Genomic DNA, 72,089 nt, shown 5'->3' with positions numbered 1-72,089 from the left:
TGTGCATAGATTTGGATGGTACGTTTCAGACTACAGACTTCACTATTTGCTCCATTTTTAACCTTTTCAACGCCTTAGCTTTCATTTGATTTGAGTGCACATTTTTGTGGCACAAACAATTCACTGTAATCTGCTGGCTCTGCTTTGATTCTTCACATATCCTTCATACTCTGACTCTCTCGCTTTCTCTAGCTTTCTCGCTCGTTCTTACATAATTGTCCGCCCGCATTGTTTGTTCCTGTCGCTGTGGATTTGGTTGAAAAAGCCTCGGCACTTTTGCGTTTTCGTAATTAAATTAGTGTCGACATTATTTGGCCGCTTCGTCTGGTTACCTTCAACCTTCAACTGCATACTTCAACAGTTTTCAATTCTTTGCACACTTTGGTTTTTGTCTATTGTTTGCTTGGGAAAGTCCTTGCAGCTAAGGCGAGAGCTATGTGGTGAGTGTATGTGTGTGTGTGTGTATGTGTATGAATACCTCCATTCATGCAAGGGCATATGTATAACCCATTTTCTCATCTTGTGCTGCTAAGCTTCATTCCACGCTCTCTTTTTTCTACACTCTATCCACTTTGTGGTCAATTTTGCGGTCATTTGTACTTTTAATGGCTGTTGGTTTTAGAGGTTCTCGTGCTTTTGTGATTTTCGACATTTAATTGTGATTTACATACATACATATGGCTAAGAGCTGGGTAGGTGAGCACGTATTGCTGGGTATTATACTCATGCATACATCAGGTACAGAAAGGATTTCGAGTGTGTGATGTGTGACTTGGGTTTTGGATGGATACGTGTTGTATTTTTTCGTGCGTTTAAATCATTTTAATTTTAACTTTAGTTCTTAGAATTATTTTTTTTTTTTAATTTGGTTAAACACTGCTCTCCTGTATCGAGTAATCGGCATAATGGGTTAGGCATAAAGGTGCTTTAATTTGAAGTACCTGTGGTTCAGCCTGTTGACTAATTGGACGAATGAAATGATGATTCACCAAGAATCCATCTTCGTTTATACGTTTGTTCCTTCACGACTACAGGGTTTAATTGAAAAGTAATGAGCTTTATTTTTTTAAGCAGTTTTATTAAACCTTTTGGCTTAAACAACTAATATTCTTCAAAATAGGACCCTTGAGCGTCAATACACCGCTGGTAGCGGTCCTTCCACTGCAGGAAACATTTTTAAACTCATCCGCCGGAATCGAGTTCATTTCGGCTGTCACAGTTTTTTTGATCGCCTCGATGGAGTCGAAACGCCTCCCCTTCAGCTTTCTTTTCAGGCGCGGGAACAAGAAGAAGTCCGGAGGGGACAGGTCTGGGCTGTAGGGAGGGTGGGGAAGCACCGGAACTCCCATCTTGGCCAATGCAGAGGTGAAGAGGAAGGCGGTGTGCGCCGGCGCATTGTCGTGCTGAAGGGTCCAATTGTTGACGAGGTCGGGCCGAACACGTGCGACGCGGTTTTTCAGCCGAAGGAGCACTTCTTTGTAAAATGCCACGTTTCCAGTACTTCCTGGAGGTACAAACTCCTTTTAGACGATGCCTCGATGCTCAACGATCGCTGCATTTTCGCCACTGCAAAATCTTAACACACTTTTAAAACAGCTTTCACGCGCGGAACATTTGTTGGCCGCTGTTGTCAGCGCACTGGGGCCAGTTTCTAGTGGAAGGGGAAGCTCCAACGATCATATTCCCCCACCAGCCGATCCGGTTGATCGCTTGGCAGACGCTCCGTAAGAGAAGGCTCATTACTTTTCAATCAAACCCTGTATATCCAGTCAAATAAAAAGATTATTAATGACCAAGACATCTCTCAGAAGAAGATGGCAACAGACGCGATCACCAGAAGACAAAAAGAACCTGCACGAAGCTGCAAAGGAACTAAAAAAGGTACTTCAGCTTAAAGAAAATACCAAAATTTCAAGATATCTTCAACAACTGAGTCCCACAATAAATACAAACTATTCGCTATGGAAAACAACAAGAAAAATTCTCAATAAAACTTTTCATCAGCCGTCAATTCGGAAGGTTGATGGATCGTGGGCTAAGACGAATAGAGAAAAAAATTACTACTAACATCATAAAAAATGCATTAAAACTAAAATAACGAAGAACAAAGCTTCAGGCTACGATCAGATAACCGGCATCCTCTTAAGGGAGCTACCTTTAAAAGGACTTCCATATCTTCAAAATCTCTACAACTCTCTGCTACGGTTGCAATACTTCCCCAGACTATAGAAAATATCGTAAGTCATAGCCATACCTAAACCAGGAAAAGATTATACTATTTCATCATCACATAGACCTATAAGCTTGTTGCCAGCAATGAGCAAAGTATTTGAAAAATTACTAGCCGACAGTCTAAGGCCAATACTTGACAATAAAAAAGCGATTCCTGACCATCAATTCGGACTTAGATGCAAACATTCAACTGAGTCACACATAAAATATAATCTGACCTTGACAATAAGAAGTTTTGCATTGGAGTTTATCTTGGCATAGAAAAGGCATTCGATAAGGTCTGGCACAACGGTCTTTTCTGGAAGTTAGAACGGTTACTGCCAAAAATCTATTTTCAAATTCTAAAAAGTTATATTATCTACTGATGGTAGCTCAACACTAAGGAAGATAAGAGCCGGAATTTCCCAAGGCAGCGTGCAAGACCCACTGTTGTATACATTATATATAGGGTGGGCCATGTAAAATTTGCTTTTTGATTCGGCCATAAAAAAAAAACTAATCAATATTTTTTCAAACTTTTCTTTTTGTTTTGAAGATTGAACATTGTCATTTATGAATGAAAAATAAGATCGTTCAAATGTCTGCCACGACTGGCTTTACAGTAGGCCATTCGATCAACCCAATTTTTAAGCACATTTTCGATTGTTTGGGCTCCAATTTCATGAATGGTAATTTCAATTTCGTGTTTTAAAGCATCAATCGTCTCTGGATGATTCGCATAGCATTTGACCTTAATGGTTCCCCACAAAAAATAGTCCAACGGGCTTAAATCACACCTCCGAGGCGGCCAATTGATATCGGAATTTCGGCTGATTATTCGGTTTTCAAAAACGGGAGCCAAAAGTTCGAGTGTAACTTTGGCAGTGTGAAACCAAATGTCGTCCATGTCATCCTCTTCAATTTTTGGAAATAACTCGTTGAGCATGTCACGGTAACGCTCGCCATTTACTGTAATCGCGGGAAAAGAAGAAGACGCACCACTTTGGAAATAGGTTTTCAATATTTCCCAATTTTGTTCAAGCGTATAGCGTCCCATTTCGTAAATGTCAAACCTTTAAGTAAATTATGAACACATTTGACATTTCATTTGTGTTACCATTCTCCAAAAAATAGGTGGTTCAAAAAGCAAATATTATATGGCCCACCCTGTATTTGTAAACGTTGTTGAGGGGTAACTCTTTCTATGATAAAATATCAATAAATACTGTAAAAAATTATGTACTTAGTTTGACACTAGTCACGCGTGTTCTGTCAAACATCCCTATCGGAAGAAGTACCTCCAATCTGATCACCCTTCACATTTCCTATCGAGTATACCCGAACTAGTGGAATAAGTCTAGTTTATAATTCGTGTTGTTACTGCAATGCTAATTTGTCGTATAACTATGTGAAAAAAGAGGTGAAGAAAAATTTACTAATGTAAAAGTGATTAATTTTTGTGATTTTTGAAATGCCTACTAAAGCTCTAAGCATCTAATACCGTATATGCTAGTACACTACTCGTACATCTGTACATCAGTATGGTGGGAAAACTAAAAAACAAAACAGTGACCATAGCCATAAACTGTGCACCCTGATGAAAGTGTAGAATTTTTTGCACCAGCATCAGCTTTGGGTTTCCTTTTGCCACATTACACAGGATATTGCATATTTGCACGGCCAGACAAAGCATTCTACGGCTGGGCTGAAAATCCATAAAAGTGCATACGAAATGTTCCAACTGATGGGCGGAATATGCACTTGTGATTGAGTGCAATGCCGGTGGAGGAAAAGGTCTTTAGTGGCATACTCGCATATTAAAGTTGTTAGATACCCAAAAGCTAGTTAAAAAAAAAATAAACAACCAGTTCCTCTAACTGGTGTACGCATACGAGTTACTTGTGTGAGATACTCAACTACACTCCTGCATGCATAAGAGTGTGTGTGTATATGTGCATATGTATGTGTTATTTTCTTTGTACCTCTGCTTACTGGTGTAGCTGCTCTAACCAAACTGTGCGTCACTCTGATGTCATCCACAATATCCTAGTACATCTTCCTTAGGCTGTCATTGACAGGACAGATAAGCAGCAATTAAAGCTGCACGAAGTAGATTACCTTAAAATTGCAAAACATCATAGGCGAGTGTGAAATTCTAGTGCACTGACAGTGATGGCATACATGCCAAAATTTTACAAAGCAGAGAATTCGAAAATCGTGGTATTTTTTCAAAAGTTAAAACAACTTCTTTTAACTTTGTCTACAATTCGGTAGTGCCGCGGTAAGAAACCAGCTGCAGACACGAAATGCCATCCGATCTAGAAGACTGGTAGTTCCATACTAATTATTACAGAAGCTGCTATAATACAGACGAGGAGGAAACTATAAGACACCTCCTCCGTAAGTATGAAGGATTAGCTTAGAAGACTTTACGCGCTTGGCAGTGCATTTTTAACAGATGTAGCGGACATAGCGCAACTAGAACTTACGAAGTTAAGCTCGTTTATGAAATCCGCAGCGTAGTTTAACAGGGCTTCCATAGTGTAAGGAAGAAGTTCCAGTGGTATCACAATGGACCTACGACATGCCTAAGTGCTAAGCGCTTTGCGGTCTATTTGCGGCTTCCGTACAATTTCGGACGATGCTTCCTTCGTTATAGTAGGACTAGTCCCCGTAGACATTTTGGCGAAAGATATGCAGAGAGTGTATATAAGACTATCTGAACACGACGGTAGAACAAGTTGTAAAACTATTGCAAAAAGAGAAAGGCGTTGTTCGATCGCTCACTGACAAGACCGGTGGGACAGATCACTGAAAGGTAGATGGACGCATGGGCGAATACCCATTATTACGACATGGTTAGAAAGGAACCATGGGGGCATAAACATCCACCGAACCCAATTTCTTTCAAAGCACGGAGTATTTCGAAAATATCTTCATAGATTCGGCCATGAAATCCCCCCAAACTGTCCAATCTGCACGGAGAGGGAAGAAGATGTCTTATTCCAATGCCCACGCTATGCTCCCGAAACCTGTGGCCTATTAAACGGAGAAAATATTATAGATTTTATGCTAAAATCGGGTGATAACTGGAAGCGAATAAGCGCGCACTTAAAATATACTATTGGGAGGTTGAATTAGTTTTAAAGGTGACACACAGATGGCGCTATTTATCACTTTATCGCGTTGGCAATACTGAATATATATTCATGACAAAGCCTCATCCCTAGGCTTTGTTTATCAGTATCTGTCATTTCGCTGAAGTATAAACAACGCAGTGTTTTCGTGCTCCGAGTATGTCAACTTTCGTGCCGTCGAAACGCAATTTGCGGGAAGCTTTGCTTTTCTGCTTCAATTTGAAAAAAAATACAGCCCAAGCCCGTGAATTGCTGCAGGAGGCCTACCCAGACCATACTCCGTCGATTTCAACATGTGAGTACTGGTTTCGACGATTCAAAAGTGGTGATTTTCACACCGAAGACAAGGAGCGTCTTGGCCAGCCCAAAAAGTTCGAGGACGCGGAATTGGGGGAATTGGTAAACGAGGACTCGTGCCAAACCCAAGAAGAGCTTGCTGAATCATTGGGCGTTGATAAATCAACCGTTTGCAAGCGTCTAAAAGCGATGGGAATGATCCAAAAGCAAGGACATTGGGTCCCGTACGAGTTGAAGCTGCGCGACGTCGAACGGCGATTTTTTACGTGCGAATTGCTGATCGAGCGACAAAATCGGAAGGGTTTTTTGCATCGGGTGGTGACTGGCGACGAAAAATGGATCCACTACGATAACCCAAAACGCAAAAAATCATGGGGTTTGCCCGGCCACGCATCAACGTCGACGGCCAAGCAGAATATTCACGGCAAGAAAATCATGCTCTGCATTTGGTGGGATCAGGTCGGCGTCGTATATTTTGAGCTGCTCCAACCGGGCGAAACAATCACGGGGGATCGTTACCGACCGCAATTGATGCGTTTAAGCCGGGCATTGAAAGAAAAACGGCAGGAAACGGTAAAAAGGCACGACAAGGTTATTTTGCAAAATGACAACGCTCGGCCGCATGTTGCTCAACCTGTCAAAAAATACCTTGGAACGCTTGGCTGGGAAGTGTTACCCCACCCGCCGTATAGTCCAGACATAGCTCCCTCCGATTATCATTTGTTCCGGCATATGAGTCTCGATTTGGCGGACCAGCGGTTCTCCTCGTACGAGGCTACCAAAATATGGGTTGAGTCGTGGATAGCCAAGCAGCGGCCAGAATTTTGGAGAAACGGCATCCGGAAATTGCCCGAAAGATGGGCGAAAGTTGTAGCTAGCGATGGCCAATACTTCAAATAAAATATTTTGTACCGTTTTTTCACAATAAAGCCCCAAATCTTCGAAAAAAACCCTTAAAACTAATTCAACCTCCCAATATATTCACAATGATCTAAGGCACCCGGAGGTTCGAAGTCTAAATAATTAGTAGCTTATGAGCTAACCAGCCCCGTGAGGTAATTTCTTCTCGAACAGTTCCGTGGGGAGACTGGTAGATAGTGGAGAGGTGTTTACTACGCAGGTGTAGCTGTACTGTAGCTTTGCTATGCCGGTATAGCAGCGCTCATGAGAGTTACCTCTTCACGGGCGTCATCTCAAAAAAAAAAAAACGCTTAAGTGTGTCGTATTGGCAGCGACCAGATCTACGTAACTAAGACACAACTCAAGCCACAGAAAAGATTTTCTCTAATCTTCGTTTAACGCACATACCATATCTATATACATGTAACAAATGGCAACCCTGACGCATGAAGTAAAGGTCAGAGGTACAAACAAGCAAGTAGCCAGTTAGTGATTGGGCCGGCAGCCGTGAAGTTGAAACGTTTTTAATAAATTTTTGAAATTACACAAATAATATTTTTACATACATCAACATAAATTAAAGATTTACCAATTACTTTTGTATTTGAATTCTTCAATTAATTTGGTATTACTTGTACATTTTCACATACATGCCATAGGCTCTACATTTCGAGGACCCTATTGCACTCTTTAGTTATTTAGCAAGAGGCTGACAGCATTGTCTGATGCTACTTTGGTGCATGTACTTGTGTATATACATTTGTATGTTTGTATTTGCAGTTACATTTGTTGTTTGACAGCTGCAATCAAAAGTGACCAAGCAGCGAAGTAGTGGCCCGGGAAAATGTTGCCAAACTGATTTCATTGGGCCTTTGCTGCTATGGATGGCAGTAGCATTTGCCTCGTGTCCGATTTGCGTTTGATATATATGGTATATAAATATGTATATATATATACTTATATACTTACATATATATATATATATTATATATATGTACGCATGTATTGGCTAGGGCGTGTTTGGTCGTTTATAATGCACTCTAGAAACATGTTGCTGGCTGGTGGGCGTTAATGAAAATTCCAAATATATTTGCACGTGCGTATATGCCAATCCATACAAACTCCATACGTACGTACAGTAGTGCTCAAGCATATAGCAGTGCTCTTAAGATATTAGTTTGAAGTCATTTGACTTTTTCCTATAAATCATACAAAAGACAATTTCAATACCAAATAACCACGAAAGGCTAAGAGATTGCAGATGTATGCAGTTTATCAGAATAAATCAAGCGCTGGAGCCCCTTCTGCGGTTCGTTTTTATCACAATTCTGCTACTACAACTGCCAATTTGTTTGCCGATTTTTTGGTTTGGATTGGTGTAATTTTTCTCAAAAACTGTACGGCTATTGTTATTCCTCTCAAACTAATCTTTATATATAAAAATGAATGTTTGTCTGTATGTCATCGATGAACTCAAAAACTACTAGACCGATTATTATAAGAATTGGTATATATATGTATTTTTCTACGGAGAAGGTTTATAGAATATGCTCATTGATACCACTCGCCACCAGGTGGCGCTGCAGAGTAGCAACTTCTGCCCCGTTCAACCGATTGTCATAAAAATCAGTATGACCATGTATTTTTACACAGAGGAAACGCATATGACACATTTCATTAAAGACATCTGTTTGACAATCGCTAACAAGGCACTGGTGCAACTGGGAATGTCGGCTTCAAACCGACCTGCAAACAATCTTATCGATCGTGATTTGTAACGAGAAACACACTATGTTTCTGGCAAACTGGGGCCATTCGTTATAAAAAATCTTCCGCAGTTGATTCTAGAACAACTCATTGCGTTTGACAGAATTATGCGTGTGCTATCACAGAACAAAGCGGTGGACTGTTTTTCTTGGATGTACCCGGTGGGGGTACAGGCAAGACTTTTCTTCTTTCACAACCATACGATCACAAAATAATATTGCACGGGCTTTTGCATCATCTGGAATTGCGGCAACTCTTTTGGACGGTGGCCAAACAGCGCATTCAGCATTGAAACTGGCGTTGAATTTGCAAAACACTGAGGCACCAAAATACAACATCAGCAAAAACTCTGGAATGGGAAAAGTACTCCAAACGTGTCAAATTATCATATGGGACGAATGTCCAATGTCTCACAAGAAAGCATTCGAAGCGCTTAGCCGTACACCGTTGAGAGGAAACAAACGGATCTTCGGTGGCGCACTCATTTTATTGTCTGATGATTTTCGACGAACACTGCCAATTACACCACGTTCAACACCCGCTGATGAACTTAATGTATGTCTTAAATCATCAGTTCTATGGCGTCAATTACTTTGAAAACTAATATGCGTGTACAACTACAACGGAATGCATCGGCTGGAAATTTTGCAAAACAATTATTGGATATTGGAAATGGGCGAATGGAAATTGATGAATCTCACAATGTATCACCCTGCCAGCGAACTTCTGTAAGATCACAGAAAGCATCAACGAATTGGTGCAAAAAGTTTTCCCAAACATTGCACAAAACTACAAAAACCATCTGTGACTTAGTACGCGTGCTATATTAGCAGCCAAAAACATCGAAGTCAATACCATCAACTTCACCATTCAGCATGGAATACCCAGTGAAACGTCAACATATGTATGTATAAGTCCATCGATACTGTGGAGAATCAAGATGAGGTTGTCAACTATTCAACTGAATTCTTGAATTCGCTTGATTTGCCGGGCATGCTGCCGCACGTTCTTACATTGAAAATTGGGGTACCCATCATTCTTCTTCGAAACATAAATCCACCACGACTTTGCAACGGAACCAGACTCTCAGTCAAGAAAATGATGAACAATGTTATCGAGGCAACAGTTTTGACTGGAAAATTCAAAGGTGAAGACGTACTATTGCCACGTATCCCAATGATCCCGACAGATATGCCATTCGAATTCAAACGTTTACAGTTCCCGGTGCGACTCGCTTTCGCAATGACTATTAACAAAGCACCAGGACAATTGTTACAAGTGTGTGGATTAAATTTGGAGAATCCATGCTTCTCACATGGACACCCCTATGTGGCTTCCTCACGTGTCGGAAAACCTTCTGATTTATTCGTCTACGCACCAGATGGAGAAACAAGAAATATTATGTATCCCACAAAGCTGGCAAAAAGAATGGTGAGTGCAATTATGGGGCGATCTCGAAACTTTCTAATATATCCAAACTTTTCGAAGAAATTATAGAAGGAAAGATTTCCGTCTACGAGTTTAATCTCGGCCAATCAGCATAGATTCACCTCGCCCAGGACTACAGTTTCAAACCTAGCTTCCATTAGTGAATATTGTTTTTCAACTTTTTCTGAAGGTTTTCAAGTCGCTTGTGTTTACAGGGGCTTTTCTAAGGTAATTGATAGAGTGTCTCACACAATTCTATTACTACGTAAATTAGCTTCGCTTGGTTTTCATTCCTTTAATGGTTGGAATGCATAGACGATGGGTGGTAATGATTGATAGTGGATGTTCGGAACATTTTATTGCATCTTCGGGGGTGCCACAAGGCAATATTTTAGAACCTCTACTCTTCGTTCTATTTACTAATGATATTACTTAGCCTTGTCATAAATTCTGGGACAAATTTTAAAATGCGTACGACGAGAACAAATTCGCAGAAAAAAGTTCCGTTGTTTTTGCTTTTGTTCATATGGAATATCTACTCATAAATTAAACTCAGCTTCGTGGCAAATTTCTCCTGTTAAAATTGGATTGGGGAGCTAAGGAAAACCGCACTGCAGTGATTGCATTACAAAAGGTGGCAAAGTGCAAGTGAGATATTATATATGAATTACTGAAAAAACTTAATATTTCAGGAAGACCTCACAGAAATTTGGAGAGTCTCAAACAAACTTTGGTTCGAGCAGCGACGTCCATATCCATGGAAACCGTGCGTGCTGCAAATATGGTGAATGGCATATTCGTTTGAAGGCTTGTGTAAAATCAAATGGTGTTCATTTAGAATAAAAATTAACAACTTTTTATTTTTTAATATTTACGTCATTAAATAAAACAAACTTCATTAAAAAAAGTTTTATAATTTCATATCTATAACTGGCTTTACTTGTAACACAATTTATGGCAGGACTAAGTACATAATGGGCACCAATATTTACCTGGAAATAATGCGGAATATTATTTCAGTATTGCAGAAAAAAAATGCCAATAAAATCGGTATACCAGCAAGATATTCATTCTAAATACACGAGTTATGGAATGGCTAGCTTAGTGCCCCGACTTCAATCCTATAGGAATTCTGTTAGGGGACTTAAAAAGAGCCGTACACAATGCCAAACCGAGTAACAATCAACAACTTTCGGAAATTGTTTAAGGGGCAGGAAAGCGCAGAAAAGATGGAGCTCTATTTCTTTACCTGCTATTTCGAAAACCCTTTGGCCCCAATACGACATACGAAGGACTCAGGAAGTCCTTTGGACTCCTCGCCATTCAATTCCCAAACTCGCCCGGTCACTGGACGATCGATACACACGCGAAAAGCTAGGGTTACCATTTAGCCCCCATCGCAGAAGCTGTGGGGACCTTTCGGAGCAGGAAACTGCTGAGAACTTTCTCTGTAAATGTCCGGGTTGGGCAGTTAGACTATTAAGGTCACTGGAAGATAAATATTCGAGGGTTGACTTGTCAGTCGTCACTCCAAATTGAGTCTAACTTTATTTAATTATACAATTCTTAATCTATTTTGTTTTATTTCCATAATGTATTTGGTGCTGCTGCCGGTTATTGTAACTCGTTGTCTGTTGTGCTATTGCTTTGTCATGATAAGAATTATTCCAGAGAATTTGATATTTAAGACATTTGAGCAGGTGCCCCAGATGTGACATCATTTGAATAGCTAAGATTATCAGTGTCAGCAGTTTCGGTAGGAAAGCGGTTGCATTCCTTAACTCTGGATGCTCTTTTCTTCGACAGCTAGGGCAGGGCGCCAACATACTAAATCCAATCAATCTCCTCCAGTATATCAACAGATCTGGCTGGCTGCTTGCCAGCTTGGATATCTGCCTGTAGGAGGTATCATAATGGTATCAAAACGGCGATTTAGTGCTACTTGAGGAGTGCCAAACCGGCACTTCAACCATTTCACTCCTACCTAAAGGGGCATGGCTGAAGATTCCGATGTAGCGATGCGAACACCCTAATGCCCCGCCGTTGTGCTGCCGTTATAAAAAAAAGTGGGAAATTCAACTAAATATTATATTAGTTACAATTTTGTACTTACTTAGGTGGCCATACAACCCGTTACCGAGTTACGGCCGACCTCACTAGCTCTCTCCAGGCGCCTCTGCTCCACGCGCGCCTTCTCCAATTCTGTACACCAAACGAGCATAGGGTTTCCTCCACCTGGTCTTTCCACCGGAGCAATGGTCTTCCTCTGCGTCGGCTCCCTTGGACTTCACCCTCGAACACCTTCTTTGCTGGAGCTTCTTCATCCATACGCACGACATGCCATAGCCAACGCAGGCGTTGGATGGCGATGTGTTGAACTACGTCAATGTCGGCGTAGAGCTAAAACAGCTCGTGGTTCATTGTTGAACGGTAGTCTTCGCCAACGCGCAGAGGACCGAAAATCTTACGAAGAACTTTTCTCTCGAACACCCCAAGAGCGGCTGCATTGCTTTGGGACAATACCCATGCCTCTGCGCCATAAAGCAACACGGGTATGATGAGCGTCTTGTAAAGTGTCAGTTTGGTCATCCGAAAGAGGGCTCGACTACTCAATTGCTTACATAGCCCATAGTTAGAGTGATTAACGAGAGTGATTCTCCGTTTGATCTCCAGGCTGATATCGTTGTTGCTGTTAACGGCGGTGCCAAGATAAATAAATTCTGGCACAACTTCGAAGGTATAGTTATCCGCAATGATGTGGGCAAAAAGTAAAGTGAATTTATTTGTCAAACTTCGCGGGATTAAAATTTCGCTCTAGTTATTTTTTCATGAGTTGGCAGCACTGTTAATAACATCTGGGCCAACTTTCATGTGAATGTCATTATCAGTAATATATTTACGCTTGTGTTTACCAAACGACCAAGAGTGCATTTTTCGATTTTTACAATGTCTGATTTGATTGAGCAGAGAAGTGCCATCAAATTTTGTTTGCGGAATGAAATTTCGGCTGCGGAAACGTTTAGCATGTCGCAGAAGGCATTTGGTGATTCGACCATGTCGCAGAAAAATGTTTATAAATGGTACAAAGACTTCAAAGAGGGTCGAGAACGTGTTGATGACTTGGAGCGCTCCGGACGACCATCGACGTCAACAGATGACCAACACGTCAATGAAGTGCAGGAGTTAGTGCTCAAAAATCGTGGGTTGACTGTTAAAGACCTTACTGATATGATCGGAATATCAGAAGGATCTGTGAAAACCATTTTGAAAGACCATTTGGGCCTACGAAAAGTCAAATCTCGTTTGGTACCGAAAGCTCTCAATTTCTTGGAAATAAGTCGTCGCGTTGATGCGTGTGAAACAATGCTTTTAGACTATCAGAACAAGCTCAAATGCATCATTACGGGAGATGAGACTTGGATTTATGCTTACGACCCTGAAACAACCGACCAATCAAGCGAATATCGTGCTAAAGGCGAGGCCAGACCGAAAAGAGCACGTCAAAGTCGTTCAAAAATAAAGGTCATGATGACAGTTTTTTTCGGTTTGCGTGGTGTGGTGCACTATGAATTCCTTCCACCTGGCTAAACTGTTAGTAAGGAGTATTATTTGAGCGTTATGCGTCGTTTACGTGAAGCAATTCGTCTAAAAAGACCAGAATTAAGGGCCAACAACTTTGGTTTTTGCATCACGACAATGCACCGTCTCACACTGCACTCGTTCTTCGTGACCATTTCGCCAAAAATTCCACGCATATCGTTCCGCAACCACTGTATTCGCCTGATTTGGCTCCGTGTGACTTCTGGCTATTCCCAAAACCCAAGAGACCACTCCAGGGAACGCGTTTCGAGTCGATTGAGGAGATAGAAGCTGAATCGAAGAAGGTGCTGATGGCTATACCGGAAATGGACTATTTGGCATGTTTCGGGGATTGGAAAAATCGTTGGCATAAGTGTATTTCATCGAGAGGGGATTATTTTGAAGGGGATGAAATTGATTTACAAGAATAAATAAAGATTTTTCATTTTACAACCAAATTCACCTTACTTTTTGCCCATAGTACTTCGTTTTACCCTCGTTCACCGCCAGACCCACTCATGATGATTCCTTCTCGATAGCAGAAAGCGCAGCGGTGACATCTAGCTTACAGCGGACGATAATGTCAATGTCATCATACACAAGGAGCTGGACACATTTGTAGAAGATAGTGCCATTACGATGAACACCTGCTTTTCGGAGCACCCCTTCCATCACGAAGTTGAAGAGGTTGCATGACAGTGGATCGCCTCGTCTGAAACCTCGAACGGTATTGAATGGCTCGGAGAGGTTATTTCCTACCTTGACGGAGCTGGTTGTGTTGCTCAACGTCATTCTGCAAAACCGTGTGAGCTTCGCTAGTATACCGGACTCAGACATGGTGGCGTACAGGCAATCCCTTATCGGGCAATCGAACGCAGCTTTATAGTCGACAAAGAGATGATGGGTGTCGACTTGCTTTTCATGGGTCTTTTCCAGGATTTGGCGTAATGTGAAAATCTGGTCGATGGTGGACTTACCACGTCTAAAGCCGTACTGATAAGGCCCGATCAATGTGTTGGCAAACGGCTTAAGTCTTCCACATAGGACGCTAGACAGGACCTTGTAAGCGATGGGTTACAACTTTGTATCTTTAAATTTTTAATAAAGTTGGTCAGACTGCGTTACTCATATGACCCTGAATTTCTATCTTTTGTTATAAAAAGTTTTGTTTTCCGTTATAGAATTGATTGAAATTTCTGTTCAGTTACATAATTCACATAATAAATCTGTGAAATATTTTGAAAAAAAATCAAAATTTGTTTGACACTGCTATTTTCGTGCGCGCAACTGTACATAGCATACGACTATTTGCCCGTGTATATGCACTATTTGTGGTGAGTTTGTGTATTTATGTGCAATTGGTTTTGTGAATTGTGCTGCACCGGAAATGTGATACACTCGTTCAGCATGTAACTGTTTGTCTTGTTGCACGAATGTACTATACATACATACATCCATACATACATACGCACAAACTAACATGCTCATTTACAAACGTACAGTAATAACGCAAATCTACGCAATTTTCCATCAATGCCCACACACACACACACATATACCCATACTCACGCATTCAGCTACATTTGTGTTGTTTCGCCAGTGCAACTGTTTTTCATGTCGCATCCGGTAGCGGAAGTGAATCTACTCTGCTCGACCCAACGGATGTTGTTTCTGACGCACTGCCATTCTCTCGGCCTATCGCTCACAATGGGACCCTTTGGCAATGCCTCGCTTAATGAAAAATTCGTCTGCCAAAAAATCCTCAAATCGATTGGCATTCAGCTCACCGTGCTGTACTCCAAGTTCTCGTATCACAAAGGCAATAACAACAAAATGGGTTGGAGTTGAAATAATTCGTGCTTGCGATAATTACGGGCGCAGGCTATTTGCGCCAATACTTCGCTTATGTGTCGGTCGCCAGGTCAGTAGGCAGCAGTCAGTGTCAATGGTCATTTATTTGGTTCATTCGGTTATCGGTAGTTTGGCTTGATTTACAGTTCTACTTTTTTTTTCTGTGGTGGCAACGAGTAATGGTGCAAAGTGAGTGAGAAAGGTGTTGTGATGTCAGGCAAATAAGAGGAAGAGCACTCGATGGGGATTAGTTTTGGTTTATGGCAAACGTTTCGAAATATGAAGTTTATGCAGTTTAAGGTCGAAAATTTGAAGAAGAAAGAGCGATTCAAAAGCATCAATAAATCAGTCACTCAATCAATGAAAGCGACAAATTGCCTCAGCTTCAAAAATCTACAGATGTTGCACTTACGTATACTGAAAATTCAAATCTTATCAATAAAGTAGCAAAATTGTCGGCTTTAAAGTAGAGCTACTCAGGTATAATTGCTTTTGAGTTCTAGCGATATTTTCATATGACGACTACGCCTTAACTAAGTAGCTATAGTGTGGGTGGTTCAAAAAGACCTATCTAAATCGAACACTTTAGAAGTATGCCGATATATACCCGAAAGACCGCGAAATTTCCAAGTCTTTTCACCTGAGGAATTGTAATAGTATTTTTCAAGCAGAAGTTCTCGGGATAAGGGAAGCTTTTAAGATAATTGGAAACCACTGACAACAACTGTCGGAAGTGTGTATTTTTTTCAGATAGTCATGGCAGGCAGCCATCTATGGTAAGCTTTAAAGTCACCTATAACTAATTCCAAAAATTGTCAGGCAAAGTAAGGAAGAATTTAATGTTTTAGCGCGCACGACAGTCACACTCTTATCTGGATACCTGACCGTACGAACAGGAAAATGAGGAAAATGAGAAAGCTGATGAACTGACAAACAAGAAGGCATCCAATAGCGAATTCGAAGCGGTAGAAATACGCTGTCCCTAAGACGTACGCAAAAGGGAGAACTTTTCGCTATTCCAGAAGCAGGCCGTTGACAGATGAACTAGCATAGATACCTGCGAAATAACTAAAAAAACGTGGCCATTTTCAACCAATCCAGAACTGACGAGTTGTTAAGAAAGCCATGAGCAGAAATATTCAGAATTACATCAACAATAACTGGCCACTGAGCTTGCGAAGGCCATACAGGAAGATTGGTTGGCCGTACAACGATAGATGTAGAAGCTGCAACCAAGAAAACCCTAAGGAAACAGTATTTCACTATCTGTATAAGTGCCCAAAGCTGGGTGCTCCACGTTATGCTGGGAATTCTCGATGGTTAGCTTGAAAGAAATTTCACGAAAGAAAATAAACGACATAGGTAGATTCATAGTTAAATCAAGATGGTTCGACTAATAAAAAGCAGTGGTTCTACAAGTGGTGTGTCAAAATGACATCTTTTGTGCTAATTGGGTCTGGACTGTGTCACGATAATTTTACACGGATTCATAGCCTACTTTTTGGCGCTACATGTGCCAGTGCTTTTCCAAGCTACAAATTCAAATATAGAGGAAGTTCTGTTTAATTACCCATTCGGCTGCTGCATGGGAAGACTAGACTTTTTTACAGTGTGTGTGAGTCACGTTGCATAGAATGCAGACATCGTGAAAAGAATTCAGAAGGTGTGGTCAACATCAGACCGTTAACTGACTGTCAGCGAGTTTGAAGGCATCAGCTGATTGGCCGATGTAATCGGGTTTGTGACAGCGGTTTGGTTGTGTTAGTGATATACGAAAAAAATTAATGCAATGTCACTTCGTTGCTGTCTGAACAACGACAGATTTGACGAGTGTAAGAATATGTGTGAAATTATCGTGCAAATTTCGGCTGGCGAATACTCCCGTGACGTGGCAGTCGAAGTTCCCCTCACAATTTTATTTTTCACCATAGCTAAAGGCTAAGCCTGGTGATCTTTTTGCGGTAACGTGGCAGTCGAAGTTATTGGCTCAAGTTCGTGTTTCGTCACAGTAAAAGGCCAAGCCTGGTGATCTGTCATACTTGGTGAAACTCAGCCAAACGGTAAAGGTTAAAAGAAACTATTGATATGATCATAGCTTTATTCGTTCACACTCACAAAATTCACCGCCGTCACCACTGAGCTTTTAAGCACAATTGGTATGTTTTTTTACTCTAACGACTCATCAAAAGATCAATTCATGCCAACATGCGGAAGCAGCTGTTAAAAACAGTTAAGAAATAAAATAAGGATGTGAAGTGTAGAAGATTTTTAAGGCTTAGAAAGTGTACCTTCGTTTGTTCCAACATGCTTTATCAGGCAAGGATGACAGATTACCAGGTTTGCTTTTTAATTATGGTGGCAAAAATATCAAGGGGACTTAGGCTGCCACGTCACTTTGCAGATTCTGCAACCATTCTGCTCGATCATTTCACATACATTCACATACAGTCATTGCTCAGAAGCAACGAAGCAATATAGAGTAGATTGTGTTGATTTTTTCCGTATATCACTAACACAACTGCAAAATCATGTCACATATTCCACGTACGCACACACTCGTCCAATCAGTCGCTATTCAGATAGTAGCCAAGTGTTGTCATTGGTTGAATTGTTTCGTACATTACTAACACAAGCTCAGTTGTTTCATAAACATACCGCCTCGTGGCCCAAGTGACGTCAGCCCATCAGCTGATTCAAAGTCAAATGTGCTCAGTGCCGAATGACGCTCTGTTACGTAGCAAACCTTCAAACATTTTTGCACTATTTTTATCAGAGGAAAATCCAGTGCAACGAGTAGACTTTTGCAGAATAATGTTATAATTTAGCTTTCTTTATAGTGGGTCACACTTTCCAAATTTCGGACAAAGGGGTCTTTATATTACGTACAAAAACTGTTTCAAGTTAATTTTTGAGTTTTATTGCCAATGTTCTAAAGTAAAGGGTGATTTTTTCGCTATTATCTTTTTAAACAGTTGGTTTCGTAATTTGTAAGAGCTTGACTTGCATGACATGTGGCTTCAGCAAGACGGTGCCACATGCCACACAGTACGCGTAACAATGGACTTGTTGAGAGGCGAGTTCGGTGAACATTTTATTTCACGTTCGGAACCTGTCAATTGGTCACTCAGATCGTGCGATATAAGGCCTTTAGATTATTTTTTGTGGGGCCATGTTAAAGCTCATGTCTATTCAGACAATCCTGCTTCAATTAAGGCATTGGAAGACAACATTAAAATATTTATATGTGAGATACCGGCGAAAACATTGGAAAGAGTATGCCAAAATTGGACTAAGTGGATGGACCATTTGAAGCGCAGTCGCGGTCAACATTTGCATGAAATAATCTTCAAACATTAAATTATATGGACTGTCCTATTGATTTAAATACAAATTTCATGCATTCGTCTGAATTTTACGTGTGTTCTTTTGAAAAACTTTCCTAAGCCATTGTACTCCCTTTTCAATTTTCTTTCCTTTCCTCCGAAGAAATCTGAGTAGATCTTGTGGAGCCAAGGAGGCAAGGTTGTCGCTCTTTGACACATCAGTGCCAAAGACCTTAAGTCTGATTCGAGTGAAGGCTGAGGAGAGGCACAGAAAATGATTCGCCGTCTCATTCTCCTCTTCACACGATAGGCAGAGTGCCCGACAATATAAAGATTCAATTTAATAATCAACTCGAACACACACTTATTTCCCTTAAGAATACCGACCCCTCAAAATTTTCAGTAATTAAACGAACTTTTCTAAAAAACGACAACTCAATTAGTCATATAAACGTTCCTTTTAACTCATCAGATATACGTCAAAAAGCTGGCCTCGATTGCAATCTGCTAGAAAAAAATTTTACAACAGGCAACTACTGCATCAAAAACAGTGAAGATATACCCGATATAGTAGGGCTTCATTTTGAAGCAATTCATTCTTCAAAACAGTGCAAACCTGACAATCTCGTTCACTTACAGGTGCAAGAATGCTTCAATAAGTTTTTAGAAACAAAAACTTTATTCGACAGCTTTCGAGCAACCAAAACAAGATTTGATGCCATCAAACAAGCCAATAATTTAACCGAAGAACAAACAGGCAACTTTTTTATTCGTTTCGATGATCTCTCAGATATATTTTCCAATCTGAAAAGTAAACTGTCCTCAGGCTTAGACCAAATACCTAACATCATTCTGAAAAACTTATCCCAAGAACTAGTTTCAGAATATTGCACACTATTCAACAACATGTTGAATAATGCCTATTTTCCCCCTATTTGGAAAACAGCTAAACTGATCGTGATACCAAAAAAAGAGAAAGACAAAAACTGTTTGAAAAATCTCCGACCAATTAGCTTGTTACCAAACATTAGTAAAGTTTTTGAGGTCGTAATCAACATAAATATAAATAGGGTCACTAAAACCAACAACTTAGTGAATTCTAAGCAATTTGGGTTTAAATATAGACATTCAACTATACACGCAATTAACCTTTTGACCTCCGAAATTAACTGGAGCTGGAATAAAAAACATGTCACAGGAGCTTGCTTCTTAAACATTGAAAAAGCTTTCGACAAAGTGTGGATCGAAGGCCTGATGTCTAAACTCATAGGCTATAAATTCCCGGTTCACCTCGCCATTCTCATTTATAACATGCTGTCAAATAAAAAATTTTCAGTACATATAAATAATATGAAAAGTAAGCGCGAATTTAATATAGCAAATGGTTTGCAACAAGGGACAGTAAATGCGCCAGTACTTTTCAATCTCTTTATACTTGACTTGCTGGATAAAATAGACAATATCATAGCCTTTGCTGATGATATTGTCATTTACCATCCAGACAGAACAATAGAGGATATTAACAGAAATCTACAACTGAAATACAATATCGTAGAAGATTTTACAGCAAACTGGCATCTTAAAATAAATACAAAGAAATGCAAAAGCATTTTGTTTCGTCCACCCATAAAAATCAAATATCAGAAAAAAATGGAAAAACCTAAATATTATATCTAATGAAACCAGAATCCCTATTCAAACCACTGAGAGAGTCAAATATCTCGGTATTCACCTTGATCAATTTTTATACTATAACGATCACATTAACCTCCAAGTCGAGAAGACCGCAAGAGCTTTCCATATCTATAAAAGAATGTTTTCATCGAAACTAGTACACAAGAAAGTCAAAATATTAATGTATCAAACCCTGGTAAGACCGATACTCACATATGGTTGCTCAATTTGGTACAACATTTCACCCTCATATATGGAAAGACTAAGGAAGCTTGAGAGAAGAATACTACGATCATGTACTTCCTTATATAGATCACAAAATAGTAACTATACCAAATACATCTCGAACTCAAAGCTATATAACACAGCGAAAGTGCCCAGAATTGATTGTCATATTATAAATTTAATAAGAAAACATATCCGGCGTTGCCTATATAATACCAATAATATATTAATAAGAGCGTTTTACTACGAAAGCGACGATTATTTCTCACTAGCTATTTCTAATGGATTTCCACCTCCCGAATCCTTCTTATACCTCGACAATAAAGGCTTTATACAAAACGAAAACCACACGCCAATAATATATCACATATTCAGAAGAGCGAACAATAAAATAATCACATCAAAAACACTTAATGCAAATAATAAACGTTTTGATACATATATTTCAAGCTGCGACAAAATCGAATCCACCCTTACCATTAAAAACTGCTGGTGGTTAACAAATGACACGCAACACTAACTCATACCACCTTTCTAGTCTGACTACCTTCTTTTACTACTTTTAAGCCTTTTATTATAAACAATAATCTATGCATCATTTTTGTTCCCTTTTTCCCTGCATCAAAGTTATAAAATATTTTAATAACTTCTAAGTTAAAACAAAATTAATTTCAATACTAAGGAAAAGTTACTCGACATCAGATAATATACGTACTTGAGAGCTCGTCTAGAGACATTGTACGACACATCATTACTATACTAATACTATTGTTTATTGTAGTACTTAATAATATAATATTAGTTGAAAAAAATAAACAAAAAAAAAAAAAAAAAAAAAATAGGCAGAGTGCCCTGTCTGAGATGCCTACCTTTTTTATGTGCTTTGCCCATATAAAGAGGCCCGTCAGCAGTCCAACCAGGTGCCTATAGTCCATTCTGCTTCATGACCGGAGGATCTGCGACAGCAGGTCGGGCATGACAGTTTTGCCCATCTGCAGCCTCTCCTAGCCAGCCAAGCTCGCTTGTGGGAGAGAAGGGAGTGGCAGAACTGGCTCTGGGCCAAAGAGATTGACCTCAGAGCCCAACCCAACTAAGGAGTCAGAGGTCTCGTTACCCACGATACCCACGCTACCTACGTATCTCGGGACCCATGTTAGCATCAGCATATTATGTCTACCGACATAGTTCAGCCTGGATTTACAGGACCCGACTAGTTTTAAAATGGTCGTTGGTTTTCGGTTTTCTTTTTTTGCTGAGATGCTGAATATTTCATGTAAAATTTTTTATTAAAATTTTTAAATTTGATGAAAATTTTTAAATTTTTTTTTTAATTTCACAAATTTTAAATTGTTGATTTTCATGGCTTTTGAAACCGAATAAACTATGTTTTTGTAAAAAATTTATTCAAATTAATTATTACAAAAATTATTCAAATAATTTGTCAAAACTTTTCTTTAAGTCCCTGTATTTTAGTTATTTAACGCGCTGTTTGTAGTTGTAACTCAAAGCTAACCATGTAAAAAAGGGATGTGTGAACTTTAATAGAGCGTTAATTAATTTTTGCTCTTATACTCGTATAATTAAGGCTATCGCCATTATTGCCATACAATTACCAATTAACAAACCACTCCCCTAAAATGGGTCATGTAAATGCACGAATCCAAGCAAATGAGCAATTACGCACGTAAGCACGTACATAATGTATGGGAAAAAATCGTAAAAATATACGTAAAAAAAAAATTAAGCCAATATCAGAATATAATTGAGATTTGGTTTACTCATTGCCTTCCCTTCCGCAATCAATCCACTGCAACATGGCGAGGATTTCAAGTAAATATTTAGTTTATAGCTGATTGCAAAGGGGCTTGCTGCGTCATAGGTGCGTATGTAAGTATGTATATACTCGTATGTATGCCTGTGCTTTTATGTAAACGCTGTATGTATGTACATCAGTGAATGCGTCTGACAGTTACAGTTATTTGATTTATCGGAATCCGATAGCTTCGTGCGCCAAACGGTGAAGCAAAAAAATGCACAAACGTGACGTAGCATCAGAAAGCTTTTTAAGAAATAAGTAAACGCAACAAATTTTTATCTTAAAAAAACAATACATTTCAAATATTATAAGTAAATTCCTCCACCCCATATGCATATTCCGGCAGTGCATTCAATCAACTAAATAATTTTCAAAGGCTGATTTTGGTATCACCTTCAACTGCATCGGCGAAGTCTCCTTTATATGTAGCTCAATCGTCTCACAACATTTTTCGCAAAGTGCTAAGCTGGTAAATTTAATATTTTCGAATTGGTATAAAGTTACTTTTAGTCAAATAATCGCATTCAAGATGAGCTGCGGGAGGTGGTTCAATGTTTTGTTGAAGCAATTACGAGTTGTCCCTCCACAATTCCGACCTCCTGCGACAGGCATTCCCACTCAAACGCTTCATTTCACTCACATAATACTTTTATTTAGTTTACCGTTTGGCCTAGTGGAAAAGGTTCGTAGTTAATTATGCTACGGCAATAAATATAAATGGGTAAAAAACTTTGATTTTCATAGACTTTGCTCTTAGTTTTTTTGTGTCTCATTTCAGCTGGTTGGTTGGTTGGTTGGAGTGGTGATTCATCCAGAATCCAACTAGCGCTTCCGCACCATTTTGTTGCCACATCCTCGTTACCAAATTGTTTAACAGTTATTTGCAGCAGGACTATATCCAGTCTGTGCGGTTTAGGAACCTTATTAGGTTGTTGACGTCTAAGCCAGACAGCTGCTCGAGACTCTCGAACAGCGGTTTGCCCAGGGTTGACATTCTGTCCTTCCATAGGGCAGGGCATTCACAGAGAAAATGGAATATTGTTTCTTTTTTCTCCGGTTGTTTACAACTATGACAGTATGTGTTGTGAGGGATGCCCATTTTGGCGGCTTGTTCTCCGATAGACCAGAAGCCAGTTATGACTGCCGTAAGTCTACAGGTGCCCCGTCGTTTCATGTTTATTAATGTCGACGATTGCTTGAGGTTGTAGGTGGGCCATAACGTTCTGCTGATTTTGCATTTCGTCTGGTCTCTCCATCTACACTCTGCAATTCGAAGGTATTTTAGGGAAATTGCATTCTTGACCGCACCTAGTGGGGTGAGTACTGGTACTGCAAGAGCGCTATTCATGGCAGATCCCCCTCTTGCCAGTTCATCAGCTTTTTCGTTACCTTCTATGTTCCGGTGTCCCGGGACCCAAATTAAGGTTACTCTATGGTTTTCACTCAAGTTGGTGAGGCTATTCCTACTTTGCTCCACCACTTTAGAGGTTGTTATAGTCGCGTCCAGCGCCTGGATTGCGGCTTGGCTATCCGAAAGAATAGCGATATTGCCCTTAAAAGAGAAATCTGCGATTAGTAACCTACAGGCTTCCCCAATTGCTAGTACTTCCGCTTGGAAGACGCTACTGGTATTAGGGAGACGCACAGATTTTCCAATTCCAAGTCTCTGAGAATATTTCAGCTGACTGGCAATATAAAATACATAACACTGTTTGTTGACACTGCAACTAGTTACACATAAACTAACGAGCAGTACAATTTTAGTAACATAAATAGGATTTTGTGAAGAGATATTCATAGTTCCTTCCTAAAGTTAACAGCTATCATGCCAGATCATGGGGCTTGATTTCCAAAGTGAGTTGTCACCTTTTTTATCAGGTCTTAAGCTTGAAACGTACTTATTTATTGATTCATTTTTAATAAAATTTATTTCACTATTCAATTCTTGTAATACTTGTTTAGTTTCGTTTTGTCACTGGGGGAACGAGTTTGTTACCATTTAAGGCGTAATTTTCTTTTGTTTGTGATGAGCTGCTTAATTTCTTTACGGTAGTTACTCCAGTTGTTTTCTTTTTGAAATTGGGTGTACTCATCCAGGCGGCTTTCTGAATTTTTTGGATAATCCTTGGAACTTCTTCTTCTAATTGATCTGTGGTGGGTACTAAGAAATCATTTTGTTGAATATTTTGAAGAATTTTTGCAAAGGATTTCCAGTCTGTATTTTTATTATGGAGCATCGGATTACTTTCTTTGTCGATTATTGTTTCACTGATAGTTAAAAATATTGCTGAATGATCAGAATTAATTTCAGAACCTTTGCCTATTTGAATAAAATTCGTTGAATGTTTTTTTAAAATGAAAAAGTCGATTAGGTCTGCAGTTGTATTGACATCAGTTGGCCAATATGTTGGTTTCGCCGTTGAAATGAAGTCACATCCAGTTTCCGCGCTGCTTAGTACAGCTCACGCCCTCCAATAAACATCTTTTGCGTTAAAATCTGCACCAATTACGAACTAAAATTTGTGCATGTTGATGAGTTTCTTGTATTCGTCTTAGATGATTGTTAATTTTTTTCGAATACTGATACTGATAATAATGACTTCGATAAGCTTTTGGCTCAAAGAAAGTATTCCTTTAGCGATAACAATTCGGTTTGCCATCCAATGCCAAATCAATGCTTTGTAGCGAACTGTGCGAGGTACCACCAAGCGCTGCTATTTCCACGATGTTTGCGTGAAGTCGATCCAGTATAATTTTCTTAACTTTGCTAATATTTTCATAGGGCAATTAAAAAATTAATCAGAGTATGGCGGCTCGATTCAAAAGCGTTGCACAACTCATTCGCTGGTGTTTTTGACTTTGTCTAATATTAATATTTTTTAAACCCTTCGCATTCTATTTTTTTAACTAAAATTTCAGGCAGTCTATTCACTTTACTAAATTAGACATAGCAAAATCCGCTGATTGCATCAAACACTGATTGTCTTACTAAGCTGTACACCCAGCGACAATTCGATACCACCTCAACATTTTGACCAGTTTCAATTTTCTGTCTTCTTGCTTTAATGTCCCTTACTTTTGTATAAAAGTATAGCTCATTCTTTGAAAAAAAAAACCATACTTTAATTAATTATAAAAATAATCTTATATATAAAATAAAGTCAACTTTTTGTGTGTGTTCGCTAACCGGCCGTGTCTTTGCACCGAATTAAACCAAACTTACACACATTGTTAAGTAGGTATTGAAGACGGTTTACGTATAGTTTGGATGCCTATTGGTGGATAGGGCTCGAGATATAGGTCAAAACGTGGACCCGGGTAACCTTCGGATGTGTATGTACAGTATGGGTATCAGATGGAAGCTGTTGGTGAATGCTTTAGTTCAGAGTATTTTTCATGCCGCTCCGTGACTAGGGTCTCGAGATAGAGACCAACACGTGGACCCTAGAATGTGTTTGTACAATATGGATATCAAATTGAAGCTGTTGGTGAATGCTTTAGTACAGAGTATTTTTCATGCGGCTCCGTGACTAGGGTCTCGAGATAGAGACCAAAACGTGGAGCCTAGAATGTGTTTGTACAATATGGATATCAAATGGAAGCTGTTGGTGAATGCTTTAGTACAGAGTATTTTTCATGCCGCTCCGTGACTAGGATCTCGAGATAGAGACCAACACGTGGACCCTAGAATGTGTTTGTACAATATGGATATCAAATTGAAGCTGTTGGTGAATGCTTTAGTACAGAGTATTTTTCATGCCGCTCCGTGACTAGGGTCTCGATATAGAGACCAAAACGTGGAGCCTAGAATGTGTTTGTACAATATGGATATCAAATTGAAGCTGTTGGCGAATACTTTAGTCCAGAGTATTTTTCATGCCGCTCCGTGACTGGAGTCTCGAGATATAGGTCAAAACGTGGACCCGGGTAACCTTTGGTTGTGTATGTACAATATGGGTATCAAATGAAAGCTGTTGATAAGTGCTTTAATACGGGGTAATTTTCATACCTATTGATGACTAGGGTCTCGAAATATATGCTAAAACGTGGACCCGCCGTGTCTTTGCGCCGAATTAAACCAAACTTACACACATTGTTAACACTTGATGATCATGAAAAAAGAAGATTTTTTTTAAATTTCAAATCAACGCAAATGAATAACTAAGAAACAATCGTCGAAAAGAAAAAAGAAATTTATTATTTTTTCTATTAACAATCGCTCACGTGCTTATATTTTTCTTATACATTTAGGAATTTTCACGTGGTAAATTGGAATTACTTAATGTAAGTTTTCATCAAATTTAGTGGATTTATTTTTTCGGTTCATATGCGATAAACTACGTTGCACCATGAGTGAATCAAATAAAAAAAACAAAAAATATAATCCACAAAATTTCAGAATACCATAATTACAAAAATGTTTATTACAGTACAAGTGCCAAGACAATCGCGTATTCATATTAGTCGCTGGACAAATAATAATAGGCGCATGAGAAATGCTCGGAATAACGCGACATCAGAAGAACGTCGAGAAGAAAATGAAGCAAATCGGCAACGAATGGCACGGCCCAGATCAAATCGACCAAGAGACATCAATTTGAACAAAGCTGCTATGTAACGGAACTAGACTTGTAGTCAAACGATTGATGAATAATGTTATCGAAGCAACTATTTTAATTGGCAAATTCAAGAATGAAGACGTTCTAATACCGAGAATTCCAATGATTCCACCTGAATTGCCATTTGAATTCAAGCGTTTGCAACTGCCCATTCGTTTAGCATTTGCAATAACTATCAATAAATCACAAGGGCAAACTTTAGAAATATGCGGGATGAATTTAGAAGAACCAGTATTCACCCATGGTCAACTATACGTTGGCTGTTCACGTGTTGGGAAGCCAACAGCATTATATATTTACTCAAAAACAAATAGAAAAACAAAAAATATTGTTTATGCCAAAGCGCTTGAATAAAGAATAAAGAAATAAATAATATGAAAACCATATATTTTCTGTTCTAAACCATATCTATTATATTTTAGTGTGCCCAGCGAAGCGGGCGGGGTTTGCTAGTATTATTATATATTAAATAAAATCTGGTCCCAAATTTTATATATTAACAAAATTGGCAAAATTCCACAAAAATTGCAATTCTAAGATTTTTAATTAAAACGGCTAGACATATTTTTGTTATGCCGTTTCATAGCTTATTAAGTTATAATCAAATGTAAGTTTAAGTAGATAGAAAACCCCGTTGATTAAAAAAAAAAATCCTCCATAGTCCAAACGTTATATAAAAGTCAGGAGATTTCTGGGATTTTCCTAAGTTTTGCATAAAGTTGAAACCTGAATTACATAATTATTTGAAAATCAGCTACACTTTAATAAAACACAAACAAATTCATAAATATAAAGAAAGATAATCAAAGTAAAAATAAAAACAATGAAAAACAAAAAAAAAATATTTATGCACTTTCATTGGCGCGGACTATCGTTTACGCTGGCACTGGCTAGTTGTTCAGAGACAAAAATTGTGTTCGAAATAATAGGTGATCAATTTAGAGGTATCGGATTTTAAATTGGAATAAACTAATAAATATCCCAACTGATTTGGCAACCTTCATTATTATTGTGTAGAAACATTCATGCCATTGTTTTTTTGTAAAGATAATCACTTTGAAATATTGGTCGCAACTACGCTGTGATTCGGCCATCCATCAACACAAATTTTGAATGACTCGCTGGAGCACTTCGGTTGGTATTTCGTGAATAACTTTAGTAATGTTGGCTTCCAATGCCTCAATCGAAGCTGGTTTATTCACAAAGCATTTATACTTTACATACCCGTACCAATAAAAGTCCAAAGGTGAGAGCTCACACGATCTGGGTGGCCCAACTCACTGGTCCGAGACGAGAGATAAATTGCTCACCGAAACGACGACGCAGTAAATCCATTGTTACATGGACTGTATGGCAAGTAACGCCGTGTTGTTGAGACCAAGAGCTTCAATTTTCGGTATCAAAATGTCGTTTACCATAGCGCGATAGCGTTCGCCATTCACTGTTACATAGGCGCCAGCCTCGTCTTTGAAGAAATATGGGCGGATGATTGCTTCAGCCTACAGGTCGCACCAAATGGTTGTTCGGTTGTTTTCAATAGATGTAACGGCTGCTCTTGAATTGCTTTGGGTTGTTCTTCAGCTCAAATACGATAATTTTGCTTATTCACTTAGCTATTAAGCCAAATATGAGTCTCATCGTTGAACAAAATTCAGATCCCAAAATGCGGATCTTCGGCGGGTTTTTCAAGTGCGTAACGATTGAAATAATGATGCCTTGAGCGATCGGCTGACTTCAAATGTTGGACTATTTGTATTCTGTACATTTTTAAACCAGGATCTTTTGCATAAAATCGCCCAAGTAGTGTTATAAGATGGGCCTAGTTGTTGAGATCGCGCCGAATCGATTTTTCGGGGTTTTCGGCAAAACTCGCAAAACTCTCATTCACAGCCGGAATATTCTCTTATCAGTCAACCGCAGTTGTGCTCTGTGCTCTTAATTTTATCTTTTGAATGGGGTTTCGATTACCGAATCGTTGAAAATGTTGCAGAAAGCCTATGGCGAGTGTGCTTTGTCGAAAGCATGGGTCCACCAGTGGTATCAGGCTTTTTCAGAGGGCCGAGAAGTCGTGGAAGATTTGCCACGATCTGGCCGCCCATCAACGTCTTCAACGGATGAAAACGTCGACAAAGTCAAGAGAATGGTGCTGGAATACCATCATTTAAGTTTGAGGGAGGTAGTCCGAGACCTTAGCGTGTCTCACAAATCAATTCGCAATATTTTACACCTCCCATACACCATTGGGCATGAGTCGCGTGGCTGCTCGACTCGTTCCAAGAGAGTTGAATTTCTTTCACAAAATGCATCGGAAGAAGGTGGCTGAAGACATACCCGAGCAAGTGGATTTGGACCCAACGTTTATCCAGCGCATCATAACTGGCATGCAAACCAGTGAACCAGTCAACAGGCGGGTGAATGGCGCTATCCACATAAGCCAAAACCCAAAACAGTACCTCAAAGTCGTTCGAAAGTGAAAGTCATGCTAATGGTTTCCTTTGACTATAATGGTTTTGTGCACTCGGAATTCGTTCCAACTGGTTCAAAGGTAAGTAAAGAATATTATTTGGAAATTATGCGACGTTTGAGAGAGAAAGTGCGTAGAAAACGGCCCAATTTGTGGAAAGAAAACTCTTAGATCTGGTACCATGATAACGCACCGTCTCACGGGGTTCATATTGTGAAGACTTTCTTGACTCGTCAAATATCATCGAACAACCACTTCATTCACCGGATTTAGCCCGCAGTGACTTTTTTCTTTTCCTTTTTCCAAAACTTAAATTGCCAATCCGCGGACGCTGCTTTGAGTCGATAGAGGCCATTAAGGAGAATTCGCTGAAGGAGTTGAAGAAAATCTCTTCAGACGCGTTTGAAAGGTGCTTTGATGACTGAACTAATCGTTGGCATATGTGTATTGCTTCGAATGGAGCCTATTTTGAAGGCGACAAAATAAATGTTGATGATTAAATAACTATTTTGCGTCTTATTGAACAATTCCCGGTACTTTTTTCACAGAATGTATAGGACATTTTGTTAATTTTGAAAATGGTCTATGTCAATTACAACTTTAATAATTTGCATAAGAAATTCAGTAAAAATTTCATACACAGAATAAATTTAGATTAATCAAGACTAATACAATTCTAAATAAAAAGTTCGGATCATGTAAAAATATGTTTTTAATTTATTTAAATGCAATTCTTTAAATTTCTCGAAACTAGAAATATATGACTTAGACTACTTTCATAATTATTGGCAGAAATTTACAATTTTTAGCCGCCAAATAATCAAAAGTTCTGCATAGTAAAATTTTGTTTTTCCACCAAAAAATGTGGTCATATCTTTCATTTGTAAGATCTGGTTACTTACTTACAACTATCCTGATCTCCTCGTGGGACAAAAGGCCTTAAAATCTGTTGATAGCCTCTTAATTTCTGCCTCTTTTTTACATGCATTTGGTATCTAAATTGTCAAATTTTGTTTAAATTACTCTAAATTATTAAGCTTTGATTATTGTTAAGCAAAAATGTCAATGTAGGCAGTAAAAGTAAGAGCAAAAAACATTGCTCTTGTTGTTTTTGTAATACTGCTACTACCTGTTTATTTTGCCTTGCCCTGTAGTATAAATATTTTTTTTCAATTTCAGTAGAATTTTTGTCAAAGTATTCTCCCCTCTTATGGAGCTCGTGAAACCCCATGTGCATGCTAATACCACGAAAAAAATCCATACTTAAAGCTTAAGCGCACATATTATTTGAACAGAGGGTAGATATAAATATTTATTTATTGTCAGTCAATGCTTGCGGTTACCATCCCCATATCCGCAAATTAATAATGCAAAGCTTCAACTCGATGAATTTTTGACTTCACCAGACAAAGTAGATGCCGTAGGTGTCTCAGGCATTCACTAAATGATGTACATATGTATATATATGAAGGGCAGTTCATTCCACATACAAAAATTGTACAAACACATATGCACGCGCTCTCGCTGTAGGCACGTGTGGTTGCGCATGCTACAACGGCTAGAAGTACTAAGTGCGTGAGTACCGTTTCTCTTTTATAAGCCTTATCTTACCCTGAGTATAAGAGGATACCCAAAGAGCCGTAATATATATTTCTTTTTAAGAAGAATTTACTAACAATAATCGTTTGTCGTGTCCCTTCATTTGTACGGAAACAATAAAAACGCATGACAAAAATTGGACGCGAAGCTTGGCCTATGCCTGTGAAATTTGTTTATTCACGCGATACACTTTGATCCTGCACCGAAACTCTTTGCACCTATGTCACTTTTAACTTCCATTCAACTTTTCTTAATTTCATAAATTTTTCCCATAAACTTACCCAACCGCAGCAACGTAACGCCACACCACCTGCCACAAGTGGATGTGTGACAAATTTACGGATTTTACCCTACATGCACACATACCTACATGAACGAGTATGCATACATACTATATCATATATACTCGTACTTTTATTCCTCTCAATTTGTAGGAATTTCTGTCGATTTACTTAGCCACTCATCTATTTGCCTAAGGTTTTGCGGTCGTAAGTGTCCCAAATGTGAAATACTTACACTGAGAAAGGAAATATTATTAAAATGATTATCCCTTTTTATTTTGTTTTGAGATACCAACAACAAAAATTGCTAGGAAAACATGGCCAATGCTAAATCTACGTACGTGCAAGAATATTATAAAATTGGGTAGGCTTCAAATTAATACCTTAGTAGGGACTTCACAGGACATTGTCTCATAAAAAATTACGCAAGGAGATTAGCCATTTACATGCATGCATGCAACGGCAGAACGTTCAGGAATGAGAAGGAGTTGGAAACAATTCAACACCTTTTTTGCACATGCCCGGCGCTAGCCAGCAGCAGGAACCGATATTTAAGAACCTATTTCTAAATGAATATAGATAATCTATACATCTATCTAGGTATCATCAACCTTTTACGCTTTGTTCCAAGCGCAGGATGATTCAATCTGGATCAGCGGAAATGTTCCAGCCCCTGCGGCTCACAACGCACCCCAATGTGCGATGCGGCTGCAAAACCTATCCTAACCTTATCAATAAAGCATTGATTCAGTTTGCACGCCTTTGTTGTTTGTTCTTATCTTCCCTTTTCTTGACGCTAGAAACTCAAGCGTAGAGAGTCGCCCTCCGAGCCCTCAGCGTCAGCGTCCGCGTACGAGTATTATTTTTCTTCAATTTTCCAAACTGAATTTAAGAGGGGAACCTGCTTTAGAGGGTTCACAAAATCGATTTTTTCGTGGACTTTTTTGGGAAGGAAAGAAATATTCGATTGAAACGAAACTTTCAGGTTTTATTGTGATATATTTCAACAGTATTCTCAAATGTTTCATTAAAATATATGTCATATTATGCCTGGTACGAGCATTTTGCCGAGGCGCCTCGAGTGTGCATGTGTCGTGCGGTGGGAAAGATGCAGGTCGCAATATTCATTTCAAACCAAAAACCCAAAAATTGGTATTTTAGTATAGTATAGCTTCTTGTTAAACCAAAAAAATTAAACAAGAAGTGAGAAATTCAATAATTTTTTGCTAATTAAAAAAAAATAATTTTTTTGGAGAAAGAAATTCACTTTAGATTGTTTAAAAAGTGGGTTAGTCATAACTTTCTTAGGGTTTTTTAGGTTCCACTAGAAGAGAATTTATTTCCAAATACAATCAATGTTATCTCGTTTCGATAGGACGTTTAACTTTTTCCCTATCTTTCCCGCCAGTTAGGAAAAATCGTAAAAATAAAAAACCGAGAAATCGCGCCCCAACATTTTTGTATATACAGGGTTTGATTGAAAAGTGATGAGCCTTCCCGCGCGGAGCGCTGCCAAGCGATCAACCGAATCGGCTGATCGGGGAAAATGATCGTTGGACTTCCTCTTCCACTAGAAACCGGTCAACATCGCTCCTTATTTAATTAAACTCTCTTTTAAACACAGTACAGAAACATAACTAAAATTAATTTGGTATTGCTTTTCGCTTCCTGAGCGCCGAACAGACTGATCGGATGCCAAATCTGATTTCAAAAAGTTATCAACGCAATGTTTGTATTCGAGTTATCGACTTTGTTAACACATTTTTGAACAGCGCGGGCAAATGAGCGACGAGTGCCTGCACTACAGTTCAAGTTCGAGCTTTTCCGAGTAATTCGAGGAATACTTCTGTTGTTGATACTTGCATTGCACGATACCCGGGTATCCAGAGCTCTAGTTTTTATACAGTGCTGGGTACAACATAGTGCTGATGCATCGAAACTGCCGGTTTAGAAGTCAATCTCTATGTACGAAGTCTCGTGTTGAGCCAAAATTTACCCTAAGCACTCCCAGGAGTTTCAATACCAGTGGCAATCCACTAGCATTTCAACTGATAAAAGCTTCGTCTTTTAAGTAAGAATTTTTGGGCAAATATCTCATAAGCGGCAGAGCTCTTCACTAGTTGATGAGTGTTTCGGAGTAACTTTAATTTTTGTATGTTTTTTGGTAATGCAGACTATTCAAATATTATCGTGCATTCATCTTATCTTCTATAAACACCAAATCACACATTCCCTTGCTGGGTATGTAACCCCACAGCATAACTGACAGTTTTCCAAATTTCTCTTTCCGCCATTTTAGTGCTTTTAATGGCTGCCTCCGCACTCTATTGAGCCCATCATTGTAAAACAACACGACCTTAGTCTCATCGCAGGATATCCCATCATCCCAGCAGCTATCTGGTTGAGCTTCATAGGTACGTTTTAGCGAAAGATAATCGCTTTTCAATACGTTCGGCAGAGAGCTAAGGCTTCTTTCAAGCAAATCTTGAGGTAACGGATGATCAGATTGCAGGTACTTTTCCCAATAAGGATTTTCTGACAGATCACGCGTCACTACTGTCAAACTAAATACATACTTGTATTCATTGGCATTTCATCATGGAAAGACTTACGCCTAAGCAAAGTTTACAAATCAGCAAGTCGTAATGCTCTTGAAAAACCCGCCGAAGATTCGCATTTTGGGACCGGAATTTTCTTCAACAATGAGGCTAATTTTTGCCTTAATGGCTATATCAATAAACAGAATTGCCGTATTTGAGCTGAAGAGCGACACGAAGCTATTTAAGAGCCGTCATTACATTCATTGAAAACAACCGAGCAACCATTTGGTGCGACCTATGGGCTAGCGGAATCATCGGTCCATATTTCCTCAAAGACGAGGCTGGCGCCAATGTAACAGTGAATATCAAACGCAAACGCTACATGATAAACGATGTTTGGAGGCCGGAAATTGAAGCCCGTGAGCTCCATACCATTTGGTTCCAACAAGACGGCGCTACTTCCCTTATAACCCATGAGACGTCGTCGCTTCGGTGAGCAATTTATCTCTCGTCTCGGGTTGACCACCAAGATCGTGTGATATCACACCTTTGGACTCTTATTTGTGGGGTTATCTAAAGTCTAAATACTTTGTGGATAAACCTGCTTGGGTTGAGGTATTGGAAGCTAACATTACTAAAGTTATTCACTAGATACCGACCGAAGTTCTCCAGCGAGTCACTCAGAATTTATGTTTACGGATAGCCGAATTACGGCGCAGGTTCAACGAACATTTGAGAGGGAGTATCTTTAAAAAATAAATGTTATTAAGATTGTCCAATCACTGACGCGATTTGAATGGAAAATTCTTAGAAGAACAAAGAACAAAACCGATTAGACGACGGTAAATACGGTACAACCACGAGCTCAGTGCTGCAACCGCGGAAGAAAATGTAACGCAGTTTATAAAGTCCCAAAGATTACGGTGCTATGGACACGTTTTAAGAATGAGCAGCGAAGAACGACCAAACAAGTATTTGAAGCAACCCGTGAAGGAGTAAGAAAGAGAGGCCGGCCAAAGCGACGATTGCTGCAAGGCGTAGAAGACGATATCCAAAAGATGAAAATCTCACAACATAAAGCGAAAGCGGACTGCCGAGAAAAATGGAGGTGTATTGCAGAGGAGGCAATGGTCCACTCCGGACTGTAATGCTAAGATGGGCCTAATCAATTTGAATTTTCGCTGTTTTACAAGTATTTCAATTTAAAATCCGATACCTTTAAATTGAACACTCTTTATAAGCAAAGCTACAATGCCGGTGCAATTAAAAATTTAATCAAATAAGAGTCTTATTTTTATTTATTTATTAAAAATATTTTACTTCTAACTAATTCAAAATTGAAACCTGAAAAGGTTGAGCCAAGGAGCACCAGAAGATTTGCTGGCTGCTAGAACACTCAGGCTAAAAAGCCCATTGTATTTAGAACTCCGGAAAGAGGGTAGATATGTAGTTAAGGAGGAGAGGATAAATGTATCAGAGAAAGAGATAAGAAAGAATAGAGACGTAGACAGAGGTAGTTAGTGCTGTGAAATTTTCCAGATTCTTTGGCAAATCTGTAAATATCCTCCAGTTTTAGAGCACAAATATTACACATTCTCATGACATCAGAACCCAAAACTCGTAGCTGTGCTCTAGCAAAGGCAGGACACTCACAGAAAAAGTGCTCAGTGCTATCCGCCTCCTCCAAGCAGGATTGGCACACTGGGTCCTCTATGATTCGAATGATGCTCACATGGTGATCCCACGGGCTTCATTCTGTAATAATATCGACCATCAACTGAACGTCTTTCCTTCCAAGTCTTAGTAGAAAGTTTGACAGTTTTCTGTTCGGACTTATTACAAAACACTTTTCAGTTCTGCAGCGTTCTACAGGGTTTGATTGAAAAGTAATGAGCCTTTACACGCGGAGCGTCTGCCAAGCGAACAACCGAATCGGCTGGTGGGGGAAAATGATCGTTGGACCTTCCCCTTCCTCTAGAAACCGGTCCCAGTTCGCTGACAACAGCGGTGCAGTCAACATCGCTCCGCGCGTGAAAGCTGTTTTAAAAGTGTGCTAGGATTTTGCACTGGCGAAAATGTAGCGATCGTTGGAGCAACGTTACTCGATCAAATTTTGCGTAAAGCTAAACAAAACGAGTACCGAAACCATTGGGCTACTCAAGGAGGCTTACGGGGACAAGCCTCTGTCCAGTGCCCAGGTAAAACGGTGGCACAAGTCATTCAAGGAAGACCGGGAAGACGTCGAAGACGAACAGCGATCTGGAAGGCCTTCGACGACGCAAACAGACGAAGATGTGAACCAGGTTCGTGAATTTTTGAACATTGACCGTTGTGTTAGTCTACGTGAGACCAGTGAAGAGTTAAATTTAACTTATTACTATGTGCGCCTGAAAAGAAAGCTGAAGGGGAGGCGTTTCGACTCCATCGAGGGGATCCAAAAAACTGTGACAGCCAAATTGAACGCGATTCCGGCGGATGAGTTGAAAAATTGTTTCCTGCAAGGGAAGAACCGCTACTAGCGGTGTATTGACGCCCAAGGGTCCTATTTTCAAGAATATTAGGCTCATTACTTTACAATCAAACCCTGTAGACCGGGCCATCGCTCTTTAGATTTAGATTGCCAGCATAATCGCTGATCCAATTCATGATCCTGGCTTCGTCAAACCTCCCTGAATGCATTCTGGATTGCTCCATTGCTCACCCATCGGAAATCTGCCATCATATTTTCTTTCAAATGAAACTGTGAGTATCAGGTCATCTTTAGGTGCCAAAAACAGTGGAGTGTGGACTTAATCATGCTCCGTCGCCACCAGGCACAGAGGCGTAAGTGATGGTTGGTCTGATAAGCGCAGTGTATATTCATAGGACCACAGCAGGTTTCAGACCCCAGGTTTTACCTCTCTCTGCGGCATTGCTGAAAAATCTACTTCTAACTAAATAAATAAATAAAAAGAAGGTCCTTTAGTACCTGGCACGATTTTCCCTGTGTATTTTCTCAGTGTTGGCGCGCACGCATACCACACATGAAAAGGAGGTGAATGTAGTTACGTCTCTTGTCTTAAAACCCGCATGCAAAACAATATTCAGTAGTGTGGTTTGAATGTGATGTGGGCGAAAGTGTGGATGCGTGTGTATTTGTAACTACACTTATTTGGTCAGGTGGAACCACAAAATATTTACAAACTTCAGGTTCACATGAAGGCTTCAAACGTACGAGCGTATGGCCAAATCCATGAGCATGTAAACATACAGCCATGTAAATATATTTATGCATCAATATTTAAGTGAAAAGCATGAATATCCTTAAATGTCTGCTGCTGCTGTGTCAATGCGAATGCGTGGCTGTATGTGTGTACGCGTATATGTAGCATGTGACCGAAGCATTAAATTAATAATTTATTTCCATAAAACGTGAGTTGTTTTTCTGAAATTCATCTCATTTGCAAAAGGGTGGCTATGTAAATATACAAACACATATACAAGTACATATATTTACACATATGAATGTATATAAATTTGCATGTGCTCCACCACACGCACATACGCTCGAGAGCATATTGAGTTCAGTTCATGCTCTAAAATGCATAAATGTGTCCCGAAATGCCTTCCCTGACTGATTCCTTTCCTTCCTTCCAGTTACTTGGCCGCTTTCAATGGACACCTTAGTAAATGTTCAACATTATCGAAATCGGTCGTAGTCGGCGCTTTGTCTTGGTTCTTGCCTATTGGCAGTCTGTTCAAGGAGTCATTTTGCTTACAACGCTATAAGTTAAATTTTATGATTTCACCCAGTTGCGTTCGATTGGCTGCCAGTTGCCTCTGTGCTTTCTCGCACATTTCCTGTCTGCGCAATTGCCACCAACCGTCCGTCTGCTTCATCGTCTACATGCAATAGCGCTTCATTTGCGGCATTACTGCCAAATGCGTATGGCAATCAGTTGGCAATAACACAAACTTTCGCTGCCATTCAATAGCATTCGTTGTAAAGACTTGCCGTCGAACCTTAAGTGAATGTCTTTCCCCATTGCTTGGTGCATTCAGCCCCTTTTCTCTCGTTTACAGCATCATTTCTTGTGTGTGTGTGTGTTTCTGAATGTGTCCATAATATCTAAATGGCAATGTATTAGTGAAATGACATTTATGGTGACTTATACGAGCCAAATGAGCGATTAGAACGATTAGCTAATTGCTTGGGTAGTAAATGCTTATATGTTTGTGTATGTGTGCGTGTGCGCGCGTGTGAAGATGAAAAATACAGTCTTTCAGTCTCCTTACTTTTTTAACCTGTATAAATTACATGACTTCTTATGTTTGAATTTTTCAATTGCAATCAACATGCAATATTAACTAAGCGCCTCTTTTCCTGCGGATTATGTTAGTCAGCAGCTAAACACACGTGGCGATCGCATATATTTTTAAAGCGAAAACCACTTGGGCTGGAACTCCATGCACTTTACTGGTTACTTAGCCAATAACGTCAACTGGACAACTAGCAGTGCGGAAACACTAGAATTACTAATGCAGACACACTTTCCATGTTGTCTCGGCAACGAAGACAGTAGAACTCAAACTATAGTTAACAACGGGAATCCCCCAACAGATTTCATAACGGAGGATAACAAAAACTTTGCCATTGGCAGCTTCAGACCTTAAAAATCGCCAGGTCTAGACGGAATCATCCCCGCTGATCTGCAACATGCAAGAGATATGATCGCACCTATACTCGCCTTAATCTTCAAGGCGGCGATCCGCCTCAATTATATCCCCAAAAAATGGGCGGAAGTAAAAGTGGTATTCATTCCCAAGAGAGGGAAAACCACACATACGAAACCGAAGGACTTCAAGCCGATTAGCCTATCATCCTTTCTGTTAAAAGCCCTAGAGCGTTTACTAGATATGCATATCAAAGGAGAAATTTGCAATAAGCTATCACCGTCCCAACACGCATACAACAAAGGCAAATCAGTGGAAACAGCGCTCCACGCGCTAGTTGACACGGTTGAGAAATCACTTCACTATAAGGAATACCCCCTCGCTGCTTTTCTAGACATCGAGGGTGCCTTCAATAATATATATCCGGAGGCTATTACAACTTCGCTAACGGAAATGGGTATAAACAGGGCACTAGTCTCGTTTATAGAACGAATGCTAACTGGGCGAACGATAATCGCAAAATTGGGTGACACATCCACCAAGAAATTCCCGATCAGGGGTACACTCCAAGGTGGGGTAATCTCTCCACTTCTGTGGAACTTAACTGTCAATAATTTTCCTCAAGAACTTGAAAAAATGGGAGGAAAAATAATCTCATATGCCGATGATATTGTTATAGCAATCTCGGGGAAGCACCTTCCAACTTTATGCGATCTTCAGCAAAGATCCCTCAACAGACTATCACTTTGGTGTAAAAGTCGAGAACTTGAAGTAAATCCGAAAAAAACGGATCTGATACTATTTAGCAGAAAACATAAAACACCTGCTCTTAAATACATATTCCTAGGAGGGAAACCAGAGAGAGTACGCAAATCTATGATGGCGTTGTACTCCTGCTGAAGGCTAATTGGAAAGAGATGGGGATTGGAACCCAGAATGATACACTGGCTGTACACAGTAGTGGTTAGGCTTATTCTCTACTATGGTATTGTAATATGGTGGAATGCCTTTGAGAAGGGGGTGAACATCAAAAAACTTGACAAGGTTCAGAGACTAGCATCTGTTCTCATAACTGGCGCGATGTCAACCACACCATCGAAAGCATTATATGCGACATTAAACTTCCTGCCGGTAGATCTGCAGGCAAAATACATCGCGCGCAGCACGGCAATAAGGCTAAACACTCTAAGTAAGTGGTCAAATAAGAGCCACAATCACGGCAAAATCCTGTCTGGCACTTCGATGATTTCCGGATTGGTGGATTATGCACTCCCGTCCACACTTGCCATTACATCGTTCACGATCCTCCTACCCTCAAGGGAATAGTGGGAACGGGACGATGTAAGACAGGGCGAGTCTATCCATGTATGCACAGATGGCTCAAAGCTCGAGGGCACGGTGGGCGGAGGTGTATATTTCGAGCATCTGGGGATCTCCTTCAGTTTTCGGCTCCCCGACTACTGTAGTGTCTTTCAGGCCGAACTGATGGCAATAACGAAAGCCGCGACACTGGTGCAGTGTGAGGCGATATCCGGAAATGACGTCTACATTTTCACTGACAGCCAGGCGGCTATAAAATACCTCACAAAGCAGTCGAGAACCTCCAACTGACCTGGAAGAAGCATACGAGTATACTTCAAACGGGAAATAAATTCAACAACAGATTCAGACAAGTCTACTGCCTACTACGAAGGATTCGCGACACTGATCATATACAAAACTCTTATAACTGCACTCTGGAAAGATGGCATCGAACTATGGGGAACAACACACAACCAATCCTTAAAATAATATAACGACTACAATCAAAAATCTTAAGGACCATCACAAAACCAGGCTGGTGCATAACCAATGACGATATATGGAGCGTTCCCTTCGGCATCAAGAGTCACTCTCTCGGCAGTGCAGGCAATGCTAACTAAGCTTCAGCGCTTAGCATGCGTGTTCATCAAGGGAGCGATGCGGACCTGTCCTACTACGATGGAGATGTTGCTTGAGCTGACACCTCTCCATATAGTCATTCAGCAATCATCCAAGCGTACACTGTTGAATATTATGAGGGAAGGCTTCGGGAGAGGAAAAGTGATATCATCTAAAAACATGGAAGTACTAAAGCTGCAGCTCCCACTCACCCAGCTACCCAGAGATGATATCAATAAGGTGATCAAATTCGAAAAGAAGTTCAGAATAGAACTGAACAACAAGTTGAACTGGATTAGACCTGCATTTGTAAAGAAACTCCAGGGATGTACCCTACACTAGTGAACAGCTGGCTCGAAGACCCCCAGAAGGCATAGGCGCTGGAATTTACGGCAACAGTACCAAACGGTCTGTGGCGATGGGTAGTTTTATAAGCATCTTCTTGGCGGAGATGTATGCCATCTGTCTATGTGTAGAGATAAACTTAGACAGAAATTTCCGAAATGAGCGAATGACCATTCTGAGCGACATTCAGGGGCACTCATGTCCCTATCGTCCTGTGAGATCAAATCCTCACTGGTACTTGAGTGTATTGAGCAACTTAAGCTACTAGGAATGCACATTTGCTTCCAGCTAATTTGGATCCCAGGGCATAGGGATATAACTGGGAATGAAGTAGCGGGTGCTTTGATGGTACAGGATGCGGCCTCGTCTTTAATAGGACCCGAGCCCTTTCTTGCCATGAGACAGCACACCATGAAGGAGAAGTTCAGGAGGGAAGAGCTAAGGCTAAGGGAGGTTTGCTGACGCAGAACTATGGAGCTACGCCAAGCAAAATCCTTACTTGGAGGGTACAACTAAAAGAGGTTTAAGCAATTCTTAATCATCCCCAAGGATAATCTGAGAATGCTGATGGGCATCCTCAGAGGCCACTGCAAGCTGCGAAGTTATCTGCACATGGCCGGGACTTAGTCTGCGGACTCTTGTCGTTTCTGCGACCAATCCCAGGAGACTCCAATGCATCTTCTCCTGGAATGCAGTGCTATAGCGCGAAGAAGGTTGAGACATCTTGGCCAACTGCAGCCAGAGAAAAGGCACATACGCTCAATCCAACCCTGCTCCAACCTGAGTTTAACAAGGGAACTGGGCTTAGATGAGGTGTGATGACTTATACTTTTTTCTATTAATTAATTTAAGTTTCGTGTACTTATTTGGGTACATTTTTAAAAAATTTCTCATTGAAAGTTTAAAGATTCAAAATATAACTGATAATAAAAATATAAGAAATTTAATTGGTCTTATATTTTTTTCATGTGGTGTACATCTAAGAAGCTAGAACCACAAGCGGCTGCAAGCTCACATAAAATATCTTGAGACATGCCATTGCTTACCAGATTCAGATTTTATCTCAGATCAGCTGGTACCACAAAATGAGAAGCTCCTCCTCCTGCAACTTAGTCGGCGACTTTCCTTTTTATAATCCCGTTTTGAGCCAGTATATAAAATTTAGTATTACTTTCATGTTCTTATATAGACGCAAAAATGTGTATGCCCATGCAGACATACTTAATAATAATATTTGCATGAAAAGTATAAATGTTTGAAAAACTTTTACTATTTATGACCTGTCCATAATTTATTGAATTTTCATCTCTTCAAGTGGCCTACTGACTTGAGATTCAACAAAAAGTCAACGACATTTTGCTCCAATAACCGAAAATACAACATCGGACCCAGCTCTTCTTTCCCTTAACCATCAAAATTACTGCCAATGTTTTGCACTGCTGTTGAGCTCATCAATCGAATTTGTATGTTAAAAGCACCAGCAATGGCGATATTGTCCCGTATATCCAGTTTCCAACATACACATCTCCATACATTTCTTTCTGACTACCCGTCAACAAGCGGATGTCTGCCCCTCTCTCTCTACTCTTTCATTTCATTTTATTAGAATTTAACAGCATTTAAAATGTTCAATATTCAGAATTCTGCTTCAGTGAGTAAATGGTTCAACCCTCTACACATACATGCAAGCATTCCTCGGCGCATTTGTTGTGCGTGTCAGTGGATAAAAAGAGGATGAAGTGCTTACAACATGGCAATAGAGATTATTTATATGGCTTGTAATGTATTTAAAATGACCGCATTGTGTGTACCAGAAATTTGGTCTTGTATGTGTATACTTGTATATGTACATATATATGTGTACACAAGAATTTTGCGTTTTCACATTTTTAAATTTCTTTTAGGCTCATCGCCTTTTGTTTACTTTTTTCTGACACAAATTGATGATTGCTTTTTTGTATTTTTTTATGGAGCCAGCGCGTTTAGTTTCCTTACGAAATGACAAACGGAGATTAATGCCATTACAAACCCCTGAAAAAAATAAAGAACTACCACTTAGAGATAAATTTAGATAGTGCAAAACAATTATGGCTCTGAGCTTACATCGACAAGGAATTACAATATATAAATATCAGATTACGGCACAAATTTAATTGAGTCTCCGACTTCAAGATACTCTTCTACTTTTCAATTGACGCCTAAGCAGTTTTGGTCAAGTTTAACAAAACGAAATGGACTTTCTGCCTTTTTACTAAAAATTCATGAAGAATTGCGTCCAAGTGTTCCAAGAAAACACAAACAAAAAAATCGATAAAATTTCATCACAATTTCACACTTTCTAATCAGAATATCTTGAAAATTGTTAGTTTTATAACTTGTGATGAAATTTTTATATGGAATTTTGATCATATTTTGTCGGTTTTTTTAGAGAAAGACTTAGCCTCAATTATTCATTGAATTTCGGTAGAATAAAGTGCAAATTTCAAGTGGCTCAAAATCGCCTTGATTATTGAAAATTCATTTTTTGCTAGTGGTCTTGTGCATTTTTTGCATGCGGGAATGCTCAAAGTTTTTTGTATAGGAAGGCAAACACCCAGTATCGTCAGCAAAAAAAAATTGTTAAAAATCAACTTGATTTTCGAGCCACTTTATTATACCAAAATTGTATGGACTGTAAAACGGGATACTCGACATTTTTCCAAAAATTCTAATAAAAAATATGTAAAATTAGGATAAAAATTAAAATTTTTTTTTATTTGCACAAATCTTGAAACCGTAATTTCTACGTAAAATTGTACGAATTCGTGTAAAACTTACGAAATTTTTGAAGTGAAACTGCTTAGATGTCGATGGACGAGCGAGAATGCAGAGTAAAATTTCAAGGCCATGCAACGTTTTGGGCATTTTCGTTACGCGAGAGAGAAAAAAGATATAACATAGAGGAAAATGAGAGAGAGAGCTATACCTTATATATATCTTAGACACACTTCAGGGTATTTTTTCTGAGTGTTTCCTTGTGGTTGCTAATTTCTAGTGAGAAATCACACTGCCTACTTTTTGGCGCTTGTTTGTTGGTGCAAACTTGTAGGAAATATATTTTCGGTGCTTACTTTTTGGCGTTATATTTCCTTGGTGCCGGCACTTTCTAAAAATAATATTGTGAACAGATTGGCTCGTATTCAAAGAGCAGCAAGCCTATGAATAAGTGGAGCTCTTAGAACAGAAGCACTAATCGTAATTTTATACTCAAGCAACTAGCTGCCAAGTCAGCATTGAGGCTCAGGGAACTATTCCTCCTAAGCCCATTCAATAAAGGCCATTTGAATATAGATATTAGAAAAATTGTCCACTATTGGAGCTACTACAATTTTTTTTAACATCGTAGAGCTTCATTTTAATAAAAATCTTTACCACACAAACCCCTCAAACGGGGGCTGGGATAGTGGTACAATAGGTGATGAAAAAAGAGTCAGTGTATTTACCGATGTATCTAAGCTTGGTGAAGTAGTTTACGCTGAAAAGTTAAGCAGTTAATCACTGTAGTGTATTTCAGGTAGAAGCTATCGTCGTAGAAGATATGGGTGCTAGGCCATAGAAATACAAAAGGTAATTGTAAAGCAGATGAGCTTGCAAGGAAAGGAACAACACTAAATTTTCACCCAAATAATGTACTAATACCGATTGCCTTAGCTACATACGTGCAAACGCTAGCTACTTGTATTAATATATAGACACTTAATCAATGTTGCTAATGCCCATTGGCGGAGATGAAAGCAAACATCTCAGGAATCCCAGTACCACGCTTCTCCGACATTAGAATTCAAACGCTCACACTTTGGCAGGCAAGATGGAACTCTGAACGGTACGCTAGATGGAAAGCGTGACTAATACCCGATTTACAAATTGGGTAGAAAAAAAGCCCTGAGGTTAACTATTGCCTCACACAGGTTTTTGTACGGACATGAGTAATTTCGCAAGTACTTGTGGAGCACAAAGAGAATACCTCTAGCTATTCCTGTATGTACACCTGAAGAAATAATCGAGGAAATCATGGCAGGTGATCCGAAGAAAGAGGCGTGAAATGGAAGCTTACGTTTAAGAGCATTGAGTATAGGTTTCTCAAAACAGGCGACTCTGGACGCAGGGTGAGTAAGTAAGTGTCCTTCTTAGAACGCCGTCTTGACCTTCTATCTCGAAGCATTGCGGAAGCAGTCCCAGGGTGGAGGGAAAAATCCGAGAGAAGGGGAGGGTATTTTTAGTGAAATCACCACACACGTAGTAGCGTCGGTTAGTAAGGGGTTTTCTAATAATAGGTGTAATTCCCATAAAGGATCAATGGTTTCGTTGCTTGTGTGGCCCGAAGCGCCGGCTTGTTGAAAATAAACGTTGTCTGGATCAATACTATCCAATTCCAGCCATAAAAAATCGTTAAACATCTCTCCATCAATCCATTCACCGTAACTGTTGCTCCAGCTTCATTTTCGAAAAAGTAAGGTGCAATGACTTATATGGTGCGAAGGCATTTTTAACCCAACCTCACCGCCAAAACAAAATAAAAAATGCCCGTTGGTGGCAATCACCTTTTTACCAAATAAGTAGGCAAATTTGGGTAGAATGGTACCACAGCTGCACAAAATCACTACTGAATCTCAAGAGACAGGTTATGGGAAACACTAAACTGGCATTGTCTAATTCGACGGCATGCAAATAGACTAGGGGTACCATATAATGACTTTTGTCGAAGCTGTCAAGCTACTAAAGAAGAGGTAACCGAGAAACACCTCCGGTGTGCATGCATTGCTCTATACAGAAAAAGGCATTCCAGGCTGGATTCGCCTTTCTTGACAGCTGGCAATGAAAAGGTCTCACAAATAGGGCTGCCGAAATTAACAAAATTCATTGAATCCACAGGTTGGTTCAGAGACGGCTCAGGAGTGTGAAATATGAGCTTCAGTTGTATCAAAATGGGGCTATTCAGCGCTAAACGTGCAGCCACTCAACCTAACCTAAGCTAACCTTTCTCTGGCCCTATGTTATATATAGTTATTTCGCGCAGTGTCGCTATAAAGCTCATACATACCATCATCGTTCTATCTAACAAGAGCGTTTTAAAGGCACCAGTGAGCAAATTTATAATGCGAGACAGGCCTTTTTTGGAAGTGTTCGCCCGAGAGCAGTTTGGTATGTCATAATGAAAGATTCATAGATGGACATAAGGTGTCAAAAGAAAGACTAACCACTTTAGTTTGCGCTAATGCTGCTGGTACACACAAGTGCAAAGCTTTAGTTATTGGTAAAAGTACTCGCCCAAGAGCCCTAAAAATGTATGGGAAGGTCATTTATAAGGCCAATTCAAAAGCATGGGTAACGCAAACAATATTTAAATGGTTTACCAAAAACTTTGTGCCAGAGGTAAAAGAGCATCTTAAGAAAATCGGTCTTACGGATGATAGCAAAATCCTTCTGTTATTGGACAACTGCCCGGCACATCCAGACGTTCACGATTTTAAGGCTAAAAACGTTATTGTAAAATATTTGCCACCGAATTGTACGTCCTTGATCCAATCGATGGTGTAATATGGAGTTTTAAATGCCATTATCGTAAAACTATAGTGCAAAAACTACTCTCGTCAAATAATAGAGAAGATTTTAAGAAAGAATTTAATATAAAGAAAGCCCTGTGGTCCAATGATAATGCTTGGGATGCTGTTACTTCTGAAGTTTTGAAGAACGCTTGGAATAATTTGTTATGCCCAGATAATGAAGGTGCGTAGGCATATTTTTATAATTTTATAAAATATTTTCATGCAAAAATTCTTTGATTTTTGTTATAGGTATGAATATATCGAATACGCACGTGAATGTGGCACAAATAATCAATATTGCGGATGACTTTACCACAGAGGATATAGAGACATGGCTGAAATGTGATGAAAAGGCCTCCCAATTTGCTGTTTTGTCAGATGAAGAAATTATAAGCATGGCAAACAGTAACTCAGATGAACCTGAGCGAGACAATGGATTGGAGGACACTGATGAAGACGATGTAATTGTTTCAGAAACCACTTTAAAAGAAGCGATAGAGGCATCAAGCTCATTGCTGAATTTCCTGGATAGCCCTGGCTGCCCCGGAATTACAGAGCAGGATAAAATTCAAGCTTATCGCATACAAGAAAAACTTATAAAAGAAAATTATAAATTGAAAAATATTAGACAAACAATATTACACGACTTTTTTAAGAAATTGTATTCTTCTTTTGCTTGAAGTCGTTTTTTTACTTCATGTTTTCAGTAGAAAATTTCATGTATACCTACATACATACTTATTTAATATAAAAATGGACATAATTTTCTTGAATTAATTTTTTTTAATGTAAATATGTATGTACACCATGTTCACTTGTTAAATAATAAAAATATTAAAAAAACTATAATCAAAATTGTTATTCCATTAACCGTGAAAATCGATTATCCGTAATGCTTCTGGTCCCGACCATCACGCATAATCGAGGCCCGACTGTAACTGCAAAATAACATAAAAAACAGACTTTTCGCCTATATCTTAAAAACTCTCTTTGCAAAAAAATAAATGAAACGCATTTTCGTATTCACCATTTACAAATGTTACGAAGAAATTTTTGCGAAAAAATTTTTGAGCGCAAATTAGTGATATTTTTTCGGCTCTCATCCAAAAACTTTTTTTTTTTGACAAGAAAAACCTTTGTTTTATAAGACAAACAGTTTTTTGACAATCTAAATTGATGTACATGTTTCCAGGTTCAACGCTGTCGGTCTTTCCTCCAACTTAGTTGTGTAATTTTTCATTTATTTCATGCCTTTTTGCAATAATAAAGGACGCGTCCATTTTCCAGCTTCGCCCTTAGGTTCATAGCATTAAAGCATTCTATTAAAATTGGCAGTCAGACCTACAACAATTGCAAGTCCGACGATAACAAAAACTGTAATAATACCGTTAACCACAATATACACCTACACACGCACATTTGTACATACATTTTGATGTGTACTGCGGATATTTGTTTACGCGCAGTAGCTGTTACCCACAAGTGATGATAATTTATGATGCGCCTCCACCATGTTGCATGCCACAAAGCAGTCATATTGCTTTTATTTATTATGACCAACTTGCCTACCCGTACTGGGGGCAAACGTGTTTAAAAATATGACATAAATTTTGAGGCAACAAATGTAGACCGTTTAAGTTGGCGAATGATTTAAGGGGTCCCGGTGGTAGAGAAATTTCAAAACATTGATTTTTTGTTTTTTTGATATTTCGAAAATATAGTTTCTTGGGAATATACTGTGAAATTTTCATGCGGAAATTCCCCGAATTATAGCTTCTACAGCCCATTAACTAAGTACAGAGATGTCCGCGCGTTCCGCTGTACCTCAAATTTTAAACTCATCTATCTCGAAACGACTCTTTTCGGCCTGGTGTTGTCAAAAAAAAAAAAACTCAACCGAATCGTCTGAAATTTTAATATGGGTATTACCCGTACTAGAATTATATTATTATTTCAATTATTCTGTATTTTGTATTTTGAATAAAAAACTGGAAAAAAACGATTTTTAAAGCGTCACATTCAAAACCGCGCCATTTTGTTAATTTTTTTTTATATTCTAGTACGGGCCATAGCTGTAGTCATACTGATTAATATTTTTTTTTGGTTTCTGTGTTTCAGATAAAAAGAAGAGCCAAATAGACAACACCGTTCAGGTCCAATTTTACGGAAGGGTCAACTTCAGCGCCTTTTCTAAATTAGTATTGATGCTTTCCATTTCAATTCAACCGGGCTATTCGGGTCATGTTCTTCGATTTCGATGTAACTTAAATATGTTGCTCTCTGGTCAAAATAATGAGACACGTATTTTTTTGTTCGCCCGAAAAAAAATTTTTTCAAGAGTTATCGGCAATTTTGTTTTTCGCCTCAAACTCGATTTTTTTTAATTATATAAGAAAAATTTTTTTTTAAATGCCCATAACTTAGTCAAAAATTAACCGATTTTAATAATTCTGGGTTCAAAATGATCGTAATTACTTACACAAGCGACTTCATGTAGAAACAATTGCAAAAAAGTAGTTGAAAATTTTTTATTTAGCAAACGTGTAAGGTCGCGAAATCCTTCTGGCCACGTGTGGACCGCAGGCGCTCGGGCGAGCTTCTGAGGCTGACAAAATATCAACTCTCTATTCTAGTGGGTTTTCTCACAGGACACAATGCGCGAGGAATGCATGCTGTGAGACTTGGAATCACCTTGAGTCCGTTTTGCTCTGGATGTATGGAGGATGAGGTGGAATCATCTCAGCATCTTCTCCTTAGCTGCCCTGCTCTGGCGGGGCTAAGATTCAGGCATCTTGGCTCTTACTTCTTTGCCACGCCTGCTGATATAGCTGGCGCTGACATTAAGAATCTGATGAATTCCATCAGCAGCACAAAGCTGTTGACGCAAACGCAGCACAGTCATAGTTCGTAATCCGCACGCTCCTAACCATCCCATCATCACCTCTCCCCGCCCTCTACCTGCATCCCATCGGTCTTTCCCTTTCACCTCATCTCCTTCATAATGGTATCACAAAGGACGAATCTTTCTTCGTCCAAGTGTGCTCATTCCCTGGGCAACCATACCAACCTAACCTAACCTAACCCTAAATTTTCGCGCTTTAGGCCACCGGGACCCCTTCAGTATTCCCCAATATTTTTTTTTCTTATATCGTAGAAAAGTATCGTAATTTACTGAAACGATAAATAATTATTTGCGATGATATCTGCTTAGTTTATGACATTAAACATTTTTCCAGTAGAGCCAATGCAAGACCATTCAATTCAACCTCGAGCTTAGCAACCTAACGGCACTCAAGCGGTTCAAATACACTGACATTATCTAGCGCTCTTAGACTATTAAAAGGGTATCTTAAAATATGCAATGAGAGTAAATAACGCACTCGCGCTACCGAACGTTGGGGCACCTCAAAGAGGTAAAAGAGAGATGCTTTCAACAGTTACTGACTCTATTCTGGGTGAACGAGATGCTCAAAAGAGGTACTGCAAGCTAACAGACTCAGGGCGTTCAGAGTAGCAGTTGCGTACAGAACAGTAACGGATGATGCAAGCTGCGTTACAGCGAGTAAAGCTCCCTTTGATATACGAGCAGAGGAAATTAAGCGACTGTATCACCCACGTGGACACAAACCGACGCCTCTAGAAAATATAACCGAGCGCGCAACGTGGTAAAACACATGGAATCACTCTTCCAAAGGCCGCTGAATGTATACTTGTTCCAAAGTGACGAATAAGTAGAGAACAAGGCGAAACAGATTTCTCTGTAACCCATATTCTCAACGGATATGGTTACTTTCTTGCGTACCTCAAACGTTTTAATCTAGCAGATAACCCGACTTGCTCTAAATGTCACAGCGAAGATGAGAGCGCAGAACACGGGACTTTTCATTGCGCTAGATTTTACGAAGAGCGCTCCGAGCTCACAAATGTCTTGTGTGTCGTCGTCGAACTCGAGAGATAAATGGGAAGCAGTAAAAAAGTTTGCAGTAAGGATTGTGATCAAGCCCCGAAACATAGAATGGGAGCGCAAAGCTGAAGCAAGGCGAATGCGACCGAGCTAGAACATCCAATAGATGCATCATCCAAAGAAGCCTTTTTGAAGCAGATCTACTATGGAGGTGACTGTATTTACGAACAGACGACAAGCACGAATGCCTGAGGTAAGCGGCGAGACGAACTCAAGCAGTTGACAAGTCGATATTAAGCAACGATAATGCAACTTTCGTATGCTCCATTGGTCGCAAAGCACTAATGGAGGCTATTGATAGCGTGTAACCACCATACGCAACTAAGATAGTAACCTGGACGCAGGTACCTGGTGGGTCTAAAAAGAACAAACGTGGTTTCACTTTGATGAAATGCTTTTCACAGTCCCAGGGTGGAATCAATCGAGAGGGAGGAATTTTATAGTGTTAGAGGGAGCATGCCGCACATACGACTGTGACGGCATCTGTGATGATGTTTCTGGCACTTTCGACTTTTACCTCCTCTGAAAGAAAGTTTTCAAATCCGATGCTGTTTTTTCACTTTATTACTATCACAACCGCCATTTGTTTCCTTGTTCACTCCTCTCGAGGAGCGTAGGGCCTCGACAAAGCTTGTCTTGCGTTGGTTTCGTTAATCAATTTGACAGGGTAGGTGATTAGCCTGCCGCTATAACTGGCATAAGAGTCCTAAGCTCCTAACGCATGGAGTAGTTCTAAATACTCATAAGTACTAAAGGCTCAAGAATGGTGCCGACAATACTCAATCGAAGCTAGTTTATGGACCATTTCGTTATCCCTTTATAATGTCGGCGATCCTGTAGCCAGCGGAAATTAAGTATCCTTAATTTTAAGGAACGAAGTTTCATTGATCCGGCAAAAACTCCAAGCATTCTCAAGCAAACTACTCGTATTTTGGTGAAGTTAAAGTAATGACGATTATCTGTCGATGTATATTTTGCCTCGGCAAGTTTTAACCTGTCGCACGGTCATTTGGCAGCATGTGCGCGTAATCGAATCTTCCGTATCAGGTTTTCCGTCATTCATTGCATATTAATCTATTTCGGCTTCTACGACATGTGGAATAAGTACATTAATTGTGTCTTCGATTGCCTCCTTTTTTTGCTGGACATATAGGTTGTCAAAAAAGTCTTGCGGTATTTCCGCAAGCTTGTCTTTGCAAGCGCGTAGTTCTAGTTGTATTCGTCGCATCGGTTCACGCTAGAGCTTTTTGGAAAGCTCTTTTCACATGCTAACACGTATTTGCTTAATTGTTGTTTGCTTTTAGTCGTTCGTGAGTTATAGCGTCGCAAACATGGAGCAAAATAAAGAGAAAATACGGCATATTTTACAGTACTACTACGATAAAGGCAAAAATGCATCTCATGCTGCCAATAAAATTTGTGCAGTTTATGGACCCGATACAGTTTCCATTTCCACCGCACAACGATGGTTTCAACGTTTTCGTTCTGGTGCAGAGGTGATCGAAGATGCGCCACGGTCCGGAAGGCCTCTCGTCAAAAATTGCGATAAAATCGCTGAATTGATCCAAAGAGACCGGCATAGTAGCAGCCGTAGCATCGGCCAAGAGCTGGGCATGAGTCATCAAACCGTTATAAACCATTTGAAGAAGCTTGGATTCAAAAGGAGCTCGATGTATGGGTGCCACACGACTTGACGCAAAAAAACATTTTTGCCCGTATGGATGCATGCGAATCGCTTCTGAATCGCAACAAAATCGACCCGTTTTTGAAGCGGATGGTGACTGGCGATGAAAAGTGGGTCACTTACGACAACGTGAAGCGCAAACGGTCGTGGTCGAAAAGCGGTGAAGCTGCCCAGACGGTGGCCAAGCCTGGATTGACGGCCAGGAAGGTTCTTCTGTGTGTTTGGTGGGATTGGCAGGGAATCATCCACTATGAGCTGCTCCCCTATGGCCAAACGCTCAATTCGGACCTGTAGTGCCAACAACTGGACCGCTTGAATGCAGCACTCATGCAGAAGAGGCCATCTTTGATCATCAGAGGCCGAATTGTCTTCCACAGGACAACGTCTGGCCACACACATCTTTGGTGACGCGCCAGAGGCTCCGGGAGCTCGGATGGGAGGTTCTTTTGCATCCACCGTATAGTCCGGATCTCGCACCAAGTGATTACCACCTATTTCTGTCCATGGCGAACGAGCTTGGTAGTCGGAAGTTGTCCTCAAGAGAGTCCTGTGAAAATTGGCTCTCCGAGTTTTTTGACAATAGGGAAGCGAGCTTCTATAAGAGGGGCATTATGAAATTGGCATCTCGTTGGGAACTCGACATCGAACAAAACGGCGCATATTTGACTTAAATCGCATTATTATAACCAATTTTATGAACAATTGAAAATTCAATAAAAATACCGCAAGACTTTTTTGACAACCTATATTTTGCAGCTTCCTCTACATTGCCTGGAACTATTGTTTGCTTCATTACCAGTAGCAGTTTCAACGACCATTGTTTTCAACGCTTCCGTGCAACGTCATCTTCTACCCGGCATAAGTTCAGCAACTCATCGTTGGAGCGTATTCGGTACGTTCCAACGTTGCAGCGTATGGAGCCAAACGCGCTTCGGGGCACTTTTCGCTCGAACAATTTGGAGTTCCTTCCATCTTTGCTTGTCATTGTCCAGCACTCGCAGCCGTACAACAGCAACGCCAGTATTATTGACTGGTGGAGGTGAAGTTTACATTCGCGTGTTGGCATTTTAGACTTCAGCAATTTTGTGTGTGCGTAATATGCTTTGTTTGCTATCAATATTTCGCCTTGAATTGCGTCGGGTTGAACTCCTTCGTCTCTCTTCGCTGCGCGAGATCATCAGATATTTTGTGTTTGACACAATTAAGTCCATTGTACTGCACTCGGATTCCCTTTTAATTTTCTTTAAACCTACACGACTCCCGAAGAAATCTGAGTAGATCTTGTGGTGCCAAGGAGCCAAGGTGGTCGCTTCTTAACACATCAGCGCAAACCTGATTCGAGCGAAGGCGGGGCAGACGCACAGAAAGTGGTCCGCCATCTCATCCTCTTCACAAGCTGACCAGAATACACTGTCTGAGATGCCTACCTTTTCCATGAGCTTCGCGCGTCATCAGTCCAACCAGTTGCTTGCAGTCCCTTCTGCTTAATGACAGGAGGATTTGTGACAGTCGGTCGGACATCACAGGTAGCATCAGTTTAGCCTATCTGCAGACTCTCTCAGCCTGCCAAACTCGCTTGTGGGTTGTAAATAGTAACCCATTTGTTAATCGTGGCTTTGATGGCTGCAGAAGAGAATGGCAGAACGGGCTCCGTATCAAAGAGCATAGCTAAGGAGACAGAGGTCTTGTTGACCGCGATATCCACGTGTCCCGGGACCCATGTTAACATCAGGCTATTATCTCCACCGGCATACATAGTTCAGCCTGGATTTACAGGACTCGACTACCCCTGATGTGGTTGGGGGGGCTGTCTAAGGCTTCAGATATTTAATTTTGCTTTCATTTATTCTAAGGCCTACTGCTCTTGTACGACTTACAATGTTGCAAAAGGTTTAAAAGAGAAGGTCTTTGTTCCTTAACACTTTTGTGTTATCGTCCGCATAGGCGATTGCTATTCCTGAGCGACTAAGAAGGCTCCCAAACTTGACTTCATTTCTCATCGCACTATCTCGCACATGAGATTTTTCCAAGGTTGAATATTTTTTATATACCAAATATCTTCAGTCCTTTCCAAAATTATTATAATTTTTTTTTTTATTTCTTTAATATAAAATATAATTAGAAACAAATTTCGGAAACAATGTTTTTTTTTCAGGGTTGAAAATTTTTGTATAAGGTTTTTTTAATGTATTCATTCCTTTCCAAAATTATTATAATTTTTTTTGTTTTTTTATGTAAAATATAATTTAAAAAAAATTGAAAACAATGTTGTTCTTCAGTTAAAATTTTTTCGGGAATTTTCTTGCTTTTTTCAGAATTTTTTAATTTTCTTATTATAAGCTGATTCCCATCACTTTTCGTGTTATATTCAAAAACATACAGCGAGCTCAGCCTTGCCTCTGTACCTTTTCGATTTATTTTGATTTTAAAAATATTCTCCGCTTTTTTTCGAAAATGTAGTAAAAATTTTGCATTGCAAAGTTTCCAATTTCATCACTAAACTAGCCATATAATTTGCCCAAAATGCACAGCACAACAGTGGCGGGCAATTGTTGATTTTAGTGGTTTGTTCACCACATTTAATTGATTGGCTTTATTATTTTGTAATTGAATTTCGTTGCGGTTTTTTGTACCCATGAAAATTTTCAAGCCGTAACCATTAATGGAAGGACGATGTAGGTATATACATACATATGTGTGCATGGTTACGTGTCTGAGCGCAACTACATATGCGGATATGTAGTGTGTGTGTGTATGTAGGTATGTTTGGCTTTCACACGCAAACTTACTCACCTGTTTAGCAATTCATTTACCAATAACGAAAGTATCTGTATGTAGTTGCACAGTTTCGTAAATAAATTTGAGTGCAGTGAAATTTGCTTTATGTTTATGTGTATGTGTGAATTCATTGAAAGTTGGTAGGCAAAGTGAATTTGGTTATTTTAAATTTCCTCTACTGTGGCGCTTAGTGCAGTTGGTGTTTACATCAGCGGCGGTATTCCATTTATGTAAATAACAGTGCATTAATCGATGTGTGTCTGGCGCGCTTTAGATAATTATTGATTAAATGCTAGTAGTTTGAACTGATTAGCATTTTTCGAGAGACACTCCAACTAGCGAAATTTAAATTTTTGTAAGTTTTTTCTGGATTAGTTCAAACATTTTTGAATGTAAAACTTTAAAAATCGGAACGAAAGAAATCTTGAGAGCGAATATTTCTAAAATTTCTTCCATGAAGGTTTGATTTAAATCTCCGCGAAGCAATGGTTTAGCGCATTCCTACTAATGAATGAACCTTTTGAAATTAGTCATAGCTTGTTCCCTTCAGTATTAAATTCTCTTCTCTTTGAACTAACAAAATAGATTAAAAAAAATTTTTCAAGATTTTTATACCAAGTTGAAGTGAAATTTTTTTTTATAGAAAGGCATTTCTTTCTTTAAAACCTCCAAAAAGTTGAAATTTTAGAATTTCTCTCAGTTTTCTTAGTTCATCTAGAATAAAAACTCATGATAATTAGAAATCCACTTGAATTTTTTGCTTTAGATAATAATTACGAGCTGTATCTTGTACGCCAGTTGGAAACTCCAGCGTTGCAGCGCTCTACTAATTTCTATGTTAAACATTTTTTTCAACTTATTTTAACCAGTACAAAAATTTTTTATACTTTTTAAATGTTCATTAAAAGATAGAAAAAATTTTGCAGTGCTAAATTCATTTTTTTCTTAAAAAAAAATTGCAAAGAGATGCAATTTTTAGACCTCATAAACCAGGCTCTCCCCGTAAGAGATCCGGAAGAGGAAGACTATGAACTTTATCCATACTTAGTATATCGCAACCCAATATCCTAAGTCGGATTCTGGAAAACGCAGGACAGCTACAGAGAAAATGCTCTGCAGTGTCGTCGTCCTCAAGACAGGATAGTCATATCGGGCTGCCTACGACCCCCATGCTGACCACAGACGTTGTGCCCTGTGATTACACCCACCAGTACTTTCAGATCCTTTCTGCTGAGTTTTTGCAGAAAGGTCGGTATTTTCCTGTTTGATTCTTTCACAAAGCACTTGGCTACTCTGCATGAGTTCAACCCAGACCAACGTCTTCTATGGATAGACCTCATGAAGTCGTCAATCCATAGTTGAATCGATGGGGAATTGACACCTAGAAAGGGTTCAGAGCCTAGCGGTATGCTTGCAGAGCCTTCAGCCAACTCATTCCTTGTAATACCACAATGTCCAGGCACCCAAATAAGACTAACTTTGTAGTGTTTTGCAACACTGTTCAGTTTTGTCTTACATCCACCAACTAACTTCGAAGAGCAGCGTGGGTTAGCAAGGGCTTCCAGTGCAGCTTGACTGTCACTACAAATTTCAATACTGCTACCCCGCCACTTTTTCTCAATTAGTCAGTATGCCACATTCAGGATGGCATAGACGTCAGTACGGAGTATCGTGGCCATCTGTCCTGTGACATAGGAGTACTTAGTGTCTTCATAGTTACCAGCAATCCAAAATGGGAATTTCTTCCTTAAAATAATGCAGCTAATACGAGATACCTATGTTCAAAAAATAAGATGAATTTAAAATTTCTCTCATACAATATTTATTTATTCACCAATTTCTATTTCATCTCCTTCAAAGTAGTCCCCCTTTAGATATAATAAACTTGTGCCAGTTTTTGTTCCAGTCCTCGAAGCAGTTCTGATGTGCACTTTTTGGTATGTTCTTGAGCTTTCTCAGCCATTCTGTGTTTCTCTTCTCAATCGTCACAAAACGCCGTCCTTTCATGGACCTTATCAATCTTAGGAACAGGAAAAAGTCGCAGTGGGCCAAATCTGGTGAATACGGTGGCTAAGGTGTGATAATGGTGCTGTTTTTGGTCAAATAATCTCTCACAAGCAAAGATGAGTGAACAGGTGCATTATCATGAGGCAAAAGCCATGCATTTTTTTTAACAATTCCGGGCGTTTTTTTTTTGTATTGCTTCACGCAAACGGCGCATAACTTCAAGGCAATACTTCCTATTTATCGTACGACCTTGTGGTAAGAACTCCTGATGCACTACGGCATGGTAATCGAAGAAAACAGTGAGCGAAACCTTGACCTTTGATCGAAATGGAGTTTTTTTTTGGTCTTGGCTCTCCTGGACACTTCCATTGGGACAAATGGGCTTTGGTTTCGACGTCGTAACCATGTACCTATGGTTTGTCAGCAATTATGACCCTTCTCAGCAAATCTGGATCATCGTTGGCGTTATTGAGCAATTCCTGAGTGATGCTAATGCGACGTTGTTTTTGGTCAAAATTCAGCAATTTTGAAACGAACTTCGCTGCCACACGCTTCATGCCCAAATTTTCCGAAAAGATTGCACGGCATGAGACAACCGATATTCCGTCATCCTGAGTAATTTCTCTAATTGCGATTCTACGATTCTGCTTAACAATTTTCTGTACTTTCTCAACATTTTCATTGGTTGTTGATGTGCTGGCGCGTCCAGAGCGAGCGTCGTCATTCATATCTTCTCGGCCTTCTGTGAAAAGCTTCTACCACTTGTAAGCATTTTTTGACTCAGAATACTCTCACTGTATACCACTGTCAACATTTCAAGTGTTTTTGAGCACTTAGTTCCATTTCCTACACAACACTTGATGCAACTTCTTTCATCCATTTTTTCGATAGCAGAAAATCGCCGAACACGCAAAATACTTGTCTTATTTATGCCTCCAACAGACGAACTAAATAACCTATAAAGCCCAATGTGATAACTGCATTTGATTTCCATCCCCTAAATAAGTTGCTTAATCTTTTTGAGAACGTAACTAATCCCTTCAGTGAGACATTTTGCAAATTTTCCAGGCCTTCAAAGCAATAATCTACAAGATATTTGGCACCGACTAAATTTGTTCTTCATCTGCACAACTCCTTCAGAAGTGAGGTACACCCATTCTACTGGCTAGGGTGCCAATAGTGCAGCGACCCTCTGTAACAGCTGTGAGGACGTTGGTAGTCTATTCGTTGAATCCAAGCAGACATTTTGTCCTTTTCAAATTCAGTTTTAGGCAGAACGCTTTGGAGACCTCGCGCTTAGTAGTCAGGAACCACCTTCCATTGATTTCTGCAATTATGCTCAAGTCAATCGCTGTGTACAGTTCGTTTAAAGGTACGCCCATATCCTCTACCACTCTCTAAAGGCCCAGCTCAGAGCCTATCCTTGCACACTCATACGCTCTTTCATTTCGCTGCACTCCATAGTGGCCGGGGACCCAACAAAGTGTGGTGCTGTGTTGGATAAACGAGAGCGACCTCCTAATCTCTTTAACACAGCGTGAGTTGATGCGTGTTAAGGCCAGTGCCTTAATCGCTGCTTGACTATCAACGAAAATGACGAGTAAGCTTTGTACAATTTAAGTATATTTGTTCTGAGTACACTCCCGATCCAGTGCCGTTAACCGCCTTTGAGCCGTCAGTATGAAGATTGTGATCACCACCATCTGATGTGGCTCTGGTCTGCTAATACTTCCTGTCGGGTATTCGTATTTTATAGTCTCTGTTCAGATCTAACTTGGGAACCAGATAACCTGTTTTCGATGCATTGTAGCGTTTCATATCTGGTAGAACTGATGTGTGTACACCGCCTGCCAATACGCAAAAGCTCCACAAGTCAAAATGGATCTGATGATCGTATTGTAAGCCCTGCGGTTTATACCAGATGAAGTTCAAAATAAAGAAGACTGAGCTAAAAAAGAAACGACGGAAGCTTTGTTTTGATAATTTCGAGTCTATTTATACAAAATAGTCCCCTCTGGCCTCCATACACTGTTTTGTGCTATATACAAGCTTTTCGAAAGCGTGTTTCAGGTCATTGATCGGACTCCGGAATGTTCTTCAGGAGGTCGGTACAAGCCTTTTGGATGGCCTTTACGGACGCAAAACGTTTTCTTTCTATGGCCAAATGCAACTTTCGGAATAGGTAGAAGTCTCAAGGAGCTATATCAGGCGAACGCGGTGAGTGATTGAGGTTTAAAATGCGGTTTCTAGGCAAAAAATCAGTCACAAGAGTGGATCGATGGCATGGTGCATTATAATGCAATAAGCGCCAGCTTTCCCTTCGCGGTATTCAGGGCGAATTCGACGATTGCGAAGTAACAAACGCTTCAAAGCGCCAAGATAGAAAATTGCATTGACGGTTTGGCCCATTGGCACGAACTCCTTGTGGACAACTCCTTTGGAATCATAAAAGCAAATGAGCATCGACTTGATATTTGACTTCTCCAAATGCGATTTTTTGGGTGGTGGCTCATCTGGGGCAGTCCATTCGGAACTTTGACGTTTAGTTTCAGGTTCATGTTGAAATTGAAATTTGAAAAGGTTGAGCCAAAGAGCCTCAGGAGACTTGGTGGCTCCTAAAACACTCAGGCTAAAAAGTCCATTGTATTTAAAGCTCTGGAAAGAAGGTAGATGGGCAAGAAGGGAAGGAGAAAAGTATCAGAGAAAGAGATAGAACAGGTTCTTGTTCGAAACACCACGTTTCATCACCAGTACCAATGTTGTAAAGGAAGTTTTGGCCTTTTCTCGCCTCTTTAATGAGGTCTTTCGAGTGTTGAATTCTGATCAATTTTTGGTCCTCAGTTGACTTGTGCGGAATAAAACGTGCACAGACCTTTCGTAAGTTCAAATGATCAGGTAAAATGTGATAAATCGATGTTTTGGAGATATTCAACTCCGATTCCATGAATTTCAACGATGATTTTGTTTCATTTCGGATAAATTTACAAACAATTCCGATATAGTTTTCGGTGATTATCGATTTTGGGCGGCCCGTATGTTCTTTGTCATTTATGTCCTCACAATCATCTCTGCAGCGTGTAAGCCACTTATGAACTCTGCCACGAGATAGACAATCATCGCCATAAACTTTTTTCATCAATTCAAATGTTTCGGTAAACGCTTTACCGATTTTAAAACAAAATTTGATATTAGCTCTTTGTTCGAAACTCATTTTTTTACCGATGACACAAAGATACTGACACTTTAAACGCAATAACTTCGCTTCCACTGAACCGAATGTCACCAAGCTTTCACTGGAAATTGCTGCGCATTTTCTCCGACATCTTTTTATTTAGTGGATGATACCATGATGGAAAGAATAATGAGCTGGCGCTGGCCGTTACTTTGCGCTCAGCGAATTTCACAATGAGTTACGTGGTTTTAGCACCAATATGGCCAGATTACCATTTTCGTAACTTGATTTATCATTTTGTTTTTGTTATTTAGTCTCGGAGTTTTAGTTCTTTCTTCATGACATTTTTTTGGCCTGTTCTAATTAAAATGTGAGGTTTATAATGTTGTAATATAATTTTTGGAAATATAACATCTTCTAAAAATTAGTTCAATAATTCACTCAATTTTATTTAGATTTACTTTTTTTAACATCTGGTGGCACATGGTGGCACTGCCCGCGATTGCAGTTGTTGTTGGTGTTCTTCTGCTTTCGCCAGTCAAATCTCTTTATCGCTTCGGCTGTGTTGCCCAGCTTTGGATATAAAAACGCACTAAAATACCCATTTAAAGAAAATAAAACACCAAATTTTTATTGAATCACTTAAAGAACTTTGTATGCGTGACAAATTGTCTGTGGAATGTGGGTTTTTTTGAATAAATGTGTTATGCTTTTGTACAATTTAATTTATGAGTTTTTTTGTTAAGCGAGACTTTTTTTGTTTACCCTTCTATTACATTCGGGTCATTTCATGACCTTTTTTGTTCAATTTCATCATATCTGCTAATATTAACAACATTTCACAATTTCCTTTCAAGACTTTGTGTATTGACATAAATCCAACAGAAAAAGCATAAAAAAAATTATTTTGATTTAATAAACAGGTGGTATCATCAAAACTTACGTGCGCGCACCTTCGGGTCACTCGGTGACCATCAGCTGTTTTACAAATAAAGTGTATATTTCGCGCCTTTTTTGTGGTTAGGTTTTTGCTGCAAAAGCTTGTATTTGTTAAATTCTTATAAAAATGGGAAGATTCAAAACTTCTGTAAGTATTTTTATTCTAATATAATATTTAATTATTATTGGTATGTTTATTTATGAAAATTTGGTTTAGAGGTCAATCGTCTGACTCAAAGCCTAATAGAGCATATTATTGACAATGATGAGGATAGTTTGATGAGTGTAGTGAAGATGGGGATGAAGATTATACGAGTATAGTGGAACAATTTGAATCAGAAGGATCTTCTGACGAATATTTAGATTCTGATAACGATGAAGATATAGTACCTGCATTGGAAAATGAAAGCAGTGTGCCTATGTATTATTGCAAGGATAGAGCTATTGAGTGGTCAATGCAACCAGTTGGGCACAATAGTGGCAGAGCCAGAATAGAAAATATAATCCACGGAAGACAGGGAGTTACTGCATATGCAGTACACCGTATTTCTACTATCAAGGAATTATTCGATCAATGCTTTACGTACCAACTGAAGCAAATTATAATACAATTCAGCAATATAGAGGGCGAAAAAAAATTGGAGCTGGATATAAAAAAATAAATGAGATAGAACTCGATGCATATTTGGGTATTTTAATTTGAGCAGGTAGTTAAATCAATATAATTTTCCGTATTTATGGCTAAAATGAAGACATAAATGTATTTTTTTACAGGAGTATATCGTTCACACGGAGCAAGTATTCGAAGCCTCTGGGATGAAGTGCACGGTCGACCATTATTCCGTGCAACAATGTAACTTGGCAGGTTTCTTGAAATTAATCGTGTTTTGAGGGTCGATGACAGAGACAATCGGAGGGCTCAAAGAATGAACGGCAAAACTGCTCCAATTCGCGATTTGTATGAAAAGTGGGTGGCTAATTTACCGCTACTTTTTGTTCCATACGAAAATATTACAGTAGACGAGCGTTTAATTCCTTTTATGGGCAGACGCCCCTTTTTAGTTTACATGCCAAGTAAACCAAGCAAATATGGAATGAAAGCATGGGTAGCTGTGGATGTTCCTACAAAATTTTGTCTTAATTTCCAAATGTATTTAGGGAAGGAGTCAGCTTCCGCTCCACCGGAACGGAACCAAGGCCAACGCGTTGTGTTGGATCTCGTTAGAGGGTACGAAGGGCGGAATACTACAACCGACAACTTTTTTACTACTCGGGATTTGGCACTGGAGTTATTGAAGAAAAGAATTACTTTGGTAAGCACCGTAAGGAGTAATAAACGATTTTTACCGGTTTGTGGTACTAAAGTGGAGTTAAGGAGTCTACCAGTGCTAAGCAGTCGACATTTCTTTAATGAATCAGTTACCCTTGTGCAATACATACCCAAAAAATATAAAACTGTTTTAAGTACCTTGCACCATGATAAAAGCGTTATGGAAAACCATCCAAAAAAGTTGCCAGATATCATCAATTTCTACAACTCTACAAAATCTGGAGTGGATACTATTGATCAACTTGTAGAAACATATACATGCAAGAGACAAACTAATCGTTGGCCTGTAGCAATTTTTGCAAATATCGTAGATATCTCAGCGTTGAATGCCTTTGTATTATGGACAGAAATTAATCCTTCGTGGAATGCTGCAAAAACATATAAACGTAGACTTTTCCTCGAAAATCTTGGCTTAGATCTTGTTCATGGGGAAATTGAACGCAGAAAAACGCTACCAAGAACTCAGATATTGTACGCAATATGAGAGCGGACGCAGAGCAACCAAGCACTTCGGCAGGAACTGTTCGGAAAAAAGAAAACCTAGTCAGCGAGCCACCTGTGCAGTTTGCCCAAGCTCAATTCGTCGCAAAACGTACGAAAGCTGCACGGTTTGCAAAAAGCCTGTGTGTCCACAACATCGTTCAACGGTTACGGTTTCAAAAACCTATTGTTTGGAGCATTCAAATTAAAAGAAATGTATCTAATGTATTTAAATATGTATATATAACAGCTTAATAATCAATAAAACTAATGAATTTTAAAAACTTCTATTAAAATTGTAAACTTTTATACTGATATCTAAGCAAAACACAGGTAAGGTCATTTCGTGACCCGAATATCACATGTGTAAGTTTTTTTGAATGTAACAGAAGGGTTAAGGGAACGGCTTTTTTGCTATATTTGAGGTTGTGTAACTAGATAAGGTAATCGTTTTGTAAAAATGCCAGTAAGGTTTCTTTAGTATTTTCTGGTAGTTTGTGGCTTATTTTTACAATGAATACACCTCTTGATGCCCTATGACCCTCTAAGGATTGATGGCCGGAAGAAACGATTACATCTCTATGGTTTTAATATGCATTCAGTAAATTCAAACCTTTTTTAAAATGTGTAAAAAGATTTTCAATCTTACGAAGAGTTGAGAAAAGGACATCTAATATTCTTGCATAACCTTAAAAGGAGGAAAAAATTAAATTTACACTTTCAAAATATCAAATTTTATAAGAACCAACTGATTTTCGTTAGCACTGAAATCTTCTCGGAGTGGCCTTTTTTAACAGTTTTTTTAACTTAAAGTTTCGGTAGCTTTAAACTAATAAAAAGAAACAAACACGAAACTTCAAAATTTTCGCATTTTCGCTATAAAAGAGCACTAAATTTATTGCGAAGAGCAAATGGTTGGCAATACTGCACAACTCGGAAAAACGTGACGTCACGCACTCTCTGCTGGGCGCAATCTTCTCTCTATCGATACAATTGAAATTCTGAAAAATTTATAAAAAGCTAAAGGAGTTTCGGAACACTCTCAAAATCACACTTCATCAAACTGTATACCAAAGCTTTTTCGAGAAGTTCCAATCAAAAACCACGTAATTGGAATGAAAAATTTGTGGAGTTTTTACAACTTATGTATATTTTTTTTAATTTTTGTAATAATTTTAACGATTTTTGTAAAAATCCAAGAAAGCTGAACTGCGTGTATTTCTACAAATCAAATTTCTACTGCTATTTACCAAAACTGCAATTTTTTAAACTTCATAAAACAAAACTAAATTAAGTTAACGCACGCAATCGAACCTACACACATACATCCGTATACGTTAATCCGCTTGTGTGCGTAGTTTCATCCGCAAATATAGTTCAACGACATTACGAAAGTGTGAATATTATGAGCGTACTTGTGGAGATGACTGCAGTTCCTGCACCAAACAACGAGCACTGCCTGCGCTGCGCCCCAAATGAACAGAAATCCTAAAAGTGTCAGACCAGAAAAGGAGGCGATTATCTGCATAAATCTAAATTTACAAACACGCGGTCTTTGATGGTGTCTGAATAGGCGAGTGCGAGCAATCGCATTTGCTCAACTTGAAAATGCAATTTAAATTGTCCACATAGCAAGTAAATGAGCGCAATGCAACGGCGTCGACCGACTACACACACACATACACACACACAAATACTTCTTTGTCTCATCAGCGCAGCAAATTGCAATCGCTGACATTCGTAGTCGCTATGCAGCAGCAGCGGTAACGGCAGCAGCAGCAATTGCAATCAGTAGCTTTAATACTGAAAAGTAGGCATACATGCTGGGTGAGTTACATACAGCCATGCATACATACGAACATACATTCATACATACATACATTCATACATACATACACACTTACACACACACATACCTACATACGTTAGGTATACTTTTACAGAAGTGCACCCATATATGCCTTTTGCTCCTCTGGCATAACTTTTCTTTTGCGCACATTTTTTGTTTTTTTTGCCTCTTGTCGTTGTTATCAATCGTTGTGGGTCGTCAGCATATCACCCGCGCTAACCATCGCCTATATGTATGCAACATTGTTGGAAAAAGTAATTTTACTCGCTTCTCCTCAAAGCCACCAACAAAGGCAGTAACAATGACAGCAACAACGGTAGCACTGACACTATTACCATATCACCGTTACAACATTTTGCACTATCTTTAAGGGTTTAACGTCAGCAAGGGTGGTATTTCAGTGCAGAGAAATAACCTTCTTGATTAATGAATATTTCTCGCAGGCTTTAGTATGAAATTCGGCTCAACCAAGTATTCGGAATGGCACAGAGGCATATTGAATACTTCGATATAGCGAATAAGATCGAAGAGTGCCACTTATATTGGGGGTGGTACCCTATTGAGGCCGTCTACCTGGAATAATTTTCGTGTTTCACAAACTAAGGTTTAGAAATGGAGTATTAATTGAACGAACGCACAGGAATTGTGAAAACTCGCTCGCGAAATAGTGGGAACTCTGAGGGGATATTTGAAAATGTCACTATCCAGTGCAGTGGCTTTATTTGGTCACGATTTAGCGCTATTTGGATTTTTTCTTTGTGTATGCCAACAAGCAAATAATAATTCCGGCCCCGAACTGGGATATGAGTTTCGTGTAATTCTGGTGAACTGGTGAACTGAAGACTGCACTATGTTGGAATGGCGTCAAAAATTTTGTCAGAAGATTAACATTATGAGGTCGATCGTATCTGCAGGCCCAAGCAAAACTTTTTTGAAAAAAACAAAAATGCGTGTAGCGTAGTACACATACTCGTAACAGAAGTGAAACTTTCAAGGAAGACAAAGAAAGAGGAAGAGACCCGAGAGAGAATGAGAGTGAGAGAGAGAGAGAGAAATAATTACCTATATCAAAGTATAGAAAAAATATAGACAAAATTTGCAAAAAACTGAGAAAGGTTTGACCGGTGCAGGTAAACGCCGGACACAAACCGTGGCAACAACGGGCACTACTCCGAGCGATTATCACCCGCACAAACGTAGCGATTCCAAGACCGCAGCAACGGTACAAATTACCGCAAGGCAATACCAATATATCCGACGCCGGAATAGATAGCACTTTATAGTACGCACAAGCACTAGCCAGGAAACAGAAATAAGCGCCAAAGAGTAGGCACCAAAAAAAAAAACGCCACAAACATTGGGACCAAAAACGCTGCAAACAGTAGGCACCAAGGAAATATAACGCCAAAAAGTAGGCACCAAAAATATATTTCCTACAAGTTTGCACCAACAAACAAGCGCCAAAAAGTAGGCAGTGTTGTTTCTCACTACAAATGAGCAACCACAAGGAAAAATAGCCTAAAGTGTGTCTAAGATATATATAAGGTATAGCTCTCTCTCTCCTTTTCCTCTACTTTATATCTTTCTCACTCGCGGAACGAAAATGCCGAAAATGTTGCATGGCCTTGAAATTTTACTCTTCATTTTCACTCGTTCATCGACGCTCAAGAAGCTTTACTTCAAAAAAAATTAAACCTTCCTTCCTTCCTTAATTTTTCATTTTTATTTTATTTAATATTTACCAAGAGGTTTAAGAATCACCATTGAATCCCCATGGCATGGGTCTGAATTGTCTGTAAATTTTTTATAAAACAATTATAGGTCGATACTATTCATCCTACTGATTGGCTTGTGTCCATAACTCTTACTCCAGTAGAAAGTTCGCCGCTTCACCGGACCACAACTCGCAGGTTAATCTAGAAAAAGCTATAAAAAAAGGTTAACGGATGAGTCTTGAGAGAAAAATTCCCTAGAACCATTAAGTCTGATACGTAGACTTTAAAACGCAGTTGACTTTTCATTTATCGTCGAAAGCTGAGGAGGCAAATGCTCAGAAGCGTCCGCCGTAGCCGAATGGGTTGGTACGTGACTATCATTGCTCGAAGTTTGGAACCAGCAAGTGGCAGACAAAGGTTTTTTTAATTGCGGTTGAAATTCCGAGACTATTTTTGACATGAAATAGCTCCTCATCAAAAACCAGCCGGCATAAAACTGAGGAGCTCGGCCAAACACCCAATAAAGGGCGTAAGCGCCATGTATATAGATACATATTTACTTATGTGTTTGCCCAAAAGCCCTTTTTTGGTCCTCCACACAGTGCTGAAAGCTTTAAAGCAGATGCTCCACCGTTCCTTTCATCAGTTAAGGGGGGAAGCTGGTCTAGAGCGCAAAAAATGGGCATATTTTATGAATTTATTTTGACTCAACAAAGGAATCAATCGAAAATCTGTGAAATAGGTTTAATAATATAGCTTTCATGGTACAAATACAAAATTTTTCGTCTGAATTAATTTCAAAATGGCCGCTGTCCAGCAGTTCTCCTAAGGCGCCTTTTTTTCTAGTGGGTCCATTGCCGAAGACGTAAACTCCTTAATTTTTGTCCTGGATCAAAAAATAAAATTTTTTTAGTTTCTATATAACAACAGAAAGAGACGTACGTAGGATTTTTTCGATATTTTGTTTTTTCGCGAAATGGTGCACGTTTGAACAAAAAGTTACAATTTTCACTATAAAGAACGACATAAAATTGTTGATTAAAAAAAAATCTATGTAATATAAATAAAAAATCCTACGTACGTCTCCGGAGAAAGGTATTTCGAATGTATTGTCAAAATTTCGTAAGAATCGGTAAAGATTTGTTCGAGTTATGTCTTCGGCCAGTTTAAAAAAAGTGATTTCGAGAAAAACGCGTTTAAAGTTGTAAGTAGCGTTCGGGGCATACCTGCGAGGCACTGCCGTCGAATGAAAAATTTGGGCATTTAGACATTTTTGCTGGCATCCCTCATTTGGTATATTATTTCTAAGACCCTAAAGCACCTTTTAAGACAAAAAAAAATTTTTCGATTTTTTCAAAATTCTAGACCAGCTTCCCCCCTTAAGACTTTAACTGTTGATTGCTCCAATTACATCTGGAAGCAGTGTAGCCAGTGTCTGGCGCTCGTTATATACTTTTGTATATTTCAGTGATGTCTAAAGGTCGTTTGGCTGTGCTTAAAAGTCATAAAGCCTTGCAAATCCTGCCAGATTGTAGTTCCACCCGCATTTACTCAGCTTAGGCAGAGAGATCTTGAAGCTCAGTTATCCAATGCTGGCCCCTTCCTGGCTAGACAATCGGTGTCGGTGGTCTAATAGGACTTTCATAATGTGCTGTTGTTGTTGTAGCTGCATAAACATTCCCCATACATATACGGGGACAGTTCTTGGCCGGATATAAATCCGGGTCGTTCCGGTTATGTACATAGAACCGACTGTCGTGGGAACGTGTCACAATGGATATTTTGTGTCCGTTGCGGCCACGCATTTAACTTACAGTTATGCAACCAAAAATCATAATTATTCTCGAAATACTATGTTTTACGTGAACCGAACTCAAAAGCATTTAACTGCCAACAAAATGACGAAATGATATCAAATTGCAAAAGCCAAGGGAAAAAATGAAAATAAACCAAGTTATGCGAATGAAATGAGGCGAAGCAAGAAGAATGAAAAAAAAATGTTAAAAAGCAGTCCTATCCAACAAATTTCACGCGTATATGTACGAGTATGTCGTTACACACATACATCCACACACCCGCTCACAAACACACAAACAATTGACTAAGTTTTTGAAGAAAAAGTTTTCATTTGGAAATGTTTGCAAATTGTTGGTCGCCCGGCAGGCAGGAAACTAAAGACAAATGAAGAGAGAGAGAGTTAGAGAGAGAGAGAGCGAGAGCTTAACTAGACGATATGGCGTGAGAATGTGCTGAAAATTACAAACGCCAGCTGGCGCGGATGGGTGCAAGGCTGTTAAATGTGCAGCGCTGGAAAAAATGAATTTTAACACCAAATACAAAGGCGGCGAAAGGAGAGTAGCAGAGAAGGCTGGAGTATGGAAGGATTGCAGTGCAAGATATGCTAAGTAGATAGAGGAAAGTGGGAACTAAAGGTGGGGGTGGAGATGAAGAGAAGGGGAACAGTGTTGTATGGATGGCAAGCAGACAAACGGACGAACGGACGGACGGACGCTAGCAGGCTGATGACATCGCTCTGTGCGCGCTACACTTAAGGCTCATTTTAATGATCCGAACGCAGGATATGCCGAGGGGGGCATATAGGGTATTGAGCACATTCGCTTGCCACCGTTACAGCTACACAACGCAATTAAACGTGGCGAAAATGTTGCGATGCATAGTGAGAGGTAACTAAATATGCGAATTGTTTTTGCTCAGTGAACTAAAATGCTTAGAAAATTTGTTAAAGACTTCAATAAATTATTCCAGAAATAAGGTTAAATCAACTAATTCTTCGCAGTGGCACACTTTCACAAGTGGTCGCTAACTTTCTCATCAATACATTAAAATACTAGAGAATTGTGGCATTCTGAATTCGATGAAGAACGTATCACTTTTGAAAGAGAACTGTCGCCAAACCAGTTATGAACCGGCGTGAAAATGAACGGCGATCATAAACCTATTCCCAGACACCTTCATTCAATGAGATTGACTTAAAAATTGGGAGCCTGTATGCCTCACGTGCTCAACGAAAAAAATAAAGAAAGTCTCCTTCAAATTGCTTCTCAGCATCTCGCCGGCCATCGAGCAACACTCGGTCATAAACAGCGCTTTTTGTACCGAATCGTCACGGGAGATGAGAAATGGTGCCTATACATCAATAGGAAGCAAAGAAAGTAGTGGGTGGCTCCAGGAGATACGCTAAAACCCAGAGTCAAGCCGGATCTTCTTCCAAAGAAGATCAAGATATGTGTTTGGTGGGACTGGGAGGGCATAGTGAACTGGAAAATGCTCGCAAAGAATGCCACGGTCAACAAGGAGCTCAACGAAGCTCTACATTGCCCAGCTACACCACATGGGTGAGGCTATTCGACGGAAAGGACCTGATCAACGGGGTCAAACCGTACTCATTCACGACAAATTAGTCGAGAGGTGGGAAGAGGTTGTAAACAGTAACGGTGAATATATAACTGAGTATCTATTGATATAATTATTGTTTTTTGTTTAAACAAAAGTCTTCGGTAAAAACGCTCCGAACTTATTCGCCAACCTAATAGTTTAATATTTCAATAAATTTGATATTTTTCAGGTTTAACTACCTGTACATAGATTAATTATTCAGTCAGTTTCTTTAAGGGGGCAGATACCTGTAAACAGCCAAATTTTCCCTGATTTTCATTAAAATTATTTAAAATGAAGAAGTCAATATATTTTTTTCAGAATTGGCATACAGTTTATTTATACATTAAAAAAATGTAATTTTTTAATTTTTTTTAATTTTAATCATTTAAAATGGCGGATGTACACTCAATTCTTCCAGGAAGGTCGCAGCGGGGCTTCTCAATCGGCGGGCATTGTAGCATTGGCGTCAGTGACCTGGATACAAAAATCCAAAAATTTGTTTGATTATTATTATTATTATTTATTAGAATAATATAAAATATTACACTAACTTAAAAAAAGAGCACACTAGCTGCTTGGGCCTTCGGTGCTGGGTAATTATGAGATTATGTTTAAGTTTTAAGGTATAGGATAAATTTTACAAGCTTCCAGTTAGGCCGCTTGCCTTAATAAAGTTATATATTTTAATGACATTCTCTGTTATGGTATTTTCAAGTATCAAAAGTTTAGAGCGGTTTTTGGAACCAAAGACGTTTTGTATTTAAATTTGCACAGATTTCTATTATGTGTATAAGGTTAAGTTGATCATGAGATCACAGAAAGAACATGTGGGAAGAGAAGTGGATAGAAGAAGGTGTTCATGGGTTAGCCTGGAGTGACCGATCCTTAAACGCACGAATACAGAAATTTGATTCCTTGATAATGAGGATGCATATATTGCCTTTTCACACTCTGGGTTAAAAGCTTTATACGGGTGCCTGAATTGCGCCCACGATACATATTTTTGTCGAAGGAGATAGCTGTTTATGTAAGCTTGAAGGTCTTTAGAGGCAAGTGGAGTAAATAGAAAGACTGGGGATTGGTGGAAATATTTGGCCGCTAGATCTGCCGATTCATTTCCCAGAATGCCTTGGTATCCAGACGATACGTATTTTGTTTCCATTTTTTATTAAGTAATCCCGTATTTGGGAGAACTTGACTACGACCGTAAATGTTGGATAGCCCTTGTATTACCGAAAACCTATCAGTAAATATGGCAAATTTACCTTTACGATTTCGACGCAAAGCCCACTGCTTTAAGGATAGCGGTTGCTTCGGATGAAAATATTGAGCTATACCTTGGTAACAAGCCTCCTGTTATCAGGGCACCATTATTGTGTACTACAGCGAAAGTTGGGCTATCGCCGGACTAAGACCCATCTGTAAATATGTGAGTTCGACTATCGAACTCTTCTCTGTTGACCAGTTCGCCGTAAAGTTGTTTCAACAGTTCGGAGCTAGTGTTATTTTTATAGGACTTGTGGAGGTCAGAGTTTATTGAGGTGGGGGATAAGGTTCAGGGGGCCTGTTCTGGCCTGTTGACACAATTTAAGCGATGTTTTTGGGATTTGAATTCCCAGGTTATACAGTGATGAAATGCACTCTCGTATAGCGGACTTTATCTTGTATGTTCGTTTGTGTTTGGAAGCAGTCTTCAAGGTATTAAAAAAAGTCTATTGATGGTGGTCAAAAGCTTCGGGATTAGCCTAAAGTTGAGAATTCTGTATCTATCAGGGATAGAGGGTAGGCCAGCCTCTGAAAGTATGCACTTAGTAGGAGATGTTGGAAAGGCGTTAAGGCTGCGGTATGGTAAGCCTTATTTAATAATTTTAGGTTCGAGATTGCGCAATTTCCATAAATAGGCAGTCCATAGTCTATTTTTGATACTAATAAAGCTCTAGTTATGTTAATGAGGGTGTTTGTGTGGATATGAGGGTGCTTGGATCAGGGGTATATGATGATGTTAAGTCGACTAGTAAGACTATTCCTGAGGTACAGACAATGTTCTCTAAAAGTGTATTTGTTATCAAATACAAAACCAAGTATCTTCAGCGCATTAACCTCAGCTATATTTGTATTTTGATGATTAAATTGTTTTTGTGGACATCGTTTCTTCCGGCAGATATGCAGTGTCTTGCATTTGCTGTAAGATAAAATTGCTCCTGAATGTTTGCTCCAGGAGCTAATATCAACAAGCAGCTTTTCGCATATTGATTGTATTTACTTTATTGATGTCTTTGACTTTTGTGTAAAAGAAAGCATCGTCAGCATATATCCGGAAGCCTAAACAGAAATCCAACAATTTTTTTGTTTATTAAAGTCATAATTTCTATGGCATATGAATTTAAAAAAAATGGAAAAAAAATTTGCGGAATAAAGTGCTTAAAAAAATGAATTTTGGGGCAAATTTTTCTACTATTTTTGTTTTATCCGAATTGTAAATTCACATATAAAGTAATATCATAAAAAATGTGTGCAAAATTTCAGGGAGATCGGTCAATAACTTTTCGAGTTATCGT

At 39.3% G+C, this 72,089-nt stretch overlaps 1 protein-coding gene across 1 annotated transcript; it reads left to right on the top strand.

The window, feature by feature from the left end:
• Nucleotides 1–45,951: 45,951 nt before the first annotated feature.
• Nucleotides 45,952–46,894, top strand: LOC128868864 (jerky protein homolog-like). Its single transcript, XM_054111411.1, has 3 exons — nt 45,952–46,177; nt 46,243–46,395; nt 46,464–46,894. Exons 1-3 carry the CDS (start codon nt 45,952–45,954, stop codon nt 46,892–46,894), a joined length of 810 nt encoding a protein of 269 aa, XP_053967386.1.
• Nucleotides 46,895–72,089: the final 25,195 nt, after the last annotated feature.

The sequence above is a fragment of the Anastrepha ludens genome, chromosome 6 (genome assembly GCF_028408465.1).
Source record: "Anastrepha ludens isolate Willacy chromosome 6, idAnaLude1.1, whole genome shotgun sequence".
Classification (NCBI taxonomy): domain Eukaryota; kingdom Metazoa; phylum Arthropoda; class Insecta; order Diptera; family Tephritidae; genus Anastrepha; species Anastrepha ludens.
This window is presented reverse-complemented; position numbering and strand designations above follow the sequence as displayed.

Coding starts and splice junctions, on each gene's coding strand:
- LOC128868864 (XM_054111411.1), top strand. CDS start 45,952: ATGTATGGGAAGGTCATTTATAAGGCCAATTCAAAAGCATGGGTAACG. Junction 46,178..46,242: donor AAAATATTTGCCACCGAATT/GTACGTCCTTGA, acceptor GTAAAACTATAG/TGCAAAAACTACTCTCGTCA. Junction 46,396..46,463: donor GTTATGCCCAGATAATGAAG/GTGCGTAGGCAT, acceptor TTTTTGTTATAG/GTATGAATATATCGAATACG.